General features: G+C 30.1%; 1 protein-coding gene across 2 annotated transcripts; it reads right to left on the bottom strand.

Annotated features, from left to right (window-relative positions):
* Window positions 1-59,139: 59,139 nt before the first annotated feature.
* LOC132714310 (cephalotocin receptor 2-like) lies at window positions 59,140-67,304 on the bottom strand. 2 transcript variants are annotated; one of them, XM_060697152.1, is made up of 3 exons: window positions 66,463-67,304; window positions 64,849-64,863; window positions 59,140-63,329 (listed from the first exon to the last, which is right to left on the bottom strand). In XM_060697152.1, exons 1-3 carry the CDS (start codon window positions 66,946-66,948, stop codon window positions 62,610-62,612), a joined length of 1,221 nt encoding a protein of 406 aa, XP_060553135.1. In that variant the 5' UTR covers window positions 66,949-67,304; the 3' UTR covers window positions 59,140-62,609. The 2 variants fall into 2 exon arrangements, with proteins under 2 accessions (XP_060553135.1, XP_060553136.1); XM_060697153.1 differs by lacking the exon at window positions 64,849-64,863.
* Window positions 67,305-72,089: the final 4,785 nt, after the last annotated feature.

Here is a 72,089-nt window from a genome sequence, read left to right as displayed (position 1 = left end):
TATTAATATTGTGATACAATTATTTTTTTTGTAATTTTTTTTCTTTGTTAATTTTTTGATGTGATTTTTTTAAAAAGTATCTTCAATATACTTCTCAGAAAATAAAAGCCACGATTTTAATTTAACAAATCTTTCATATTACATTTGTTCTGTATTCATATTTAATTGTAATTTGTAATAGAAAATAGTTTGCGTTTGATTACGAACGTATCTTATATATTTCAACTGATCATAATGTATATCATCTTTATGCGTTATTATGCCGGCTCGCCACGGCGAGCCGGTATTACGTTAGGATTTTACTAAGAAACAACCTAAAACTCCGAATCCATCCAAAAATTTAATCGAAGCTAAGCTTCCAGCTTTCTACAAAATTTATCTATCAGGGCTAGGATCCAAAATTATTAAGCCAATCAAATTTGATCTTATATAGCGTCAAAAAACCTTCAATTTTCACGCCATTTTTAAAAAGCAGCAAGTATTGTTTTGAGCGCAAAGATATAATGATGATTAAAATGTTTGTTTTCATGGATTCTTTTCAGTAAATCATATTTACACTGACTTTTGATTTAGCGATTTCACCAGTCCTGTTTACTCTGTAGTAAGTTTTCGTTTGGTTAATTAACATAAACGACATCTGTTTTTTGCATTCTTTTTCTTTTTCCTTTTTTCCGGTCATTTCATCCTTTCCGGTATTTAGTGTATGTATTTACTGACCGGGATCCGGGACGCCCGGGATCCGGGATCGTATAAGATAATAGAGGAAAAAACTATGTTGATTATTGTCGTAATGAAAGGCCATTAAACGTTAAGTTTTTTTTTTATTTTATGTAATGAAAGTTAAATTGATTTAACTTAGAATATAGAGATATTTAGAGCTATTTATTAACAAAATCACAATACTTATAATTATATGCCTAATTAATTGGAAAAATCAAAGACTATATTCTTGAATTGGTCAAATCCCGGGATCCCTATATGTTTTAATACGATCCCAGCTTTTCTGAAAACAAGATTCTTGAACTGTCCAATTCCTGGGATCTCTTTATTTTTTAATATGATCCCGGCTTTTCTGAAAACTATATTCTTGAACTTGTCAATTTCCGGGATCCTATTTTTTTAATAGGATCCCGGCTTTTCTGGCTGAATTGATTGACAACTTGTGTTTACTTTAGGACTTGTATCTGTCACTTATTCCAATACTAAATAACATATTACAACTTAACTTCGTATAAAAAGACATTTTTATGAATTCTACTCATCTAATTTTTTTCTGGTCAAGGTCAACAGGCCATATAGTAAATGTGCATAGACATAGGGACTTCATTCTATCTGTTTACATGCATCTTCATATATACTCATATTCCTCTTTGTTAAACTGAGAGAACTGGCTTCCTTAACTTTATATGTCACTTTTATTTTGATGTTCGCTGAAGTCTTTTAAGCTAACAGAACTGTCATTTGTACATTTAAACACGCCCCTGGAAAGAAATTACGAAGCGAGTCGCTACTAGCTTTTTTAAAAGCTAACCTTGTTCTTAATTATGTTAAGATATTGAGAAAATAAAATAATAATAAAACAAACATAGAAACATGGTTTACAATAAGACCTTAAATATATATGATAATTTTATTATGTTAACATCAATATTGGTATATTATTGATCATATAATACAATTTAAGACTGAATGAAAATATCAATATATTCGGTCTGAGTGTATTATTATTTATGGGACTCTATTGAATCGTTCAAAATTTGATTGTAAATGTTTTTTGAAAGGCAAAGCTCTGAGTATATTTCTGTATTATCTCTTGCATTTTTTACTATTTTAAGTGCATGACTTGATATATCTAGGAAATCCTTTGTTTTTTAATCCTTTGATTTTGATCCCAGTGGATTGATATATGGAAATATAAAAGGCGACCTGTTTTGTGTATAACAACTTTTAATTTGTTATTTGGTTTAAGTTTTACCATAAGACAAAAATGTGATACTGTAACAAAGGGTATGAAGACATGTTTGGAAATATGGGGTTGTGACCTTAAAACTATAATTTGTTTATTTAAATCCAGTCATTAAAGTGGCAATTATAACCTGATATCTTAAATGATCTTTGTTTGCTAGACAATTATTATATCTAAATATTTATGGGGGTTGTGCCTTTATATTCTAATCAAATTTCCCACTAAGAATGCAATTTTGGAAGTATTATTCAAAACAAATAACAGTTGACTATTTGTCACATATTCGTTAATATAAGGGTCCTTATATTTATATTTCTCATGAAATGAACCTTAAGCATAGAATGTATAGAAAATATGTCGTTGACTTAAATAAAGCGTTGTGGGCGTCAATAAAAAATCTAATTTTTACTAGACTAGTGTTATTATAAAGTGGACAAATAGATTTCAAAACGTAGCAGGAAATGATATAATGAAATGGAATGGGAAATGATTTGGCTTTATTATATTATTCAGGTTACTTTTACATCTCAATCAAATTTCCCGACACTGTCGATCATTGAATTTTTTATACATTTTTTTAAAATTATAAACGGCAAAATTGTGTTAACATATCTCTGGTGTAAATAGAGCCATAATTTGATCAAGGTTTTAATTCGATGGGGCTTATTTCTACGACTAGAAGACCAGACGTAAAAATTTCAAAAAAAGAAACAGGAACTGAATGTTTTTAACATATAATCTAATTGAGATAATTTGACACAGACGACATTACAGCATTCTGTGTAATGAAGTGTGCAAACAGCATATATCACTAATTTGGATGAATTCAATGAGTTGTTAGATTTATTTTTAGACCGCTGGGAATAAACTGTTAGTACATTCAAATCCGGACAGGGATAATTGTATTGTGATTGCATTTTGGTAATTGTATATGGATAATCAAGTTTTGGCAAATGTCATGGGGAAACGTTGTTATAACATTTCCATTGATTTGTTATGCACGTCATATCTGTGATACCGTCAATTAACAAATTAGCATATAAAATACAAAACCATTCACTTATCTGATACTGCTTTTTCATTCATGCACAGGTAGGTACATGTCCAACTTGTCCTTTATGAAGGAAAATTGCATTTATTTTATTTCTCGAAAGATTTTTTTTTGTATTTTTCTTGTGCTTTTACAGTTTCAAAAAGTAGCCATTTGGTCAATTACCCGAGCCGTCTTATCCTTTGTTGCTCTTTGACAATTAGCACAGTTATAGTGATATAGTATTTCGTATGGAATTTAAAATACTACTTTGTTTACATTTTGCTACTTGTATGACAATATATTTCACATTTAGCGCTTGTTTATGCAGGTAACAAAATACTAACATGCTATTAAACGGTTATTTTAACATTGTTACATTCATATGTGCGTGTTTCTTAAAAATGTATTATCATATATATTCGTTTCTGAGGCATAATTGGCCAGCTTTCAATCCGGTTGATAAACACGTTCATGTTAGGTTGTATTACCAGAAGCTTGACGTAATAAATAGTTTATTGGCAGAAAATGGACTTATTTGTTTGCACATATCTATTAAATGCTTAGTCTATATAAGTTATCATCTCCTTAATGTGACATATATCTGTTAGACAACAAATATTTATTTCACGGTTTAAATATGTATCGCGTTTCTTTATACATGTGTATTGCAAATGAAATACTTAAATCGGAGCTCAGTGTACAATACGTTTACAATATCTGCGTCAATATCAACACCTATTACAATCAAATCAGTCTCATATCTGTCATATCGGAAGAAGAAACAAACAAGAACAGATCATGTTAAGGTAAGTTAAGATTTCTCGAGAACAATACTGTCTAGCTGTTAATGGTGTTTTGATAATGGGTAAATGTCAAATGTTGAATGTGTAATTTTCTTCTTAGCAATAAAACCAAGAACAAATGTCGTTCTACAGAACATAAAGAGTCGTCCAGTTAACACACTCAAATATCTGCATGATAAATATTACTATATATATAATAGTTGAAGCAAATATAAACGTTTTGAATATATCATGTATTTCTTTTTACTAAACAAATCCATTTACTTTTAAATAACTTCAGTTTCGTTTATGACAGTGTATTTTATTATTTTAAGAGTAGTATTATGGGTTTGCAAGGACCTGTTCATTATCGTAAAAAGAATATTCATTTTGCTTTCTTACCATGTTTAATATGAACAATCGAATGATAAGAATTTTAAAGGAAAGGCAATTTGTAATAATTCATAATTATGGTCCGAAAGGAAGTCACGTCATCAACCTTTTTGGAAATGTAGCTCTTTATTGGTCTTAGTGAGTAAAATTGATAATATCTAAACAGTGCTACAAATCTATACATATCATGTTATATACAGCAAAGTAGTAATCATCATAATCTATTTCTGAATATTTTAAATAATTATACACAGTCTGTTAAAAAACATCTGAACATGAAATTTTTTTTTGCACAAAATGGCAAAATAAAAACAGAAGGCCTAAGATTAAAATTTACTCAATTTGTTCCTTTATAACTTAAACTGTAATAAATATTTTTATTGATCGTATTCAACCATATGATATTCAATTGTATATACACGAGAATTTTATTTTTTTTCTACTCATAGCCTTGTGCCTAATAGAAATAAAAACTAAAATAAAATAAAAAAAATAAATAAAAAATACAGAAATAAATGATGTCATCTGGCATGACAAACAGGATACATGTCCAATAAAACACAAAGAGGCGCTCATTTATTCTTTCGCTTTGTTTACGTAAACACAATGAATACAACATTTTGGCAATGAGAGTTTCCCAATTACAAATATCGCTCACTGCATCTTAATTAAGATAATTGTGTTCTTCTTTTTCAATAAATTATCATTTATCTTGGGAAAACGTTACTTTATCGTTGTTTCACAATGCTTTCTACATAGTGTTTTCGAAAACAGCAGGAACACAGAACGATATTCTTGACTAGTGTTATTACTATACGCCAAATGTAGTAGGAAATATTGTAATTGAATGATAATAGTTTTATGTTCATCCAGGATAACATTGACACGCAAACACATTTTCAATCTCATAATTTCTTATAGGGTCATAGAGAATAAAAAATTGTGTCTTTATTTGAAAGTTTATAATAATGTTCATGCTTATAATTTAAAATATTTCTAGAAAAAGTAATGGCATAAAAGTGTATGATGCTGCTAGATATATCTTATTTATTATTTTTTAAGTAAATTCAAACTAAACCAAATTACATTTGACATATATGCGGTTTGGTATTATTCATAAAAATCCATCTTAAAGGACGAATAGCCATTAAACTAATTGACGAAAATCGCGCCTTTTGAAAAAAACCTCAATACCATATTACCCTACCCTCTACGCCCTACCCCTACCTTACCCTGTCTACCTATGCAATTAAGTAAATTTTAAAGACAGAGAGCAGTTTTGATCACGTGCTTACATGCTATAGAATATAAATATCGTAAATTATAAACGGATATATACTTCCCATGACTTGACAAAACTGACTCCATCCTGTCACATACAGTATTATTTGATTAAGTAGTGAACATTTATATTGTCTGACTTACTCAAAACAGTAAATGAGTTTTAGTCTCCTGTGTAAATTGTTGTAAACATGGTTGTTGTTAAACAAACATGAAGAGTAGTGTTATCCTTTGGAAGACTTCAATCAACAAAGACGGTATTAATGTTTAATATCATTTTTAATATAAAGTTTCACAGAAATGCATGCTATTTACCAAATACAAAAATATATTTTTCAAAATACTTGTAATAACAACATGTGTATAAATATATGATCTAATCAATTTTATTTGCTTCTTCGCATATTGAAAATTCTGATTATATAATATATAATCTACATCAGTTTCTTTAATTTGTCAATAAGAAAATTTGCATTCTTTTTTTTCTATGCATCTTACCGGAAGAAATCCTGGTACTAAGTGAAAAAGTAAATTGCTCAATGTTTTTTATCATAAAATTATTAAACTATTTTCCTTAATTTCGCAACAGAGACATGTACTTAACCAGCAGGGCACCCAGAAGGCACCGAAACGAAAAACGGGATAAGGAGAAGCGGGGGGAGAAGGAGAAGAACATACCCAGAACTGGTGCAATATACAGATATTTATTAAAAGGACCTTATGTTAAAAGCTTACATTATTGGAATGACACCAATGTGTCACATTTAATATTCCATATACCCGCCCCATAAACACATGTGCGATGTTTCTAAATTGATGATTCTACCATTTCAATGTTTAATTTTGCTTAAACTGGTGCTTCTTAAGAGATTCATATTAATATCATTTTTTATTCTATACCAGTGGAAACATATCTATCTTATAATTTACTTTTGACACTAAAATGAAATGTTATATTATCGACTAGATATATTTTGTGTGACATCTCAACATAATGCTCTGTATTTTTCTTCTGTGTTATCAAAATTGTCTTATTAAAACATTTACGAAATCAATGTACCCAGCACAGTAAGTGTTGAGGACTGAATACCGCCTAATTTTGCGTAAGGGTGAATTTCATCTCATCAGCAAACATAAAACAATCAAATCATTTGCTGTCACAATTTGATTGTTTTGATAATTATGCCCCCCTTCATATTTCACATAGTGATTGGTCATCACTAGTAGATGACCCCTATTGATTTTGGGGTCACTAGGTCAAAGGTCAATGTCACAGGGGCCTTAAATGTCAAAATGGTTTCCGCTGATTATCTTGAAAAGTATGTATCACAAAGTCTTCATATTTCAAACAGTGATTGGTCATAATCCATTAGATGACCCTATTGATTTTAGGGTCACTTAGGTCAAAGGTCAAGGTCACAGGGCTTTAAATGTCAAAATGGTGTTCCGCTGATTATCTTGAAAAGTATGTATCAACAAAGTCTTCATATTTCACATAGTGATTGGTCATCACTAGTAGATGACCCCTATTGATTTTGGGGTCACTAGGTCAAAGGTCAAGGTCACAGGGACCTTAACCTTTTTACCAATGAGCATCATTGCGAAAATGGCCATTTTCACTGAAAAGCCTCCTGTAACAAGTTCAAACTGCTATGAAGTATGAAAATGCTTCAAATAATGAAACTTGGCACAAATGTTGACTACACCATAGCCTCTGTAACAGGATGCTCAAAGTGGTAAATTTCCTGTTACCATGGCAAACGGGGGGGAGTCTCAAAATTTGCCAAAAATCACTATTTTGCATTGTTTTTTTCCATCAAAACTGATTTCAAAGTGCTGGCAACTTCTCAATGATTGAGATAGAGTAAAAGGCTTTTCAGCGTCGGTTACTAGCTACCCTAGGTTCGACCTGAGGCCAAATTTAGCCTGTAACATGTCCAAAAACTTTTCTTGAAGTTGAGGGGACTCCGCCCCCCTTCAAACCCCCAAACAGAGGGGGCACATCCTCCTTTCTGGCAACCCCCTGATGTAATAGTTTGGATGGGGACGGAGCCGAAAAAGTGGTTCACTTTTTTAACAACATTTCTCAAACAAAAACAGTGTTTGGGGCCAAAATAGGGCATTTTGTCACTGTTTGATGCCTCAAAAGGGGGGGGGGGGACAAAAAAGCCGTCGAAGCACGCTTATATAAGGGAAAAGGTTAAATATCAAAATGGTTTCTGCTGATTATCTTGAAAAGTATGTATCACAAGTCTTCATATTTCACACAGTGATTGGTCATAACTATTAGATGACCCTTTTTGATTTTGGGGTCACTAGGTCAAAGGTCAAGGTCACAGGGGCTTTAAATGTCAAAATGGTTTCCGCTGATTATCTTGAAAAGTATGTATGCACAAAGTCTTCATATTTCACATAGTGATTGGTCATCACTAGTAGATGACCTCTATTGATTTTGGGGTCACTAGGTCAAAGGTCAAGGTCACAGGGGCTTTAAATGTCAAAATTGTTTCCGCTGATTATCTTGAAAAGTATGCATCACAGAGTCTTCATATTTCACATAGTGATTGGTCATCACTAGTAGATGACTCCTATTGATTTTGGGGTCACTAGGTCAAAGGTCAAGGTCACAGGGACCTTAAAATATCAAAATGGTATCCGCTGATTATCTTGAAAAGTATTCATCACAAAGTCTTCATATTTCACATAGTGATTGGTCATAACTAGTAGATGACCTCTATTGATTTTGGGGTCACTAGGTCAAAGGTCAAGGTCACAGGGGCCTTAAATGTCAAAAGGTTTCCGCTGATTAATCTTGAAAAGTACTCATTCACAAAGTCTTCATATTTCACCTAGTTATTGGTCATCAAGAAAGTAGATGATCTCTATTGATTTAGGGGTCATTAGGTCAAAGGTCAATGTCACATGGGCCTTAAATGTCAAAATGGTTTCCGTTGATTTTTCCATAATTGAACACTTCCATGTACCCATTTTTGGCAAAAGTTTATGTAATAAAAATTATCAATTATGTGAGGCAAATGGCTAAGAAAGGGGGGTATATGTGTTGTTCGACATTCTTGTTAGATAATTATATCCAATTAATGTTATTTAACAAGCTAAACAGAAAATTTGTTTAATTTCTATGATTAAAAATTATTCATTGCTTGTATGATTTTATGAAGGAAAAAGAAGCATCATGGTATTAAAATCGTCTTACTAAGCTAAGTCTTAAAAGCAATACAACATAATTAAGTTTATGAGAGCCATACATATATATGAGAACAATTTCGTGCTGTCAACTGTTTGACAAGATTTGAATTCGTTTTTTTTTAAATATTTGAAATATTGAATCATTTTTGCTGATTGTTTTTAACAATATAAAGGCCTTTAATTAGAAATATACGGTACTTACATAGTCAAAATTTTTGCAAACATTTATTAAATAACATTATTTTGTTACATACATGGTCAAACTGACATTTATTCATTGAAGAAGCTTTTAAAAAAAGACAACAAGTTTTTTTCTATTAGATAAACGGGTATAAGTTATTTTATCAGAAATCCATAGATGTTAAACAACTCAAGAAGGTGGCGCTGAATGTGCAAAAATGAGTTTTAAAGATAGCAAAATATAAACCAAGTAATATTTTGACTTTCTGTCAAAAATATTAGTTCACTCTAATTATATCAATTGGCAACAGAGCTCAAAGTGAATATTAAGACAATTCCTGTATATGGCAATTTAGTGGTATTTTTGAACCTTGTCAAAATTAACAGTTTTTTAAATAGAAATAATAGCATTTCTGAGACTAAATGACCTTTATAGAACAAGTCGACTTTGGTGTACAACAAATGTCTATTTCGGATATAGACAGGGTTTAAAAGTTCACCTGTCAGAGACACAATGACTTGTCTTTGAAGTGTATATTTATGTTTTCTGAATATAACGAGCCAATTACATCTCCTCTGCAAATTGCTTTTGTGTAAAAATGTTGCTTGTCAATCAATCCTTAACAATTTTCTCCAGTAATTTTCTTTATTTTCTTCCCTATGCACAGGAAATACTTTGGGTAATTCAATAATCTGAATATAAAAAAAATATTTTTTTCCAATTCAAAATGTGCATTTCAAGGTGTTTTTTTTTATCCCTGAAATTAGAATTTAATGATAATTGATATTAATAGGTGTTACTCATTAAGATTTATATGAGAACATGTAAAAGGTGTTTCTTTAAGACTTTGCACCATTACAGGTACACATGTAATAAAATAAACTTTATAACCAAATAAAATGTAAAAAGCCTCAATTAACCTTCGTTTATTACAAACACGAGTAATTCGTTTATAAAACACATTACTTACAACCCGATTAGAGCTTTCTGCTGTTTTGATATATTTCCGGGAAATGTGGAGACATATACATGAAGTGTGAACCATAATCAGATCGCGTTATGGGGAAAAAGAAAATTTAAACATTAGTATGTTATCTGTGTCTAAAGTTATATTGAATGAGATAAACATGTGAGACATTGTATTAATATTTTTATTTGTAATTTACTTCCGCCTCCATACACACTAAATAAATATATAAGAATAAACAGCGGTTGATGTTTGATGTTTGGAATATCAACTTGGATTTTAAGCTGATTTCATAGATTGATAGATGATAGATGAATTATTTGAAGTATTAGATTCATATACTATTTACTTGGGCTTTTGCATCTTAGACGTTTCATTTTACAGTGAATGTCAAACAAAGCTTATATAAGTTCAAAGATGTAACAGTAACTTAACATTCATTCATTTATATGTTTCCCATTTTCATATTGTATTGATATTATTCTTTTCAAGTGTAGTTACAGTTAGGCATATGAAACATTATGTTTATATTCCTACAACAACAAAAAGAAATGTGAGTATGAAATAATGACAGTCAAACAAATACAGCGCCTGTCTGAGATCACAGCAACGCTTTCTCATAAAATAATGCCAATAGTACTAGTGTTGCATATATCTTACAGAATATCAGTAAAACAGTATAACAATATCAAAATTAAAATGTCTTACTACGGCAATGGATTTAACATTATAATAGAAATTCTAAAAAACATAGAAATGTTCGAGGCATCAGAAATTAATTTGATTTTAATATTTCAGAAATATCTTTGACAAGTCGCAGGACTCTCGCAGGAAATGAAAGCAATCCGTGAAAAAAACAATCATTTCTTATAACTATAACTCTTTCTGACAAGTCAGCCGGTAATTTTCTAATTAGTATGCGTGTTTTGTCAATATAAATATAGTAGACGATTCCTTTCACTCAATGTATTTTTTATCATACAATGTTTCATCCTCTACAAAGTCAGATACTTCATACCATATCAAAATCTGACCGAGACGATTTTAACGTAGATATTTGTAGTAAATTATCTATAAATGCGCTAGTTTCTGATTTTACCTGTCTGATACAAGATGTAGCTAGCCCTTTGTTTTGTAAATCTTATTGTGTAAATAATAGTGTTGATTTTTGTAATACATTTAATGATAAAAATAAGGTTTGGTTTGACCAAGAATGTGTGCAGGCAAAACATGCATATTTAAATGCTTTACGTAACTTTAACAGAGTAAAAAGTTATGAAAATAGGGATGAGCTTTGTCTTTTAAAAAGCAATTATAAACATACTGTTAGATTAAAGCGTCGACGTCATATTGCTTTAAAGGAGCGTGCAATCGAAAAGTTACGTTTTTCCAATCCTAGAGAATTTTGGAAATATTTTAAACATAACACTAGTTCGAAGAATAATATTTCAGTGGATGAATTTTTTGAATACTTTTCGTCTATTGGAAACGACATTTTTCAGTCAACAAATGATGAATCTGAAAATTTTGAAACAATGTATTACTTTAATAATACTGACAATGGTGATGAAATTTTAGATAGGAATTTTACTATTGAAGAAATAACAGCGGCTGTTAAAACATTGAAAAGGAATAAATCTCCTGGGAATGATTTTCTTTTAAATGAATACTTCATTGAATCTATTGATATATTAGGGTGTCATATTTGCGATATTTTTAATTGTATATTAGATAGTGTTTTTTTCCTGAATCCTGGACTGAGGGTGCATAAAAAGGGAGATGTAAATAATGTTAATAACTATAGTGTTATTACACTAGCTAGTTAGTTGCTTGTCTAAATTATTTACAACGATTTTAAATAAAAGGATTATGGACTATTGTGAACAAAATAACTTGTTGTCTGATGCTCAGTTTGGTTTTCGGAAAGGGAATTCAAGTGTAGATGCCCTGTATATTTTATTGTCTGTAATTCAAAAATACCTAAATGAGAAAAAGCGTCTATACTGTGTTTTTGTGGATTTCAAAAAGGCCTTTGATAGTATTTACAGAAATGCCCTATGGCTCAAGTTATATAATATTGGTATTAGAGGTAAATTGTTATGTATTGTTAGAGATATGTACGATAAGGTTAAATCTTGTATAAAACATTGTAATTGTTATTCTGATTGTTTTGAATATGCTGCAGGTCTCCGTCAAGGGGAGGTAATTTCACCGATAATGTTTTCTCTGTTTATTGATGACGTCGAGTTATTCTTAGAGCAGGATATAAACAGTGGACTTCAATTAAATGATATTATACTTATGCTTCTACTTTTTGCTGATGACATGGTAATTTTGGGTGATTCACCAGAACAGATTAACAAAAGTTTAAATCTTCTCTATTCATGTTGTGAAAAATGGAGTCTGAATGTTAATATTGATAAAATAAAGCAATGGTTTTTTAGAAAACGTGGTGGGTTGTTATCTAATGAGGAATTTTTTTGTATAATGGTGAAAAAACTCGAAATTGTTAGTAATTTTAATTACCTTGGAGTTGTTTTTAATTACACGGGTACGTTTGTTTTAAATCAGGAACAGATAATAGGAAAAGCCTTAAAAGCATTAAATGTTCTACTTATAAATTGTAAAAAGCATAAACTTAATCCCAAAATATTATGTCAGTAATTTGATGCGTTTGTCGGATCCATTCTTTGTAATGCCTCTGAAATTTGGGGAAAAAGTAAGTCAAAAGAAATTGAAAGAATTCATCTTAAGTTTTGTAAAAGAATGCTTAATGTTAAAATGAATACATGTAATGCAGCAGTTTATGGTAAACTGGCTCGTTATCCTTTATACATTACAAGATATTTACGAATAGTAAAGTTTTGGCTTAAATTATTACAAACAGACAATATCATTCTTAAAGAAATTTATAATATATCTTATGAAGACTGTATAAATGGTAAGAAAAATAGGCTTTCAAGTGTTAAAGATTTATTATCGTCGTATGGTTTTATGTATGTATGGCATAATCAAGAGGTTTTATGTAGTAAATTGTCTTTACTAGAATTCAAGCAGCGTTTAATTGATTCCTTTGTACAAAGCTGACATGCTGATATTGTAAATAGTCCTGTTTTATTGTTATACAAGGAGATAAAAAATGTGTTCCAGTATGAAAAATATCTGGATTTATTACCTAGTAGCCTTCGGCATTATATTAGTAGAATAAGATTATCAGCACATCCGTTACTTATACAGTCTGGTCGTTATGGTTCAAATAGGATACCAAGAAATGAACGTTTTTGTATATACTGTAGCTTACATGATATTGAAGATGAGTACCACTTTGTTTTGGTTTGCACTTGTTACAATGACCTTAGAAAGAAATATATTAAGAAATTTTACTACGTTAGACCTAGTATGTATAAATTTTTAGAATTATTAAATAGTGATAATAAGATTATTTTACGTAACCTTGCTTGTTATATACGAGAAGCATTGGCTATGAGAATATCAGTTACACATCGTTGAATTCACGGTTAATCCTCTGTGTAACATAGCGTAGATAAATAAGTATTGATTGCATAATGTCTAACTTTAAATATAGATTACATTTTGCTTTGATAATATTTTGATATGTTTTGTATTAACGGAATTATAAATTAAGCAATAAAAACATATGCTTTGCTAACATTTGACTATGATATTATTATGTAATGTGACTTTTACTTAAATATATTTAATTGTTTGTATTGTGTAGACGATGTATTTTGTACAAGTCTGAAAATAAAGTTTCTGTTCTGTTCTGTTCTGTTTAACTTACAGTTGATCACATTTGATTGCAGAATTGTTTGTTTGTTAAACGAGACACAAACAATTAAATGGCTTAACGCCATTTTATTAAAAGTTTAAAGTTTATCCCAAGTGAAGTGTATTTCATTGATCGTTAATTATCTACAAAGGAAACACATTGATATGAAGCTATTAAGATGTTGTTATTACATATTGGTTCTTAAATACACAAGGCCATAAAAACATTTATTATTTTAAAGCTATCGTGTTTCACAAGTGTTACTTCAATTGCTTGAAACGCATATAAACATTTACAACATTGACTTAGCCTTGTGATTGCCGCAAAAAAACTTCCCGTATATGCTTTTGTAAATGTTGTTAGATTTTCATCTACAATGTATTAATCCACGTTTATTACAAGTTGTCCGCCCCTTATCATGTTTGCAAAGTATATTATTTTCTACTACGTATGTTTGATAACCTGCAAGATGCCTTAAAAGTGGACAAACTTTTGCTGTATTTAGTCGGGGGTTATTTTCTGTGAACGTAGGTGTGTCATGGAAATCTTTGTTCTCCTATTTTAAATATTCCTGTCATATCATGTCAAGTTAATTAATATAAATACTTGAATCATCAATTCTTTTTCAACAGAATTAGTTTTGAAATATCTTAGAAAACAAAATGTGCCTTTCTTTGAAAACTGACACTAAGACATACTAATTATATTTCAAAACATATCATATTAACAGCAATATGAAAACTCTTCAATACGCAATCAAACAAAAACTGATTTACAAACATTTTTCAAATCAAAATTATCTTTCAATAAAATTAGTTTCAAACTGTTTCATAACTAGGCACTGATTCAATATATTAATTCTTAAAATGAGTTTGTTATATTCATCCTGTAATTTGTATTGAAAATGGACTAACTACGTTATCTACTATAATAATTGTTTTTATTGTCATTCAATACTTGCATTATTTTAACGTTGACTTTGGCATACCAAAGAAAGTGGTACAGTCCATTTTCTATCAGCCACCTAATTTTCATACTTTGTTTCGAATTTCTAACTTTTGTAACTTAATTGAACATTTAATATATGTTTCTCCTTTTAAATAAAATTTATGTTAACCATATATATACCAATAAATACTTAATTAATAGTGCATATTCTTGTTTTTAAACACACACTTAAGTCATTTTACATTGCTGTCTGCCTACATTATACTGAATGACTAAATAGTTTTGAAATGTTTATCTAAATTATAGTGGCAGCACACTGTACTAGAACGTTATATGTTTAGAGACACTAGAAGCATGGAAATAACAATAAAAAATAGATTGACTGCATAACAAATAATTCTGCCGATTAATGTATGTTTGTATGTATCTATTCTCCTCTGTAATCGGATATTATATCAAGTTAGAAGACTGATAAATTTGATTTTAATCAGTGTCAGTATCCGATTAAAGACCTGTTCGTAGATTGTTTATTGATTTGTGGAATTAATCCTTTCTGGGGAAGTAGGAAACCATACAAAAGGACATCAGGTATCGGTATGTTATTGTGACCGATTGTTTTATGGTATCGTAGGAAAAATCTGAAGATTTAATAAATTTGACATCTTACTAATCAAAATGAATAAGAATGAGTCATACAATACAGCTGATTAAATAATTGTACGATATCTGATTTAAACATTCAAGAAACATCCAAATAATGCATTTTCCTTGATAAGATTAATTAATTGATTCCTTTTCCAGACTATTCACAAAAAATATATTCAATTTAATCTTAAGCTTACGATTTCTTTACAAAGAATGTTCTTTTCTGTTATGTTGTTTACTCAATTCAATCAAAATTTCTAAACTTTGGCAACAATTAACAGAATGACGACATTTAATTTAATGGAAAAAAAGAAAACATGTCAAGCAATAAACTTCATTATGGGCACAATAAGTCAACTTTTATTACTAAAATTAGGATTCATTTATTAATACTACGCTTTATTTTCAGTAAATAAAGTAGCCTTTACCCGCATCTTATTTCGCTGATTCTAAAAACGTAAAATGTAATATAGATGCAATAGAATGTTCTGTATTTCTTATTGCATGCACAATTCCCTAAACAATAAGGAAAAATATTGACACTGCTAACTTAAAGAATAATTATTTACATCAACCTCTGTTTTGGAAAAGAACTTGTAATACAATTTACTTCCCTTAATGCTAGTAATATGTTTATCTGAATTGTTGTGACTATTTGCATAATTAAATATTGGGGAAATATTTATATTAAGTTAACTTTCCTTAGTGCATTTTCTTTAAAACGTCTCTTATAACATGTATAAGACTTGTTTATTGTTATCAACCGGTTATTATTGAATAAGTACAGTGTAACGGAAACAGAAAAAAAAGGAAATTCAGACAACGCCACAAGAACAAATTTGTTTGACAATAAAAAAGCAAACAAACATTTAAAGTAAAAAACAGCAACAAACATAAAGGTATAATAATCAAGAAATTAATTCTTATACTTGTAAATATTTTACTTTTATTACATTAAAATGTTGTAATTTGTATTCTTATAAAAGTTAAAGTTGCTACATGGGATTGTAATACACTTAAACTGGACTGAAAAATTGATTGTAATTAGGAACAATCTAAAATTATTTTGACTTCGACGGTTTGACCTGTACACCAACATTTACTGTTGGATAGGCATAATTCTAAAGTAATATGAACAACTGTTCACAAGAACTGTATAACACATTATAAATAAATATATAAACATGCTTTGAGCCTTATTTGTAAACATACAACTTTGTTCTACTTCTCTCCGTGACACTAACTTATTTCATAACTAATTGAAAGACTCTCAGTCCATTATGCAATAGTACTGTTTTTTATTTCCATCAAGCATGATGTTATTATTAATATCATATTTCAGTTATGGGGATACAATTGACAATTTGATTAGCATTCTTATATGAAATTTTCTATATCCCTGTCAAATTGTTTTCAATAATTAATGATACGCGACTGAAATTATGTTTTTTTTAATACAGCAAAATAAAACAGAAACAATATGCAAAGGATGTCAGTTGGAATTAATTGTCAATTATCTTGGTCAAGTTGAGTAACTTGTATTTGAAATATCCTTTAATGCACGATAGGGTAGTAATTGACACAGTTGAGAGACGATATGTCATATGATTTCGTAAAACAGTACAGCATATTTACATACCTTATTTACAAAGCGGTTCGTTGCTATGAAAAATCGACCGTTAGTAGCTACTTCTCGCGCGCAAGCGCAAACTGCCTAGGATAAAAAGAGCATCGGCCTACATAGAATTGTAGTTGAAGTTCATAGACAATGGCGAGTTCGTAAAAGGTAAAATGTAAAGAAAGTACATGTATATAAAATAGTTTTGTGGTCAAGATTGTCATAAAAAGGCATGGAAAAAAATATTTTTTAAGATTTCCCCTTTACGATTACGGACATTGAGATAATTGTTGTAAAAAAAATTCTTTAAGCAAATAAAGAGGTCAACTTTATTGTTATTTTTTTAATTTGATATTTATCCATATGACTGCGATGGCAAACAAAAAAAATGTAAGTCAAATGAATATATTTAAATGCTTTTTCAAAATCTTGAGAAGTTAAGATGTGTAGAGAGAAGGTATTAATAGCACACGTTTTTCCGGTTCCTTGTTACACATGTAATGCCTGTCACACTATTTGTCTTTTTACAAATCAGTAAACATTGTTGAGATTGGTATATGTCAAAGATACTTAAATTACAATTTTCATAATTGTACGTGATTAACTATGCCATGGCTACTAAAACGTTCCGTTTGAATAGCTGGAAACAAACAACCGGTCAAGTGTCAATCTGTTTGACATTAACCGCCTTGAAACTCCACTTATTCGAAACAATAAAAATTGTGTAATATTGTCTAATAAGATTATAGCATGTATACCCTGCTGTTTAAACTACTGATGAAAATGTCGTCCAATTAAACTTGAAATAGATGACTTTTGGTCATTTGGACTTTTCATCATCGAATTATTGGGCGCGCATATTTTCTTATATCTGTTCTATTATAAATATAAATTCACGTCTTAAGTACTTACCGCTTATCCCAACATCACGGTTTGTCTTTGTGACAGAACTTAAAATTACGTTTCTTACAGACTTTATGGTAGAAGACGTCTTGAAAATTGGCATGTAACAGGTTGATCATATTTCAGATTAGATTTTTTTTTTTTTTGTATCCTGGGTATCAAAACGCCATAGACGGTTAAAATCGATAAATTCTGCAATATTCGACGCAAATTATTTTTTCCTTTATGTTTAAAATTATATAAAATTTATCCTTTTATGCCCGTGAAATGTTTGAAAGATGGAAAAAATAGTCAATTTTGTTTAGGATTGGACGTTCGGTTTAGCCACATTTTTCGGCGTTAAAGCTGCTTATTTAAAAAATGCTAAAATGAATGTTTCATTGTTTTCTTAACACGTCCTTTAAAATGTATATTCAGTCCAAATGACTAAGTCCTTGAGTTTAAAGATTTGAACTCTGCTTGTCGTAAAAATGACTTGAATGTTGCGTTTTTTTCCATGTTTATTTTTTAAAATATATGATCGTACCAAGTATAATTATTTGCTGATGTGTTATTTTCTGCATGCAAAGTAAGGTTGAATATCAGAATACACTCTGTTTGATTGACAAACAATCATGCTGGCAAAAAGCAATATACACAACAAACAATCTCTTACAGACAGGTCAGCCGATTTTTTCTCTGATTAGTATGCAGGTTTTGTCAACATATAAACAATGAAAGACAATTTCTTCTAATCAATTTAGCTTCGACAAAAATATACAAATTTCTTAATAACATATCATTATCTGACCTATATTTGTTTTTCAAGATCTTTTCGCCTGTGGTAAGAGGCCTATAAAATGGTTTCCCTAGGCTGATATTAACTGTATATTCAGAAAAACATCCAAATTGAAAAAAAAATAAATCAAATTAAATAAAAGTAACATGCCACAATTTGTACTATAATTATTTCATACAAAACGAACACTTATCTCCTATCATACATATGGAAAGCTTACTTCAATCATAAGTATGTACGTGATACTTGTTGTCAATTAATATAAAACATGTAACTTTCATTCAATCAATCAAGTAAAAAATTTCAAAGTACATGTATATGTGTACCAGGATTTCTTATTCTTTTTGTTTCCAAATTGTAGTGTCACATTAGTGCCTTACACAATAGTGGTTGTTGTTGTTGTTGTTTGCACTTAGACATTTCTAAAAAGACAAACGAAATCAGGTTATGCTCCCATTTTCATCTCAGTACAGTTTTTTTTTCATTTCTATTTTGAATAAGTTTATTCCTAGGAATATTTCTTTCCTTATATTAGATTATGTTGGTTGAACATCACAAGGAAAATGAAACTAAATATTGTTCTGGTTTTCCCTGACATAAATGCTTTTAACCTTGCAAGTCTAATTATTGTAGTTTCCTAACTTCTTACTGTTTATACATTTAAAGGAAATGGATGTATTATATTCATACTTGTACATGTGCACAATTACCCCTTAAAATGCGTAGGTTAAAGTGAACTTTACCTAGACCTTTGATTTTATATTTTTTTTTTATAAAATACACTTACATGTATGTTATGTTTATGTATCGTGGCAAAACCTTATCTATCATATGACGTATCTTTCTGAACATATAAAATTGATAGTTCTCTATGGATTTTATATAAATGTATATTATACACTGCTTGATATATTCACAACATAATATCACAGGATGATATTCCTTTTCCATGTTTTATTTTCAATGGTATCTATTCCGCACGTAGATATGTCATTTGCAATATTTAAAACATCTCACTTTTATCTACAAGCAAGGCCCTTACTTTATTCTCGTTAACAGCGAAGTTCATTTTGAACAATTTTTAATCAATAAATAAATAAATATAAGATGTGACATTGGACAGGCGAATTAAGCTTTTGCATTCAAATTTAAAAAAAAAAGAATTGCAATAAATTGTACTTTGATCACAATTCATTAACATTTATTTTAATGACCTAAAAACAGACTTTATTTTCAACAAAAAGACAAGACGTATTGTAATTGATCAATGTAAAATTCGCTCAAACGGATTACGCCGCTAAGAAGTCATTAACCTCTATTTCTATTTCAGTCTTCAGATTTCGCAATGCAATTTACTTACAATTGTGCCAAAAAGCTGTTTATCAGAATTGTCGTGTTCATTTACATAATTAGATAGCCTAGTGTAGAATTATTTGCATTTGTAACCTATTCATAGTGCATTTACTTGATAAAGTAACTGAATACTGGAACTAGAAAAGTACACGAATCTTATAAACTAGGAATTTGTAAAATAGAAGCGCACTATAAAGTAACATCTAAGTATGTAGTTTATGTAACATCTTTATACTTTGTAACAATTTTGCTGAAATGTCTGTTTTATTTCAAGTAACCATTACCTAAGTAAATACTCAGTAAAAAAAAACAGTCCGGTAACAAACTCAAGTAATGTTTGTATAATTATATAAGGACGTATGCTATATTACTGTACTTTCAAAAACAGTATACTCAATTGTCGCTTTGATTTTTGAGCAAACTCGATGAATTTTACACAAGAACAAACAGATATCTTCATGTGTGCTAGATATAAATGTTATTTTAATCAACATACATGTAAATGCTGGTGTAGTTAATTATGAACATCTATTTACACGGGTGTAATATGGTTTCTTATACGCCCAAATCTATCAGCGTATATTGTCATCGACCTGGTTACTCGATCTGCTGTAAGTAATTCTGTGTTCTTTGATCTGGCCGATGAAAGGAGATTAAAACTACATGGTGGACATTTTATCCATAATAAGAAGATACCGAGATTTGACGGTCATTTGCAGTTATTCATTTGCCTTTTACCAGTCGTAAAAGAGAATAAGCATTCCATGCTAATATATAATTATAGAATTTTTCTCTTTGTAGTTATGGCGGATCAAGTAAAGAACCCTGTGAATTGAACATTATCTCTAATCTGCTGGTGATATGAACGGCAACAGAAATATTCCCACTTACCATTCAATATTATTATGTTCACGGCACTTCCTTATCAAATACAAATATAGAGTCTTATGCTTCCGTTAAGCAACAATGATGTGTTTTTTTCCTCAGGCATGATATTGCTATAATTATATTTCAGTTATAACGATATATCTGGCAACACGCTTACTGTAGATTTAATAACAGTTGCTTTGTCCCGCCAGTTTGATAGCACGGTGTTATATGATGTATGGAATTTCACTGCTTTATGGCTTGTTTTCAAAACCCAATTAATGGGAACGGATTTAAAAAAGGTAGGTTATATACATCGTGTAAGATTCACGTTTTAAAATATATAACATCTGTTTTAGTGATCTTTTTTTATGCTAGGTTCCAGTAACAGTTGACTAGAATGAAACAGCATTAACTACGGCAATTGCAGTATTGAATGATTTACCCTATTTTTTCGTTAAACCATATAAAATATACAATTTGAAAAAAATGCAACAAAAATGAAACAACAAAAAACAACATACTTCTTCTACACAATATAGAATAAACGTTTTTATGTACAATATATTAACTGAAATGATATTAAGTGTGTTTTTGCAGAACGATTCTTTATCTAAACCCCATTTAAATTACACCGACTTTATCATTTAGGAGTAAACGATTTTTGAAATCCTCATTATAAAACATGTATGAACCAATTAAAAAATCATCAAAACACGGAATTTTGAAGGTTTGAACACATTGAACAAACTCAAAGAACTACAGAGGCAAATGCATACTTAAGTTCACAAAACATAACAAAAGCTTCAAAAGAAGGAAACATTAAAAAAGCCAAAGTTGTAAATCCACAGATGTGTTTAGTAATATTTCAATTCGAAATTTTGTATCATTCACAGAAAAACGGCGCTTTATTCAAGATTCACTGTGTGCCGTAAACGAAACATTTATGAACGGATCAATTATATGGACTTATTGGTTGATAAATTGTCATTTTATGAATCTCAAGATTAAAATGTTTAGAAAATACATGTATACTTTTCTATGTACATAAGTCAGTAGTAGCATAAATATTATGTGTTTTGGACATGAATGGCCTGCTAATAAAATAAAATTATTTTTTTTTAAATTAACGACTTAAAAATTGTGTCACACAAGTGAAGTGAAACATATGATTTGTTATGAATAAATAATCACATCACAACCAACAATTATCGTAGAGTCATATGACTATAATTACAAATCGCCTGATTTCTTGGATCCAATCAAACAACAAAAAAATAATTATGAAAATTACAGACTCAGTTTAATGGTCTGGTAATGAGAGATAATGTAAAAGTGACATGTAAAATCACTCACGCCCCCTAGCATAGGCTTGCCGGGTATTCAAGCCTCAATTCTAACGTCAAATCAACTATTTCGAAGGACGATCATATCATAACAACACTGAAGTTAATTGCTGGACAATCCTATTACAGTTGTTCCACGTCACCTGACACCTGCTTAACAATCTGAAATTATGTGACCTCTTACCCTGTTTATAGAAAGTTACTGTTCACTAATGCACTGAAACAGTGATTCAAAATAAATATCATCTAACTATTTATTATAATTCTCACTTCCAAAGGGCATAATCACTTATACTCGAAGTTTTTGATAATACTAGACCACATTATTTTTACACTTCACAATTAACAGATTGCAGACAGAAATTAATAATAATAAACAAAAAAAAAAACAAAAAAAAACAAAAAACAAAAACAACAAAATGAAAACATAAATTATCAAATATAACTTTATGCTTTTACTATTTACAGAAGTGAACAATCTATAGTTTAATAGTTTAATGAGCATTTCATTTTTTCTGATGTGTTTGATATAAACTTTAGGGAACACTTAAGAGATACCGTTGTAATATTAAATTAAGTGTTTTTACATTATGTTTTGTGAGAAAAAAGTCATATGTTGGGAATCATGCCCCAAGTCACAGTTATTTTCTGCGCGTTCAAAACCTGCAATATTCACAGATTTTATTGAAATATCGCTTTTTAAACGAAAACGTCCTCATTTAACCTTAGTTAAATCTCGTACCATCTCCATATATTGGCGAATTGTCGTTTGGTACATATCTGTTTGAATGAGGTACATATGTTGTCATCAGACAGTTAACAATTTGAAATAGGATCTCAACAACGTCATCACTTGGACAAGACACAATTATAATGAGACAAAATCTTATGATGTCTGTAAACGTCATTTTCACTTTTTTATTGTGTGTTACTGTCATAATGGGACGTTGGTATTTAATCATAAAGGTATTAAATGCTTTATGCATAACCTCATTTCTTAAATGTTTGTTTTTTAAAAAAAACTGTTAATTGTTTTCTGCTCAAATCAGCTTTTAAAACATTGGTTTTCACATTGAAATGTCTAATATTAGATATACATGTCATACATTGCGTAACATTATTATACGTATTGTGTGTTTCTGTTCTCACATGAAAAAGAAGTCATTTTATATACAACTACCTTGTCCAGACGAGACAAAATAATAATCTTAAACTGATTTCAAAACTTTATCGTTATAAAATCTTTTGTATGAATCTTGAAAGAGGTCATTACATTATTGTTTCTTAATAGTTTAATTTACACCCTTAGTCTTCCTAAACATAAAGAAAAATTGTTCCAGAACAAAATATTACGCTGCTATTGTAGAGTAGGGGCTAATCTCATACATTTTGGCTAATCATTTACGTCATAACCTCACAACAATTATAAATAATTTATTATTATAGAATGCGATCATAAATAATTATTGTTGAATCATCGATCATAATTAGAATATATGATAAAACATGCGCAAGTTGGTTTTAAAAAAGAAACGAAAAATAGAAACGGACCATAGTTAAACAAGACTATGTCCCTTTCATTTAATATTGAGGTAACATGAATCCTGTTTTGAGTGTTTATATTCTAGAAACCATACTAATATGCTGATTCCCGATATATACCAGACACATTTATCTTACTTAAATAACATTATTCCGAATCTGAAAGTTACAGATAGTCCTAATAAAGTATTTCCGTGTTGTTGGGAATAGAATATCTTATAATCATTCTAAAATTTATTACATAAACAATGATTAAGACATTAAAGTTTTATGCATCAACGAATAATTTAACAATAGTTCTACCTATTCAATACATCTTTTTTTACCATGTCTAGTGTCAAATTATAGGACAATTAGATAAAGGAACTAGTCAGGTAAGGTCCTAAGTATGATTCATCATCCAAGAGAAACTCCTATATGGTTAAAATTCAGATTGCTTACATCTATATGAATATGCAAGTTCGGACATAATTGCATTTTCCAGCCCAAATATATTCTATTGTAAAATCACAAATTAGATATGAAATTCATACTGCTAGCCAGCTGCTGATTTGATTGGTCTTGATTGGGTAAAATCACTTCTAATATCAGTTATTTAGAAACACGATTCGTATGTTTAATGTCATTTTAACTATTGCTGTACTTCGTATTCGTATCTGATACAGATTGTTATGGTAGAAGATATTTACGAAATTCCATTGTGTATTATTATTTGAATTATATGTAGAAAAATGTTGAAAGTTTGTTGGTTTTCACAAAACATATAAAGTGATTTACATAATTCGCAAATATCTGTATTGTGCATATCATTCAGAAACTAATTGCAATTGACAGTTATGTTACAATTTATTTTGATCTTTTTCAATACAGATGAACATAAACTATGGGAATATGAGTCCCGTTACAGCCATTAATATCAATTACTCGATCCATTCATCTTTACAATTATAGAGAGCATATCTCTAAGTTAGTCCCTGTTGTATAGTTATCACCACAAATTATAATCAAGTTAATCCCGATATCAAATTATTACAACAGTTCATGAAATAAACGTATTCATTGTATTTTCGTGGAGATAAAACGTTAAATCAAATCAAAGCTGAATCGGAAATCACAGTTTTTGAAAGTGAGGGAAAGGTTTAGAAAGTATTGCATTCAACATCCTAACCTTGTAATTAATGGATGAAAGATATGTTGCGAGTGTAGGAATTTACCAATATCATCCCTTTTACCAATAATCTTAATAAAGGGAAACTACCATTTTGAATAAGAAGAATTGTTTGCTTTAACGCATGATTTAGAAAAAAAACATTTAATGATATAGATGTCTTTAATAATATTTCATTTCCTACTTACAACAATTAAGAAAAATATATATCTTAATTATTATTTAAAAACATAAACATACAATTGAATGCAAAAGACATTTATGTTGAATGGTACTCACTTCTTCATGTCAAATATGAAAGAACAAACAATCCCTTCAAGCTATTGTGCCATTATTATATACCACATATTGTCTTGAAATGCAATCTTGAAAACGAATAATTGTTAGAATATATGGATATTTTAAAATTTTACATTTTGAAAGTAGCCGTACAGATGTTTCACGCTTTAGTAAGTTATTATAAATTTAACAAACTGAATTCATTTTTGTAACATTGTTGAAGCTATGTGATTTAAGTTGTTTGTATAAAAGGGGTTAGTATTGACGACATTTTGTTTCAATATCGTGACACAGAAACTTTGCCATATTAATAAATGATTTAATGCCAGTTTAATTAACATGAAACCATACATCAAATGGAAAAAAATAACAATACTTAGTGCATCAACGAATGTTTTAGAAATACGTTCATCCATAAGATAAATATGACATATTTGTTTCCATAATTTTTTTTTTCTTCAAATTATGTGTACTTGAGATGAAGGAACCGGTATGTTTATCAAATTTTTGTAAACATTTATCCATCCTATAGCTATTTCTAAATGATAATTTGAATGGTATGCAAGTGGGGATATTATTGCTTTTTCCAGCTTAAATCGTTATTATGTGACATCACATTTCCCAAATGTAGAATAACGCTGCAATCCTGCTGCCGATAAATGTGAATTGGTCTACAACGGAGAGTCATTAATATATTATGTTACTATTTTTACTCTCAAATATACAACAAACAACGAAATAACTATAATTATATGGATTTTGTTGGTAAGACATAGAGAGAGATATAAGCCGATATTACATAATTTATGTTTATACTGCAGATAATAAGATTTTTTGTCGAACAAAATATAATCATTCATCATATTATCGGCGCGGTCAATTTATCATCTGCCGATGAATATCACATCATATCCGATGGCTCACTTTTCATATTTGTTTTGTTATATGAAAATGCTAAGATTAACCCTTTCGCTGTCAGATGGTTATTTATTTATTGATCACCTATTTGCCAGAAGTTTTTCTAAGAAATTGCTATATTATTAATTAATATTATTATAATTATTATTATTATTATTGTTATTATTTGTTATTAGTATTATTATAATAATTATATATGTTTCCAAATCTGCTAGTCTAATAATAATTATTATCGATGGTATAATTATCTATATATTTATTATGATTATTATTATAATTATTATCATAATTATTATTATTATAATTATTATTATTATTATTATTATTATTATTATAGACACGGCAAAAGCCGTCCATATGGCAAATACGCAGAAAATAATAGGGACGGCATATGACAGTGAAAGGGTTAAAAGAACACACACAAAATGTAAAGCGTTATAATGAATTACAGAACTCTAATTATTTTATGAAAAAATGCCCCCAATTGAGAGCCGATATAATTACTATTTATTACATTGTTTGTAATTAACATAAAGATAATGGTGATTGTATTTGTTGATCGGATATTAACAGAGCTGTTACTCTATAACAATTTTCTCCTTAACGTGTAAACATTTCCTGGTAGAGAAAATAGATTTTCGCACATAGTAAAGAAAGTTTGGTGTTAAGTTATCCCATCGAATAAGACATTTAATATTATCATGCTAAAAACATTAAGGATCACCTTCTATTATTTCCGAAACAATCATGACATAGAAAGTCTATAATACGTTACATTTCTTTGTACGTCATCAGAGAAAAACCATAATTATAAATTTGCATTTTGCTTCATTCTTACGATGCAAAAAAGTTTTCAACCAGTAAAAGATACTGTTATGTATGCAACATATTACATGTATATAATTTATATCTGACCAGTTGGTATTTCAAATATTATCATTGTTCTATTTTTAGAACATAAACTACATGTATGCACTAGAACTTTCTTAACTGTTGTAGAAAACTCATGCATTATATTTAGATAGAAACTTCTGGAATGATCTTTATTGTTGAAGTTGCTAGATTATGATTACTGTAGTAAATGGAAGACTATTCTAGAAACTTCTTAGCTTAATATATATAGAAGACGTTTTTCTTTCGTATTACCTTTTGAGTCATCAGTGACCTTTTAAGTCATCAGTGATCTTTGAAGTCATCAGTTACCTTTTGGAGTCATCAGTGATCTTTTAAGTCATCAGTTACTTTTTAAGTCATCAATACATTTGGAGTATTATTCAACTTGGATATTAAGTGAATTATTGGAGCCTGGATTTTAAAATAAATTATTCTTGTGGATTTTATTGTGGGAATTTATTCTAAAGTGTTCTTGGATTTAACTTGGATTTAACTGTGTTATTCAAAAAGGATCATTCCAGGATCAGACTAGACATTAGATTTTACATTTATATTTGGACTTCAGGTATTTGTAAACATAATTTGTTGTTTTAATTTTCTTTATTAATTTTTCTGTAATAAATTTGTTATTGTTACAAGTTTGTTGCTGGCTTTTCTTTCTCGTTACGCCTGGCTCGTAACAATACGTAATGTAATTAACTATTTTTGTCGTTTAATGACACTACTTACCATGAAAAAGGTAACGAAAACATCTACAACTTCATTATTCTCCGCAGACACAACTCACAAACAGCAACTCAAAATGTATGTAAAAGTCCTCTTAACATTTAAGAAGTGCATTTTGTCAGAAATTGTAGACTGCTTTAAAACTCACTTTCATGAGTATATTACTAATAAGCATTCATACTTTCAGAATATCATCCACTGAATGAACTATTTTTAAGGATCACATTGTATATAAGTTATACTGTACAAAATATTCATCATAATCAAAATAGATGCACAATGTCATATAAATGATAATATTATTCCTATTAGAACTATAAAAATCCTTTGACTTTTTATATATATTTTTCAATTATAGAGAGTCATTTAGGCTTTTGGCACAAACTCTAATCAAGTTAATCCCGAAAAAAAGATTCTTACCATTACTATTTATGGTATAAGCGTTACCAATTTTACATTATAAGGCAACGTTGACTTTAATCATCAGGGCTGGGAATCAAAACTGCGTCGTATCCTACAAAATGTAAACAAACGCCGCCACCTTGGAACGAAAAATGTATGTTTTTGTTTATAACTCTTTTTGTTGGAAATGACTGAAAACCAGATATATGTATTAACACGCTTCACTATTTTCCGCTTCGTTCGGTATATGTTGCTTAGACAACTATTTTGTAAAACAAAAGTTATAGCGAACTTGCAACTCGAAGCGGAGCAGAATCTTTATGAAATTGTGTGGATACGACGCAGTTCATATTGCTTTATCTATCGTTTCTCCTTCAAATAAATTATATACTCGTTTTCAGAGTTCACCATAAACTTCAAAACATGATTTTGCATCATTTACTAAATTTTCATTAAAAAGAGATGTTTATTTTCCAAGAAAATAATGATTTTACGAAATGATACGACGCAGTTGAAAATAAAATATGATACGACGCAGTTGTATTTTCATTGCAGGCTGCATATTGGTTTTAAACTGTTTAAATTATGTGATAGGTATGTTAATAACGTCCAACAACATTTCTTGTTTACAACTTAAGTCAAAAGCAGAGGTCACTCATTGGTTCCATAAAAATGGAAATGTAATACAATTCTATTAAGGCTGCGTTTTTCGGTCGCATTTAAGTACCCATCATAAGCATCTACAAATTTCGAAAAGCTGTATCAAACGCAATATACATTGAAACACATGATCGCACTCCCACATGTCAACGTGTTCCAGTGTTGCCTTAGCATGCTTCTAAAATTGTTCCCGTGAGTTCGAATTGGGAGTGATTACTATTTTTGATACAAAATTCAATATTCCAGTGTAAACTCTCCTGTCGATGGTTCTCTGCAGGTGCAACATTTTGCCTGAAATAATGCACAAAGGCGCACCTGAGGTCCTCGCCCCTAGTAAAGCTAATGTAGAGAGTGACAGTTTGAAAAGAAACCACAAAAAAGCAGTCATTACCCAGAACATGCAGAACCACAGTAAACTTAGAGCGTAGCTAGCCAACATGAATTCAAGTTAATAGATTTCTATATTTTTTGCGAAAAAGAATTAGGGATAATATTGAACATACCGGAAAATATAAGAAATTATTTCAGATATTATGATCAATTAGGTAATATGTTCATGTTTAACTGAAAAGTAGCAATGTAAACTTTCAAATTAAATGTTATATTGGACATGACACAATTTATTCTAAATAATCAAAAGCAACAGAACATTGCTGTACACCGTAAACAAGAAATGTTGTTGGACGTTATTAGCATACCTAGCACATAATTTAAATAGTTTAACCAATATGCAGTCTGCAATGAAAATACAACTGCGTCGTGTCATATTTTATTTTCAACTGCGTCGTATCATTTCGTAAAAATCATTATTTTCTTGGAAAATAAACATCTTTTTTTAATGAAAATTTAGTAAATGATGCAAAATTATATTTCGAAGTTTATGGTGAACTCTGAAACAAATAAATAATTGATTTGAAGGAAAAAACGATATATAAAGCAATATGAACTGCGTCGTATCCATACATTTTCATAAAAATTCTGTCCCGCTTCGAGATGCAAGTTCGCTATAACTTTTGTTTTACAAAATAGTTGTGCAAGCAACATATACCGAACGAAGCGGAAAATAGTGTAGCGTGTTAATACATATCTCTGGTTTTCAGTCATTTCCAACAAAAAAGTTATAAACAAAAACATACGTTTTTCGTTCCAAGATGGCGACGTTTGTTTACATTTTGTAGGATACGACGCAGTTTGATTCCCAGCCCTGATCATGTGATGTGCCCCCTTCTGTTTGGAGGGGGGGGGGGGTTGAAGGGGGACGCTGAAAAGCCTTTTACTCTATCTCAATTCATTGAGAAGTTGAAGCACTTTGAAATCAATTTTGATGGAAAAAACAATGCAAAATAGTGATTTTTGGCAATTTCTAGACATCCCCCCGTTGCCAGGGTAACAGAAAATTTACAATTGAGCATGCTGTTACAGAGGCTATGGTCTAATTAACATTTGTGCCAAGTAGTTTCATCACTATTGAAGCATTTTTCATAGTTTCATAGCAGTTTGAACTTTTAACAGGAGGCTTTTCAATGACAACGGCCATTTTTCGCAATATGCTCATGGGGTAAAAGGTTAAGTTTGTTTAATTTATAATAACTAACTAAAGCGTGGAACATCTGTATAGCTACTTTCAAAATGTAATATTTTAAAATATCCATATATTCTAACAATTATCCGTTTTCAAGATAAAACTAAATATGAAAATAATGTGTTTATAATATTTACCTTTAATAATAAAAAATCTATACAAAATATAGATAGAAAATATTGATTCATGTTGTAACAATATCTGCGTTTTGATCAATATAGACTTTTAAAATAATGTATTTAACCGCTTACCAGTAATAAAAGAAAACTTAGTACATATTTAAATGAATGATTATTCCGAAAGAATTATTGACAATTTTGAATGATTTATACTGTTAAGAGCCAATGAAATAAAATTGAAATTTTGAGAAATAACAACATTCACTTTGCTATCATTTTACAAATGATGGGCAATGTCTTCAGTGAATAATATAATGTTGTCATCAATTTATGATAAAGATGTTATAGTACTCACTTCATTTATCCAATAAAATCAAACGAAATTCCATATTAAATTATCTCCTATGTGTAGATAACCCTGTTACATATTATACATATTATTTCAAATTCAGAAACACTGTGTATTGAATTGTACTTCAAGTACTTTATTGTCTTACTGCAACCTTGTTATAAAAACGTGACAAACATTACGTTATCTTTTAAATGGAAAGATCAAGACATTATAGTATTTATTTAGTATTACTCAAGTACATCTCAAAGACAATTAATAAACATCTAAAATAATTGTAAAATACCTTACTATTAATGCTTAATATGACAGAAATGTTTTCAAGACAATGTGCTTCAATGTGCAGTCTTTTAAGCTTTGTCTTAAAGCATACTATTAGAAAAACAAATTATGTCCACGTGATGGATAAAAATTCTCTTGACGTGGACCGATGACATTCCATCAAATAAGTACCTGAAGATATTTTGTTGTTTTGTCACCAAAGTGCTGAATATGATGTGTACATATTATAGAATATGTATGAAATGGATCGTAAAATTAAATGACAACCATATTTTCTTTTTCTCAAATTTCAACAAAATGAGAAAAAGGAAAACATGTTCAGTCAGTTAAGCTAAATTAAATATGAACATAGAAGCAATCACTGATTATGTGCCTTTTTCTCGCAAACAATGCGATTAACCTCAAACTGATTAAATCTCCCTAGCTTTCGCCATCATTAATTTTTTTGATAACATACAAAATCACTATGATCTTGATTAAAACTGAGACTTGTTAGGTTATACCCGTATCAGATATAGACTTATCTTTGCAAGATATCAAACAAGTGTGTTTCTGTAATACTTATTCTTATATATAAAAGCTTTTCGATTTGCTGAGAATGAAAGTAAAGAAGTAAAGAAATATTTTAATAATCAAATTCCTAATTACAGTAAACTTCACTTAATATATCGAACACTGTTATAGCGAAATTCCGATTATAAGGAACAATTTATTTTGGCCCGAATTTTGCCCTTCTTTATTTAATACAAAAACATACGGTTATAGCGAACACGGTTATAATGAATTATCGCTTATAAGGAACTCATTTCTTAGCCCCAATTTAGTTAAAAGTACAGGAAATTACACTTTTATGACGAACTCAAAAATATATTAAGTATTTTAATATTAAAGTGTTTGTTTTTTTTCAATCGATATGCATTATTTTATTTTTATAGAATTTGCCTTTTCATACCTTTAAATTGCCTTTAACTTTTTACATTCTCGTTTCTACTTTTTGCACTTGGTCAAATGCATTTTACAAACTTCAATTCTGTTGATTCAATGGTTTCACATTTTTTTAAAACAATTAACATTTTGTAAAAGTCGTTTGATATAAAGCTGAATGTGTATGCTATGCAAATTGTTTGAAATGCATTCGTTTCTCTACGGTCTCTAAAAAGAGTGTCCTACCTTCATAATGATTGAGTGAAAAAGTGAATTAAATACATGTTATGGAAATTCATTTGGTCACGGTAAGGATATTGAAAAATTAACTTTCAAGAACATTGATGGAATGGAAAAGCTTCTCGAAAAAAGTTTAACAGTACCAGAAGGGCATTAATAATAGTGTTTACCCGTATTTGAAGAGAGTGTAAATGAAGATTAAAAATGTAAATTGATATAATATAGATAAAAATATAAATTTGCGTAATATATGGAATACATGTAATTTTATTGAAGTATTTATTCAAACATTTAAGGCTTTTCATATCAACATTGTAATGCACACAATAAGAACAATTTGAATATAGTTTATTTTATTTAGTACGAAATGAAAATAGTTGATGCTTAAATATTGTATAACTGTCAATGGCAGAAATAAAAAAAACAAGAGGGTCATGGTGGCCCTGAGTCACTCACCAGAAACAACTGTTTTTCAGTGTTGGAAATTATCCATTGTCAATATTTTCTGATATTAAATTTGAGCCAATCAAATTAATATGAGTAAACTTGATAAAAGACTACCTTATAATGCTACAGACAAAATTTGGTGATAATCCATCAATAAGTTCTGTAGAAGAAGACGTTTAAAGGGTTTTCTATTTTTAGCCCTAGAGACCCCTAAAAGGGGCCAATCAAATTAATATGAGCAAACTTGATAAAAGACTTCCTAAGAATGCTACAGACAAAGTTTGGTGATCATCCATCAATTAGTTCTGAAGAAGAAGATGTCTAAAGGTTTATCTATTTTTAGCCCTAGAGACCCCTAAAAGGGGCCAATCAAACTAATATAAGCAAACTTGATTAAAGACTACCCATAATTGCTACAGACGAAGTTTGGTGATCATCCATCAATTAGTTCTGTAGAAATAGACGTTTAAAGGTATTTCTGTTTTTAGCTTAAGCTGACCCTAAAAGGGGCCAATCACAATAATATGAGCAAACTTGATATAAGACTATCCTAGAATAATATAGACAAAGTTTGATAATCATCCATCCATTAGTTCTGTAGAAGAAGACGTTTAAATGTGTTTCTATTTTTAGCCCTAAGGCCCCTAAAAGGGGCCAACCAAATTATTATGAGCATATTTGATATAAGACTATCCAAGAATGCTACAGACCAAGTTTGGTGAGCACCCATCAATTAGTTCTGTAGAAGCAGACGTTTAAAGGGTTTTCTAATTTTAGCCCTAGAGACCCAAAAAGGGGTCAATCAAATGAATATGAACAAATTTGATCAAAGACTACCCAAAAATGCTACAGACAAAGTTTGGTGATCATCCATCCATTAGTTCTCTAGATATTGAAAATTAAAGTTATTTATATTTTTAGCTTTAGCGGCCCCTAAAAGGGGCCAATCAAATTTATATGAGAAAACGTGATAAAAGACTACCCAAGAATGATATAGACAAAGTTTGGTGATCATCCATCCATTAGTTCTGTAGAAGAAGACGTTTAAAGGTGTTTCTATTTTTAGCCCTAGAGATGGATTGGTCCCCAATCAAATTAATATGACCATATTTGATATAAGACTACACAAGAATGCTACAGACAAAGTTTGGTGAGCATCCATCAATTAGTTCTCCAGATATAGATGTTCAAAGATATTTCTATTTTTAGCTTTAGCGGCCCCTAATAGGGGCCAATCAAATTAATATGAGCAAACTTGATAAAAGACTACCCAAGAATGATACAGACACAGTTTGGTGATCATCCATCCATTAGTTCTGTAGAAGAAGATGTCTAAAGGCTTTTTTCTCTATTTTTAGCCCTAGAGACCCCTAAAAGAGGCCAATCAAATTAATATGAACACACTTGATAAAAGACTACCCAAGAATGCTACAAACAAAGTTTGTTGATCATCCATCAATTAGTTTTGTAGTAGAAGATGGTTATAGGTTTTTCTTTTTTTAACTCTGTTGACCCCTAAAAGGTGCCAATTGAAATGACATGAGCAAGTGTGACTGTCACAAGGATGCTACAGACCAAATTTAATGTAAATCTGCCCAGCAGTTTCAGAGAAGAAAGACGATTGTTGACGCATGACGACGGACGACGGACGCCGGAGTTTCCACCTATGATACTAATAGCTCACCCTGAGCCTTCGGCTCTGGTGAGCTAAAAACTAGTTAACATTCCCACAAAAAAAAAGAATATGAAACGGTCAATCAAGAATAATCAAATATTATCGTGCATATAAAAAAACTTTTATAGAACAGTTTCTATTCAGCAAAAACCTATGAAAAGAAGGATTGGGCGTCAAACATGCTGTAGAAATGGTATTAATGTCATTACCGCTTGCGGAAACGCCACACATCGTTTATAATTAGTATTCAAGCAATGGTGGCAACATTAGTTGGTGAATAGAATTATAAACAATTTTGAGATGTATCACATTTTCTCATAAATGTGTAAACGTTTTATAAGAGAACCAATGGTTATTCACATATAGTTGTGTGTATGGTGTTAAATTATTATGTTCATCGGAATGAACCATATATAACCGTGTACAAAAAACCACAAGGGAACCATTTCACTATGAAAATAAAAGTCTTTTATATTAAACTAAAAATGTTATATGATAAACATTAACTTGCACAGTTAAATGATCTGTTTTAATTCGTTTCCTTATTTTCAATCAAATGGTGAAACTAACCAACGCCATGTTAAGATAATTGACAAAGCAATCAGCAAAAAGCTATTTGTTTTTATATTAATCTATGAAAAGTAAAAATTCAGAGCAATTAAAGAAAAGCGAATGAAGTACGCATACATGATACATGGTAATACAACGGAAACACAAATGTTTCTGTGAGATAAAATTAAACTATAACATTCAGAATAAAAATGAAAGTCTCTAAGTTCTACAACTGTCATAAACCTTTAACCATTTATATCTTTTTATAAAGTACTTCTTATTCAAAATTCAAATCTCTCAAAGTTAAGATCATGTGTTATCAGTATTGCTGGTGTTTAAAAATGGCTCGTTGTTGGTGTCAAAAATGGCCAAAGGTATATACAAAAATATGCGTAGCTTTTCCATCATTAATCAACACATTAAATTGTCTAAAAATAAAGATAATATTAATTACCACAAATAAGCCACATTCAGCTTTCCCTGTTATCCAATTTAATTGTCCTTAAGTTGGTTGAATATACATTATGTATTCATTGAAGAAAAAAACCTCAGACGATATTCATTGTGTTTTCCTTTGCATGAAAGATATTTTTTTCTTTCAGATAAAATTGCGGTATTGATTTCAAGTTGTTTTTTAGACACCTAGAGGTAATTATACTTACATGTAACATAGTGATGAATAATTGTATGTTGTATGGGCACTTACAACAACTTTACATGAAACATTGTTTTTTTATGCCGCGCAAATTTACCACTGTAGAAATCTGTAAACGGTCTCGGGAAGTCGACTTATTTTATTTATTCTATCAATAACAAGTTGATAGCAACTCATAAATCATGTTCCAGAAATGTTTTGTAAAGAAATACTTGATATTGTAAAAATTATCTGAAGAATATACGGGTAAATTAATCATCCTTGATTGATAAAAATAATACTTTAGACTTAACAAATCAATAGGCCTGATTATTAACTTGATTAATATACATATTAAACTAAATACCCATTTTGAGGACTCTGATCTATGTTTAGCACTATGTTTTGGCAATCAGTTTTTAAAATGCAAAAACCGTTGGTAATTTTGTTAAAAAACAATAAGGTTTATTGCCATTAAAGAAGCCTGAATTTTACTTGCAAACACAATGCCGGATTACCATCGACAAATTGGAAAATTAATTCAAGTGTTAATTTGTAAAATCTAAATATAATTGGTCAACCATATTAAAAGCCTGTGTCACCAGTGTAGAGACCGGAAAACACAATAAAAAAGAGAAAAATATATAGAGAGATAAAATGAACAATAAAATTTTAGATGTGTATGTCAATATTTTTGATGTATTCAATAAAAAATCTTACTTGCAAACTGTAATAAATTCGTAGATTTATAAATTAAAATAGAATTTATCAAGATAATATATTTGTTTTATGAAGGTACAACTGTTTTATGAGGTGTATTGTCCTTAGATGTAAAATAAAATATAATAAATCATGTATCTTTGAATGCAAACATGTTTTTTCTCTTCATTCTATTTGAAAGACAGTGATATTCGCATATCGCAAAAAACCTCAGCATAAACATTTATTTACAAGTTGCCTGTTAAAACATCTTGTTAATACCCTCCGTATGCTGTGCGTATGCGCTTGTACGAGGCGACGAAGCGAAAATGCGAAAACAGGAACAATATAAAATCGCGACAAAATAAAATGAGGACAGTCACCTCTCACTGTGGGTGTATACCCTTACTGACTTACTTTTTAAATAGAATTTAGCTTGATGTCACATGCAATGAGAAATAGATAATAGAATCGTGTTTGCTTCGTATGTGGTAAACTGCGTCGATTGAAAAATTCAAATATTAAGCTTTGAGGTAAAATTGATTTCATACTTAAAAGTTTATAGTTCCAATGTGTTGATGACAAAATTTCATTATCGATAGTGACACACGTTCAACTTATCCAAAATTTCCGTCATTGTGATTTCTGTTTTGAGAAAGCATTGCGTTTTCTGAAGACAATGGGTACATAAAATTATGATTATTATTATCATTATAATTATTGTTATTATTATTATTATTATTATTATTATTATTAACAACGGTAACTTGTTTCTTAAAAGGGGCGAACTTTTATGTTCTCCTCTCATAGAATAGACATATAGATTCATCATATAAAAGAAAATGAACTCAACAACCAATCCTGAATTATTCACGTTATCAAGTAGGTTAGCGTAAGAGCGTAAGAAAGCTTTACTTTCCAGAACACGCATAAAAGTTCATTTACAAGGTATTAAAATATATTTCTTACACTGGAATCACCTTCGTTGATTAAAAAGTGTAAGGTAATTATAGACCATAAACACAATAAATTTTACATTTTTTAATATATTTTTTCGGGATACATATTCAAAGCTTTTTGAGCATTATATCCTTAATTGTTTTCTCAAACATGTTAGTTTCACTTTCCAACACAGTTATGACAATGGCATCCACAGGAAAATAAATGATTGTCCGCTACATGAACCGACTGGATTGCAAATGCCTGAAACGGGTAATAGAAGATCACATGTCAATTTTAAAAACATGACAAACATCTGGAAACAAAGTGATCCCTCCGAAGATGACATGATGATATTTACGTATTACCAGAAGATTAAGCGTTCGATTAATCTCAACATTTGATGTGAAGGTATTTTTATCCAGAAGTTGTGGAAATATAGCTTGCTATCAGACTATATTTGATATATAAAATAAATAAGATATAAAGGTCAAACAGTTTAGCCGGCTTGCAGATATGGTTTTTTATATTTAAGCGTTCAAATAATTTTTATGCTGCCAGGAAAATATATTTTGTCGAGATATCAAAACATTTTTTTTGTTTCTAATTCGGTTGTTATTTAATTTACTGTAACTTAGAATTTTCCATAGGATGTGTTATTTTTTGTCGAAAAGAGTAATATGAGGCTGTGATACCCGGATGGCCTGTAGCTGCGCCGTGGGCGTGGTCCCTTGTGTCCAAACACAACTTGGATCACCTAGTTCTTCTCCGTTAGTTTAACCGTCACCATCACTATCCAGAGCACACAATGCTGCTGTCCAAGTATGACCTGCTTGCGCAAATGCCTGTTAAATTATAATACAATATGGTTTGTATACACTTGACAATCTGAAATTCAAAGTTTCGTACATCATATTCATTTCGATAAGTGATACGGTTATATCACGTGATCAAAGTCAAAAAATCATCTGTTTTATCAATTTGAAAGTGAAGTTACATGGGACATTATCAATAAGATTGTTAAATATGCACGTTAATCACCTATCCATACCGCTTTTCCGTCTCCGTTAAATAAAGAATTAAATAAGTGGAATAAATATGGATTGTAACTATCTATTGTTGGCGGATTTGATTTTAAATTTACGCAATAATATAATTATTTTACATAACAAGCAAGTGCTTGCATGAACTCTTCTCATAAAACATATTATTAGCCGCAAATTACACTTGTCTCTTATGTCATACTTTATTTTCGTTTTATTCTATACAGATGTACATAAAATTAATATGATTCCCCTTAGAACCATTAGTGTTTATTGCCTGATTCATTCATATTTACAATATAAGAGAGATGTAATAGTTCTCTCGTGTATTGTTAAGGCCGTAAATCATAATAAAGTTAATCCCGATATCAAATTATTACCATTTCGTATGCATTAAATGTATCTATTTTGACAAGCAGATGAAAGTTTGATTCTAAACACATCTGCAAGCACTTAAATGAAACGGGGAAAAAACAACATTCTAACTGCATAAAAAAACATTAAGTTTAAGGTTATCTTATAAATATTTATTCATTTAAATATTTATTCATTTACAGGAGGACAATCATTTAAGGCTATAATAGTACATGTGTACCGACAGTTTGCACTTTGAGTAAAACTAATGAAACTGGAATTTAATGTGATTAGTTAAAAACATGTTTACTCAATGACGACAGTGTCAAAATATTCAACGATTCAAATTTTTTTTTAGATAAATATGTCTCAAATTGACCTAAAACCCATCCTAAATTCTCAAACAGAGTGGGACAGTCTTTTTATTATATTGCTAGTTTTGTGTCGCCTTGAAAAAGGCGACATATATGGGGTTACTTTTGTCGGCGTCGTTGTCGGCGTCCCCTTAAGCTTGTCCGGAGCATAAGTCAGTCATTATAAGTCGGATTTACTTCAAACTTGGTATGCATGCTTCTTATAATGACCCGAAGTGCAGTGCACAATAACCGGCACCCTGTACTTCTTAACTTTTGAGTTATTGCCCTTTATTAATTTTCATACTTTATTTTTGTCCGGGCCAATTCTCCTAATCTATAAAAGCTATGGACTTGAAACTTCATTGGATGATAGATCTCATTAAGAAGAAGTGCAGTGCACAAGAGCCGGTACTTTGCATTTCTTATTTTTTCAGTTTTTGCCCTTTGTTAATTTTCATACTTTATTTTTCTCCAGGCCATTTCTCCTAAAGTATCAAAGCTATAGGATGATATATCTCATTAAGACGAAGTGCACTGTACACGAACCGGTACTCTGTATTTCTTATATTTTGAGTTATTGCCCTTTGTTAATTTTCATTCTTTATTTTTGTCCAGGCCATTTCTCCTAAAGTATAAAAGCTATGGTCTTTAAACTTCATAGGATGATAGATCTCATTAAGAAAAAGTGCAGTGTACAAGAACCGGTACTCTGCACTTCTTTATTTTCTTCATTTTTGTCCTGGCCATTTCTCCTAAACTATATTGTTCACAAGGCGACACATCCGACTCGCGGAGTTCTAGTTATATTGTATTGTTAACATTTTTCATGATCAATAAGTGGTCAATCATTAATAGTAATTTTCTAGCATTATATACAATAGTTTTTAAAGCAGTACGCCTCCAGATTCATGTTAATTTTCATAAAATTTTGGAAATGTATTTAAAAGTAAATTATTGTGAGCTGAACACAAAAAAGAAATTTACATATTGCAATTGGCACTTACAATCCTAGAAAATTGCCAAAAAAGTGTCAACATATGCAAAATAGCCCTTACTGCGTTAGTTACGCAGTAGAAATATGGTAATAAAATACTGCAAAGTCAGTCTTAAACCGCACATAACATGAAAAATATAAATTGGATCTTGAGTGTTTTTACTTTTCTTGAAGTTTAAGTACATTTTCCCCAATATTGATTTTCTTGAAATATTTCTGCTTATCTGGAGGCGTGCAGCTTTAAAATATTAAATACACAATTTATGGTTCCAATCCTTAGTAATTAATCACACAGGTCATACGGCCTTCGTGTTTATTTCCCTGCACATTTGAACTGGAACCGAACATATTTTTACAACAATGAATTCAAAATTGACATATATTTCCTACGTATACATTTATTATTCTTACAAATAAATGTGATCTGTAACTTATATTTGAACGGATATTTAGTATAGTGGAATAAAGTGAATAATATTGTGTTCAAAAACTGAATCTGAAAATGAATCTTACAAAACCACACATCTGCCAAAAGACAAATTCAATATAAGGGTAATAGTTATTAAACTACTTGATATGAAAAACGCTGAAACAGCAGATACGATATTATTCGGCCTGAAATTTATTAACGCAATAATTATAATCATTATAAGGAAAACACAAACATACAATATATCGATATTCTGAAAAAAGATTGGATACTTACATATTATATTATGTTTTGGTAAGCAGTAAACATCGTTAAGTAAGCTTGTAATACATATTAGTTTTGAAAATCCCTGCAGTCCTTCTTGCAAATATAAATAAATAAAATAAGCAGTAAGGTGCATGTATCCGGATTTTTTTTCCAGGTATCAATACAATATTAATCTGATTTTATCTGTTTAATTGTTGTCTGTTATCTGTAAAAAGCTTCAGTGTTATACTGATAAAAACAAAAACTTACTAAGTAATATCCTTATCTGATATAGACAGGATGATTAAAATAAATTTACCAAATACGTTTATGTATCACACAGTTTGTTGATTTCCTCAGCTCGGACAATTTATAACCTAAGTGTCACGAGAATATTGTTACAAATGACCAATAATTCCTTTTCTCACAAAGTCTGTCTTATCATTTGATGACAGTTTTGTCTTTTACAGTTGTTATTTATTTGTGACGAAAAAAATATAGTCTGGCTTATACGTTATACGCTCATAAATAACAATTAAAGTAATCAATTAGGAACCCTGTTGCCTGTTGGGGAGATGCTGGTGGTTGCCTCGATTAAATGATATAAAGATATAAAGAAATAAATTTGCGTTGTTACACGTTGTCGCTAAAGTGTAAAGGTTCACAGAGAAAATTTATAGATAAGCGGTTTGAATAGAGTCAACCCAGTTGTAGATGTTGTTGTGCAAGATAATTTAAGTTTAAGGTAATCCACAGACCGTTGTATAATCAATCATTCGATAATAATGTACTTGCAATCACTTTCAATAAAATATTGTGCGCAAATAAATTCTATAACTCGGTCATGTTGAGAAAACAAACACGTTGACGTAATGTCAGTATACTTTTAATAATAAAACGACTGTTTGTGCGTTTGAAATATCGTCAGCGATGTGTACGCGTGCATCGGATACATTCATGTGTATATTATTATTGATTGACAACATAATCCCAAAACTTTACGTATAATTGATACAAAGTTGCCACTCATTGAGAGATCCACGATGTCATGCTATCTGACAGACATGTATTCGGGTCTAGTCATAGCGAGCAGATGGTAAAATTTTGATAGGACAAGTGTTTTATCTTTTTGAAGTAATATCGGATAAGCGCTAATGTTTGCACATCGTCACCTTAGTGCAATAACGTAATAAGTGCTTCTAAATTTAATAGCAGTTATTCAGTTATTGCACTAAGGTGACGACATGCTATAATATATATTGATTTATGATGTTTTGGAACTGATCTAAATTATAACTGATAAAAATAGAACAATTTAAACAAAAATAGATATGATGTGAACATTTTTAATATTTCTGTTTTGATAACATGCACGTATAACCTTTTTATGAACATTGTTTACCAAACTGAATATATAACTATATTTCTGTCGGCATTGTCTGCTATGCAAATATACCACTTTATAAAATCTAGTTTGTAATGTTTTCGTTCAATATAAACACAAACACCATGTATGTCCGTGATCCAGAAAAATCGTATTCATTTTTCATCTGTTTTCAATTTCTTTAGGATGATTTCCACATGTTAGACTTAAATCAGTCTCTTTAAAGCAAATTAAACTGTGTAAAACATTTGTTTTTTTTTTCGTTTCAAATATATTGTCAAGCGGTATGTTGAGACACAGAAGTCTTTGTATAAAACACATAGAATTGTCATAGTTCCTTTCATTCAAATAATGATATTATAAGCATTGCACGTCCGTGCTCCGAAATCCGACATTATTATGAATGACAGCACCTGACTGCTTCTAAGCAAATTTACCACTTTAACAATTTTACCACGCACTGGGAAATTAGGAATACCATGTTTGCATTCTATACATTATCACTTTATTGATATGAACACATTAACCATGACAAAGCCAATTATCACATAAAATGACTTCAATACGTTATACGCACCTTTGGGTCCAGCGTCTATCACCCATGCTATTTATTATTATCGATAAGTCAATAAAATTTGGTTAAATGCATAGGAGATATACATCATATGTTAAAACAAGAAAACATTACAGTGATCTGACAACTGCGGAAGTGTAATACTGACCCCCGTTATATAATTTACATGCCTGTTTAAAATGACGATACATGGTAACAACATTATTTATAAGGAATTTGTTTTCTCTTCTTTTCATTTAAATTCTTCTTTGAAACGCAGACATTTCTTTGGGGTAAAATAGAGAAAAATAAGGGAATCCCTAAAGAAAGTCCAACACATTTACCCCCTTTTTTTAAAAAAAAGGTATGTTTTTTGGGGCATTATTTGTTCGACAGTTATAGAGTTGTAAATGAACCTAAGTATGATAAAGTCTACATAACTATTCATCGTAAAAAAATAACAAAAGGTTGATTTAGCAAATCAATCATTTTTATTAGCATGGTATTTATATCAAAATATAGAAGAAGGATCAGTGTACTCTTCCATAAAAATGAGAAAAGGGTCATTAAATATTATTATAAAAGAAGCGACATATTATACAAAGAGAATCTAATTCAATTTATAATTTTTTATACATCTTTTTTCATAAGGTTTAAACTTTATTGTGTGTGCACATAGCTTTTTTCTAATATTCTGATATTAGTTTTTGTATTTTGTTTTTCTTAAAGAAGCTAAAGCTAGCAAATATATCTAGATTATTATTACAATATTTGTCTCTGTCACAAACTGTGTCATAGACATTTGAAATTAATTCATCAAAGCTTTAGAATTCAATTTACACCAGATAGAATATATTGGCTGCAACCTGAAATACTAATTGTAATAATATGTATAGAAGTTGATGAAATATATTTTACATTGAGGATTAAGAGCCACATTTCAGATCATGGTATTAAAGCAGGCGACAGATATATATTATACACACCCACCATCAAGATCATTTTCAAGATATTATTCAGTAACTTTTAGAGTCAATTCCTTTGCACATAATCAGAAAAAAATGCAAATTTCTACTTTTTATGAATACAAAATATGAAAACGAATAACAACAAGGAATGTTGGCAATTAATGAACGTATTTCAAAGCAAAAAACCATCAGAACAGAGCGACCGGCAAGGAGCCCAGCAGGATATCAAACAAAAAACAGGAGAGTGCACATGGGCAAAACATGGAAAATAAATGTAACATATGAATAATAGGAAATCACAGAAAAATGGTATTAAAGCAGCTGACCTGCAGAAGATAGCAGAAAAACTGCCGTCTTGCTAATGTTTCAAAATCCCCCCTCAAAAACATTATATAGTTGAAAGAAATCGTAAAGACACTTCAAAATGTTCATATTTTAACAGCATTGCTCTTTAAACAAACAGTTCGCTTTTCCACCAACGGGAAATACCTTCTTTTATTATACCACGGAATTCTTTCATCCGGGTTTTTTTTCTGGTATCACGTGGTCGTACAGTACAATATCGCGACATGTGCTCCGGAACGCACGGAAGCCGGGATTTTATCAAACATATAGGGATATGAATAACGGCTTTTGTTTTTATATTTGTAGTAATTCATGGCACTAAAATTATAATTGATTAATTAATTTTATATATATGATGATCAATTTATCGATTTAACCTTTAGCTTGAAATATGATTGGGGCCTACTAAATGACGAAAATTGATGAACGATCCCGGGCATACCGGATACCGGGATTTTTCCGGACTATTGTAGTGACACGTGACCGCGTTTAATGAATTATCTTCACCTATTTATATTGGCTACTGCGTTAGTAACGTAGTAGATTTTGGAAAAGAAAACCCCGATATATTAACGCTTTTGTCAACATTCTTTCTTGAATCAAGGTGTCGGTAATAATGGATTTAAACTATAAACCTAACTAGATCAGTATTTTCTTTTTACTTGAAATTTTATTTCATTTTTGTTTTCATTTTACCATCTGGAGGTCAGTGGCTTTAAATGATACAATTAATTAAAAGTCAACAAAAGGGCAAATGTCCTGGGGGAAGATACCAGAGGCCTTCAAAGGGAATAAGGCTAGAAACCGACTAGGGAAAAGGGTGTGATACTTATCGTACAAGACAACCTCAGGAAGGGACATCACAATTAGCACGCAACAACATACAAGACATTCATTTATAATAAAAGAACATGAGAATGGCGCCATCGTAAGACGTTCAGCAAAGTTAGCAATGCTGGAAAGTTTCAACACCAAGCATCACTCTTAGCCGATGCACGAGACAGTGTAAATAAAATGAATCATCCTATAAGTAAATGAAAATTCTAACAGTTGTAACAGTTACAAAAGTTAAAACAAAGAATTGATATGATCGTGTAGATAAAAATTGTAAACTTAACATAGTGACCATAACAAAAGTTTAAATGTCTGGAAGGAAGATAGAGCAGCAGGAATATCACAGGAAAGTGTCAGATGTAAGAATGCAGAAGACGAAATTTTAAAGACATTTCAGTCCCGATGGACTTAAGAACTGTCTTTCATAGAGTCTCCCGCTTGGTCAAGAGAGGAAAGTGTAGTGTTCAAACGTTAAACGGTTAAACATTAAGATATATTTTAAAATAGTAGGATCATGGCCTCTTTTAATAAATTAGTCAAAGCAGACAAGATAAACCAACATGACCCAAGATCTTACAAGATTTGTAGATCACATCACATCACCATAAAGTATGCCTGCTAATCAAAACGGAACAGCCAGTATCTTGTCGTAGCTTGTTAAATTCACTAGTCTGTTAACTTTCAAATTTTTATTTCTTTTTCTACATTTTATCATCCAATATAATTATCCCATTTTTGAGAGAAACACATCATTAAGTCTAATTATTTGCGGAATGCCTGAAGTGACTACACAAATTGCAGAAGATGTCTAAATTAAGATAGAAATTTAAGATAATTGTGTTGTACTTGGCGGAAATAAGTTATTTATTTTACTTGAAACTAAATCCGATCTCAAATTTATTAGGCGTGAATGTTTTTGTTTCCCACTTTAAGATAAAATAATTCGGATATTTTACCCTTGCCTTAGGTGCTTTAGAACAAAACGGCATTGCCGATTAGTGTAACAGAAATAAGTTGCAGATGAACATGTAAAGTTAACAGACAATGTTTGCTTATTCAATATTAGTACGGTTAAAAGTTTGAATTTAAATGATATCCCAGCGTTCATAGTTTGCAAGTTTATTTTTATATGATGATGTATTACTTTCACAATGCATATAATTCGTCACACTAATTTAAAGCTACAAAACTCAAAAACCTTTTCGATTTTAATCTATGGTATTTGTGGCATAGAAAGATAACATATTATCAAATAGCACGGATACAATTGAAAATATTATCCACATTGTAAAAATGTCACGAGCGTCGGCGTCGGTGTCGGCGTCTATGTCGGCGTCGGCGTAACCTCAACTATTTTCAAAGTCCATTGACATCTAGTTTTGAAACTTTGCACACTTGTTGACCACCATGCATTTTGACAAAATTATGCCCCTTTTTCGACTTAGAATTTACATTTATTTTTTTGTAATACCTCAAATATTTTCAAAGTCCATTTACTTACGGCTTTGGAACTTTGGACACTTGTTTGCCACCATGACCCTAACATGTAGACAAGAGCAGGTAACCGTGTCAAACATTTCGACATAATTATACACCTATTTCGACTTGGCCGGGGCGACTACAATAGAATTTACGTTAAAGTTTTTGTAACACCTAAAATATTTTCAAAGTCCATTACCATATGAAACTTTACACACTTCTTAACCATCATGACCCCGACCTTTAGACAGAAGAAGTTAACTCTATGAAGCATTTTGACAAAATTTTGCCCCCTTTTCAACTTATAATTTACATTAAGGTATGCATATCACCTAGGATATTTTCATATTCTATTGACAGGTGGATTTGAAACAAGTTGAAATTTTATGCACTTCTTAGATACCATAATAGGACTCTTTTCAAGGCCTCTAATTGTAACATGAATTTACATGAAATTTTGCCCTTTTGTTAACTCAGAAAATTTTACGTTATCAAGGCTCTTTTACTATCAAGCACTAAGAAAAACCGAGCGTTGCTGTCCGACAGCTCTTGTTATGTGTAAAATCTAGATTAAGTTGAAATTTAGCATTTTTGATTAAACACGGTGGGAATTAGTCATTAAACTTAAACTTAAATATATACTATGCTCATCCTTGAATATCATTCTTTTTCGAAGATCTTATTTATAAACGGACACTTTGTGTGTGGTACATTTACATCTACAGAAGCATGAGGACACGATTAAATCATGAGTTTCAGTGCAATTGAATTATAAATGTCCAAGAGCTTCTGCAGATGTTTATGCAAGTAAAAGTTAAATTCCGTCTTTCGTATAAAGAGGCCGGATTCGTCATGTTTTTATGTGCACGTGTGATGTCATTTGACAGTTATTTTTAAAGGTTGAAAATGAAACGTTGTAAGCTACTTTTACACCTTAAAATAGAGAACAACATAATCCCAAAAGAAAGCCCAAGACGGCAAAATTGTAAAATGTTGCAGGCTCGGTTTGATTGAGCCTGTTCATGGACGGTACTGGTAAGTGAAAAGTACCGTCCACGCACCCCAGCACGCCCCCCCCCTCAAGTCATGCATAATAAAAAACGTACAGGTGTTGGTGCTCATATTGTGCCTTACGCGGAGATAAGAATTCATCTCGTTAATGCATGTTGTTATCCTTTAATGTACACCTGCGCGTACAATCTATATGCAAGAATAACATATTAAGGATACTCTGGGCTATTTATATGAAACATACTCTTATTATTTAGTATAATACAATGTCATTTTGTATTCAAAATATGGCTGAAAAGGACTTCGCAATTATAAACATGAATCTATGTATGATGAAACAGTTGAAATTGAGAAAAAAAACTTGAAATTGACAAAACATAATAGGTTTCAATGATCATTCTAGAAAATATCATATCTTTGTTAAAATTCCACTGATTTTTTTAACACGTCGGGACCGAAGATATTTTGCCGGGATTTGTGTACTTTTTGATGTAGGTCTAGATCAATAACTGGATGCACATCTTAATTCAATCCATCACCCCGTGAATTTCTGTAAAATAATGGCACAAAAATAAAAAGCGTTTAAGTGCCTTTTTCAACAATCGCACAAACAATATCGATTTTCAATTAAGTTCTATTATTTCTTGTTATTCCTCACCGATTGTTTTTCCTTTTATATGCTTCAATTGATATTTATAAGTGTTTAATTGTTATATATTTGGCCTTTGGAGTTCCTTAAATTTGAAGACAAGACTATATATAGAACTACACTGTATTACCAATATAACAGATTTCTTGCGTATAAAGCTTTACAAATATCACTAATTATAAAGTATAAGCTTATTATCATATACATGTGATTTATTGTAATTATAGATATAAATAGTGATAGAACATTAAGCTCAACTACTTGGACGTAATTGTAGACTATTATAATTATCATGGTTATGTATTTTATAACGATTGTATGAAGAAATTACAATGTAATACTTTGTCACCAAAATCGTATTATTATGTTCAATAACAAGAACTGTCGGATGACAGAAAGTCTCGACTATTCGAAAAAAATGTCACAAGGGTGTTTTATTGAGTATAATAATGCTTACCTATGAATACATAAAATTGACCGAAAAGGAAGTAATTAAGCTTGTTATTAATATGTTTTATCAAGTAAATCACTGCTTTATTATTATTATTAATGCATAAAATTGTCCCAAAAAAGGCACAAACCTTCAGTAGTTATGGAGATAACAGCTTACAAGCAAAACTTTACCATGATTTTTTAAGTTGAAAAAGGGGAGAAAAATCAGCATAAATGCAAGATAGAATTATGGCTCTTTGTCAGTGACCTACAATTATGACCCTAAATGCATATGTGAAGTTTTAAATAAATATCTATATAAAACTTGCATGTAAACATTAACCAAGAGACTAAGTTGAAAAGGGGAGATAAATCAGCCTAAATGCAAGATATAATTATGGAACTTGGTCAGTGACATACAATTATGACCCTTTATGCATATGTGAAGTTTCAAATCAAATTCTCTGATAGTTAGTGAGCTATGTAAAACTTACATGTAAACATTAACCAAGAGACTAAGTATAAAAGGGGAGATAAATCAACTAAAATTCATGACACAGATATGAATGCTGTACAGTGATCATTATGACTTATTGAATGACCACAAATATACATATGAAGTTTCATGTTTGTATCTTTAATAGTTTCAGAGATATGCAAAACTTGCATGTTAAACTTAACCAAGAAAAGAAGATTTTTTAGTACAAACGGGAGCATAATTTAGTCAAAATACATGGCAGAGTAATGAATCTTGAGATGTGACTTTCAATTATGACCCTTAGTACATGTGTAAAGTTTCAAATAAATATCTTTAAAGACCTGTAACCTTTAACCAAAGGGGCAAATAATTTTTAATAATAAGTTTGCAACTTTGCAAACTGATGTATATTGTTACTACACAAATGTATAAATAAGTATTGTAAATTTCAATTGAATATCTCAAGCAATAATTGAGATATTTGACTTTACAAAAAAACTTTAACCAAAATTTCTAAGTTAAAAAGGGGTATAATTATGTAAATGTTGTACTAGGCAGAGTTATCCAACTTGTCAATCTGATGAACATTGTTACAATAAATAAGTATTGTAAATTTCATTTGAATATCTCAAGCAATTATTGAGATATTTGACTTCACAAAAAAACTTGAACCAAAATTTCTAAGTTAAAAAGGGGCATAATTCTGTAAATATTGTAGTCAGAGTTATTAAACTTGTCAATCTGATGTACATTGTTACTATAAATAAGTATTGTAAGTTTCAATTGAATATCTCAAGCAATAATTGAGATATTTGACTTTACAAAAAAACTTTTACCAACGCAGACGCCGACGCGGACGCCGGGGTGACTACAATAGCTTTCATATTCTTCGAATAGTCGAGCTAAAAATCGATGCGCTACATTTCTTTTATTCATCGTTATCTAACAAAAATGTCAAGTATAAGTTTATGAATTCATTTATCTGGCACATATATTCAAAACGTCATAAAATAAGCAAATGTTCTACTCATTTCTTTGTACTTATGAATCTTTTTTGTCAGTTTGTTCTGTAATTTGTCACGATTTAGTGCTTACACGCTAATTGGCGATAGCAAATCCTATTAGGATTGGCAAAGGTAAATAAACACCAATTTACAAAGATCGTCATACTTATGGACGGACTTTTTACGTATCATAAACGTTCTTGTCTTTTTTTTCAGTGATTAAGCACCATGAAGAGTTTAACAAGGAAGGGCTCAATCTAATGTTTAAATAATGTGTTGCCTAACACATTCGTTTTAGTTGTATTAATATAGTATAAGAACATTGATTGTACATGTACTAGATACGATAAAAAAATGCTTTTACAAAGGATTCTCTAATATTTAGACAATTATTTAAAGAAAAGAAAAAGGAAAAAAACATACAATCATTTATGCAATATATAGCTAAGTGATGGAAATGACTACCTTTAAATAGATCAAAGGTATAGAATTTAGTTTTACTGCAATTTATGGGTCGGAATGATACGTTTATACACTTACTTTCATATAAAGGTCCTCTTACTATTTTTTATATGTTGTTGTTGTTTTCTGCCTTGTTGTGTTATTTTTAAAATAAATATAATTCTCTGTAAATATTCGACGTAACTTATGTCCGCGAAGCAGCAAATGTAATCCGATAACTAAATCACAATTTGCTAGCCTCCAATACAATCAAAATATATACCTAAACACTAAAATAGTCATACACAATTGTAACTGTTCTAACAGAAAGTATGACTCAAAAGTTGTATGTCTAGATATAAAAAGATATAAGAATAACTGTTACAATAATAACAAAACCTTCCATGTCTATCGGTTTACGAAACGTGTTTTTGGCCCTGTTACATGTATGTTTTATGTTATTGCCAAATTATTTGTTTTAAAATATTTATTTTGATATCCTATTTCAGTTTTTTTTTCTTTTTAGAATTAAATAATAAATGTCAACTTATTTTATTTGAAAACAGAAAGTGCTGAATATTAGCATAAAGGTATACTACAGAGTGGTGTTAAAGAAATGTGTAAACAGGTAAACCATTTCCAATAAAAAAGTTTTCTGTATATCAATGAAAAAATCTGGATGAAGTGTTATCCCTCGAAAGTATTAATCACAAAAAATAACATGAACATTCCAACTTTCAATGATTCTTTACATGAAGAATATTGAAAAAGTGCAACGTCCCTCGTTCCCCTTGCACCGGCAAAGCGGTACTAAATTTTGAGCATTTAAGGGTTGGAAACTATATCTTTCTATATTTAACACTTCTATAGGAAAGTATCAAGATAATGTTGCCTTAAGGTTGTTAGAATTAATGAAGTAATACCACTTTATACTTACTCTTTATTGAATAAAGTAAATATTTGATAACAGTATTAGTTTCAGACTTGATTAACTTTTTGTATATATAGAAAATGGAAATTCACACATCATATTAGAGACGTGGTGTAATTTTGACAGAGTAAATCGCCTTAGTTGATTTATTTCACAGAAAAAAATACCATGTAAACTCCAAGTAATGCAACCTTTGTTGACAGACATCAATGTTATAGTTTCAAGTAAGGAGATATCAAAAAATTCCCTTTGACATATGCAAGACATAGGTTTTCAAGCAAATGCGTTAACAAGGAATGAATCAATTTTGAGTATAACTAGATATTTTTTTAGTATTGTAAATGACAACTGATTTTGAGAATGCTTTAAAAGTAAAGGACAAGCTGTAGTTTTTTTGAAACAATTTGATTGACAAACAAATGTCAGGATAATTTTCATTTAATACTGTCGACATCCGAAACAATCCCCAGAGTTACTTCAGTAAAATTATAAATAACTAATTAAACATGATCTTTATAAAATGATCGTCTGCATCATTCGTTCCATGTATGGCTCTCTATGTGTACCGTCTAATACAGAATGTAAGGATATTACATTTTTTCTTGCTTTCTTGTATGTTAAAAACAACAGCCGTGTCTAAACATCATGATAGCAATGATTTTAAAAGTGCTTCCTCGACTGTTGTATCATGTATACAGATGTTTTTTTTCTTTTAACATAGGAAACAAGGATCTAAAAAATAGAAATACTTATGAGAATTGTCTACAATGTTACAATTTTACCATTCTTATCTCGTACTGAGACCATGATTTCATCTTTTATTACTTGATAACAAAACGTTGATAGTGCTGCAGCCAAACTTTGGAAAGATTACTTGTCCAGGACAAAACATATCTTACGTATTTTAAGTATGATTGATAATTTGACAGATCTGTGTGACGAAACATTTGGCAATCGTTACTTGAAAGACAAATGAAAGCGTGTGTCTTGTTTTGGTTGGATACAATGAAACTAGGCACAATACGTTAAACTTTTCTTACAAAATACGAATATCGTGATACTTTAATTGTTGATCACTTTGATGCAATTGTCCATCTGGGAATTATTTATATTCATTGATATAAGCATTGTTTTATACACAACCTACTGGAAAATGTTTGTCTGGTTAAACTTATTACTTATTGCTAGAATTGTTTTCCAGGATTCTTGCGATTAAAAGGAAAAAATTAATGGTGATGGACTTTCAAATTGCTTGCTTCTGAAAATACGCCGAGTTACGCAAGTCAAGTGAAGCTAGAAACCAATAGTTGCTATCATCATGACACAATGAGGTGACAAACACGAATACAAGTGAAATAAAAGTGAACGTATTCGTCTTCTGGTAGCAACAAACTGTTTGCAAAGGCCATTATGGACGTTCTGCAGGCTACAAAAAACTATCCACATAGTTCGTGGTTTGAATGACTAATAGTATGCGCCAATATCAAATTAATTGTCATATTGTGATTTTTTTCTATTCAGAAACAATATCAGTATGAGTTGGAATTGTCTAATGTGCCTTGAATGATAATATATGTAAATTATCATTCTGTTGATCATTTAATAAATCTGTTTAATGTGATATTATCTCTATGCAAGCGTAAATAGTGAGTAAACTGATAAATCTAAAAGAATAAGGTTACATTTTTACACATTTCCTTAGAATTTATAATTTACTCTGCATGAACTACAAACATCTAACGTGACCAAAGGACTTTACTGTAAAAACCATGATCGAAATTTACCTGTAACGTTTAATATAAAAAAGTGTTGGGCAGTCTTTTTGGATTTTAAGCAGATATGATCTTTAACTATTAAAAAAAATCAAATGTTGGTCGATCACCAGTATAGCAGTCAATATTTTGAAATAAGCTTAATCAGTCCTACTTGAAAAAGAAATTACATAATGTCATAAACACCCCTAACAGTTTGGCGCAATGTATTTCTTATCTTTCAAAGATTGCTACCGTAAGGACTATATCCTTTTCAATGGTTTATCATACAAACGAATAAAAGGAGAAGGAAAGGCTGGCTGAACATTTAGCTTGAACAAATGAACAACATTGATCTGAAACAATAGTCATATACTAATAACTAAAGAAATTGAGGCATAAGTAAAACAGTTTTGGAAAATAATATCTTATATGATTGTTTTAACTAATATTGTATATGATAACTTATATTATATTTTAGCTAAAAATGCTTACTATTGCTTAAAGCTATTTGAATCATAATTTCATTTATTTCCAAATAAATGTTTTAATAAGAAACAATTTGACAAATGGCGAACTATCTAAAGCTTTATTGTATACATTGCTATGCCCTTAAGACAATTGTTGTGGGTTAAATGTATTTATTTACATAAATTAAAGTAAGATGTTATTTGTACGTCCAGCCTTATACATGACTTGTCACAGATAGTCATTAAAAACAAATGTTATCTCACAAGCCTGTATCCCCTATCTTGAACTATTGTTGTGAAGTTTGTTGTTTTGCAAATAATTAGCTATTGAGAAAGTACATTTGCAATTTTGAAAAAAATTACTTGGTGTTCAAATGTCTACACAGAACGATTTCATATACGGCGAGTTAGGCAGAGTATCTTTTAGAGCTATACAAATGTTTAAGGCTATCAACTATTGGTTTCGAATTTTGCAAGCAAAACAAAACAAATATGTCTTTATTGTTTATAATTTATTGAAGACGGATGTAGAATTGTGTCCAAGTAAAATAAACTGGTGTAAATTATTGAAAGATTTACTATGTTCTCTTGGATTTGTTGATGCGTGGATATTTCAAGGCGTTGGTGATACCGAAATGTTTCTTTCTGTTGTTCAACAAAGATTAAGCGATCAATTTATACAGAACTGGAATGCAAGACTTAACCAATCAAGTAGGGCTCTATTTTATAACACAATTTCATCAAATATTTGGAATGCTTTAATATTCAAACATTTTGCGAATCATTTACTCGTTTAAGGGTATCATCTCACAGATTGCACATTGAAGCCGATCCATGGACCAAACATACCAGAACGCCTATTAGTGATAGAAAAAGAATAACATGTAATAAGGTAGACGATGAATATCATTTTATTATTGAATGTGTAATGTACATTGATATAAGGAAAAAATATATTGCCAGAAAATATTGGATACGGCCTAGCATGTATAAATTTGTAGATCTTATGAACTCTTAGAAATATATAAACAACGCATTTATTATTAGAAGTATTTTGCTATATGTTTAATAACGCAAATATGTCCTGTTGTAATGTTCATGTTGACATCCATCTTTCGTTTCGACAATACAGATATAATTTTGGAGAAAAATTAAAACGTTGTTGCACATAATTGTATATGATATGATTTCTATTGATATAAATGTCATGTTTATATGATAAATGTTGGCAATTAAGTCAGCTCGATGGTCTATTAGCAACTTAAGTTAACATGTATAGTCAAAGCACTTTTGAAATTGGACTGTCGAAGTTTCAAAATAATCCAAAATGAATGATAAAGATTTGTTACAATTATGAAATCTGCAATTGATGCGAAGGGACCTTTAATTTTTTAGGATATGTGTATAAACATATGGCAATTGCGTTTATATATTAAAATTCAATTAATTTACAACATTTTTTGCATTAATGGCTCATGTAATGTATGTTTGTTTTTTGTATGTGTGTACATGTATATGTGTGTATGTATGTGTATATGTATATATAAGATATCTATAAGTTAGTGGTTCAAAGATCAATTTTGATATGAAAATGTTTATTATGTAACTACTTTAGAAATTTTCGGCTGGTATTTACTTTATCAATCAAAATTGATCTTCTCCAAACTTTTTTCATGATTGTTGATGTTATGTATATACGTTTATGTCATACACTGTTCGTTATTGTGCATGATTTATGTCTGCATGGGCTTTAAAGCCTATTGGAATACAATTAAATGTCTACTGTCTACTGTCTCACAGTAACATTGAAGCATGAGATTTATCTGATGTAAGTCTAAGAGAAATTTTATATCTAAAAATAATTGCATATGTGCCACTTCTGTCTAAATATTTATAACTAATTGGAATACTATATTCAATAAAGATATGTTGGTACCTGTAAAGAATCATGAAAGAGTAATGCTACTGTTGAGAACAATACATTTAGTATATTTTGAGCAGTTCTGTGTGATATTTTATCAATCTTGCAGATCTCTGCTTTAACTAGTTGTTCACATTCTAACAATTGTGTCATTTTAAGAATCCAATTCGTCGCTTTTCTGGTCGAAATTATTAAGAAATTATTCAAAATAACAAATTTGCGAAGTCTGCTGAAGAATTATTTGACATCAAAGAAGCATAATATATTAATCGGTACGAAAAAATAGAACATTAATTCGCTTCCCCACATTTCTTTATTAATTGTATTAATACTGTAATAAATATTGCTTATATCAATTTAATTCAATCTCATTTGCAATGACATAAACTATCACAAACTGTTAACCCACTTCCTTGTCGTTTTAGGTAAATTCTTTAGGTCACGTTCTTTATGTCAGTATACAGGCCTCTCATACAGACACTTTTCATTTGTGTCTTATATCTGAGAAAAAAAAAACTCCCGAAAGGATTATCAAAGAACAATGAACACGAATTTTAGGCCATCACAATTTATTGACCGACAAACGTTTATTATTATTATTTATTCACTTCATACAAACTTCAAGTAATTTAAATGTAAAATTACTTTCCTATACAGAAAGAAATGTTTATGTAAAGCGAATACGAGAATATACATATATCATTTTCACCGCATAAATTTATGATATCAGTTGGCATTTATTTAATGAAACATTTTAGTTTATTTTAAACTTAGGTGTCAAAACGTTTAAAATTAAAAGATCCACACTTCATATTTTATGCCTAGTTATAATATATTATTTGTTTTGCAAGATACATATGAATTTAATTACAACGTGCTTATTAGAAAAATCATATAAACAATTAGTATACAATTCTATAAATCATTGTAATATTTGAAACTTGCTGAAATAATAGATATCGTACAAAATGAATGACTCATTCTAAGTATTATTTGATATATTTCAATAGTCTCTTATATAAAGTTTATTTATTCTGTAATCAGTTGGTATTTTCATGCGCACTAAAACTGTAAATATTTCATTATGTTGCTTTGTAGTTTTGCATAACTCTTCAAGTTGCTTACTAGTTCACAATTCATACAATTGATAATGTCTGAATTATTACGTTTTTAATCCATTCAGAAATGTACTTCTTCTAAATGAAGTAAAAAATCTATTATCATCTTTATTTGTAGACAAGCTTTAATATTCATAGGTTAAACCAATTGTGCTTGTTCTATAAGAAGATTGTCATTTGGTCAGAATTGTGTGTCGTGTAGGTAATATCAAGAGGTTTGCCTTAAACTAAAATAGTTAGAATTGATGAAGATTGCTTTATACATACCCTTTATTGGATACTAAGTAAATATTTGACAACAGGATAAGTTTCAGACTTGATTAACTCTTCTTTATGTTTGTGTGATTCAGTGAATTAATGAACAGGTTTTTTTGGAAGTAGTCTCCTATTTTCGTATTGTCTGCAATGACTATTTTTTTATACGATATTGTATTTTGCTCCGTAGATCATGTACTTTCATAATTTTTTGTTCTTATACAATTCTTGTTCATACGAACAAATTTTTCTTGCAAGAACAATCATGTTACTTATACCACCTTTTTCGTGCGTAGTATATGACACTATATTATGATTTTTTAAAGAATGAATGTAAGGTAGTTTATTCACGAATTACTTAATTTGTTGATCCAGTATTTTTTCGTAGCGTAATTGATACAACACAACATATTTTAAAATTTTGCTATTTTTTTTTTCATTCTTATAAACATACAAAAGGTACGTAACATGACTTCACACAAGGTGTTGCTTCAAATATCTTCTTAAACAAATCCACGAAAACTTCACAAAATGAATTATGCGGTTTTTTTGTTTTATTGAGACCAATCATTTATGTAATAATGTGACCAAATTAATGAATGACCAACTATCAAACGAGACAACGGATGTTTGATTTATAAATCATAATTTTTTTATGAAGCCAAAAGAAGTTCAAAGTGACATATTAAAATTACGTCTCATTTGATTAACGTTATTGACTTACTATTGACGCCATAACGTGTATGATAACTATAAAGAAGTTAAATAATTCAATGTACAGATTAAAAAACTAATACCACACGTAATCAAGTGGGATGACCATGGATATGTCGCCTATGTCTGACTTCAAACTACTTGCCCCACACCAGTGTCGGTTCGAAGCCTGGAATTGACTATTGATTCAACCAAGTGAGGACACTATCTAGCTAGCTTAACGGATCTCGGTTTATCTTTTCTTCTTCTTCTTAGGTTCCCTCTCGCGCTTGACATGATGCACACACGGACTCTGATGTATACCTCCACCACTTAAGCTGAACTATCCCAGATTGAGGTAAGCTAACGATTTCCATATAATATTTAAATTCATCGCTACGAATATAATTATTATTGTTATCAGACTGTAAAAGAAACTTGTTAATATCAATATCAGAATGATTATTGGCTTAATAAGATAATTTATATTTTTCGGAGATTTAAAAAAAAATCTAAAAAAAATCCACTCGGCGACAAATGCTGTAATGCGACTTATTATAATTTTTTATGTAATTAGAATTGATTATCTTTCATCATTTGTTTCTTTCATAACTTTCTTTCACCTTTATCCCTGCATCAAATTTAAAAAAAAAAATGTTGAAGACAAAAACGCAACAATCATGACATTTAAGTGGTATTTTGTTGCATTTTCATTTATAAGCTTTATCTTACCTTAATACTATTCAACTATAAACATACAAGGTTAAGAAAGCAATAACATTTGTAAATTGCATTAATTACAAGTAAAAATCATTCTGTGTCATCTCCATATCGTAGTATAATACAGTAATAAATTGAAATTTGAATTTTTATTGACATGTGTCAATTCAAATGCATCTCCTGAAGGACATTTGACAACGTTTTCAGTCATCCAACGTTAAGAGCCCCGTAATGGGCACTATAAGGAACTATAAAATTGACAACATAGGTCAGTTATATACCTTAAAAGACACAAGAATGCAAAATTTAAACAAAGTTTATCTATGGTTTACGAGTTATGGAGATTTTTCTTAAGTAAAACTTGGCTATTAGAAGGGCTCTTTTTCAGAAATGAGAAACTCTAAATATTCTATTTTATAATCATTATGAAAAAATGTTCTCCTATAGAACATTTTTGAGAAACAAATAATAGCATTCAGCTAACAAATGATCCAGCAAAATTATTGTTTCTACTCAAAATGTTTGAAATATGTACATGTATATAAATGTTACCCTACCCCACCCATTTTAAGTACTTATTTGATCATTTTTCTACTTGGAGGGCCTTATTCAAAATTTCTCTAAAATTTACTCAAATCAGGGGCTGTTTTCAAAGTTTGCATAAATTTTCTTAAAAGTATATTGGTTGGGCTTGTCAAATATAAAATACTTTTACCATCTAGTTTTTTTTAATTAGACTTTGAAAATATCAGGTACCATATTTGATAAAAAATTTGGCACAATTTAGCCAATAAATACCAATAATAATTTCATAATTAAAATGCAACACTTTTTTCTTCTCAAGAGTGATATGAGAGACACAAATAATGTTCAAAGAAAAAAAAAGAAAGAAAAAAAGTTGCCGCTTTTGGGGCTTGAACCCACGCCCCTCAGTAACAATGCAGTTGACAGTAGTTCTAGCCTATTTGAATACCCTTCAAAGTGGAGGTAATGCATTAGGTGGATCCTACCTTAATATGATAACGACATGAAATGTCAAAGCTATAATATTGATTCAAGGTAATATTTAGCATATAAAACAAATATTTATGAAAAGACAAAATTACTAAGCCTACATAATGTATCTAATGTAAGGACATTTATAGATTATCATTCATCTGTATTGGAAGTAAAAGAACACAATAAGCAAACACTTTTAAAATTTACTGGTCACAAATGTACGATTGGAAACGAACATATACATTCTTTACCTAGCACATGTTATGTAAGGAACCTTAAAATATGCTATAATTATGACCATTTCGATAACTGTCTCTCAAAAAGGGGTAAGGTCAGGTGGCGACATTACAGCTTTAATGGTATAGTTTCATAATTTCAGGCACGAACAGGTAACTTGGTAGAACTACGAAACTTGAATAAGTTAAGTGAATAGCTTCTGTACATGACAGAAGTCCAAATTAATAACGATCAGGTGCATTAGGTTCTAGCTAAGGGACCTTAACAAAATGGAGATAAAAAAAAACATCCACAGAATATTAAATATGTTTATGTAGTGGTTATCATGGAACCCTCAATGTGACATGAGTACCATTCCATAACTGCGGCGTATGTTACCACCTTTAATGAATACGTGTGCCGAGAAAAAATTTGGAGGAACTCAATAAAATGGAATTTTGAAAGGGAATCAGAGATAATGTAGCCTGCATATTACAACTGTCAAAAGAAAACATACTCTTAGGTCACATAGGGCCAACTGCACTTAAACCACTTTGCAAAAAATGACACATTATCAAGATTTTTATTCGAAATATGATTGACGAGAGGGAAAAAAGAATTTATAGGACTTCATTGGAAATGACTTGTTTTTAAGTGCAATTACTTTCTCCTCATTATGTCATTTGCTTTTCATTTTTCTAGTTTTTTTTTATAAAACATTTTTGGAATTTGTTTGCATTCTTTGAAATGAGGATTATTAATGCGTCAAATGAAATGTTGTTTCAAACTAATTACATGTTATTCCCCATTTTCTCCCATCTTAATTCATAACTGAATTACAATAGTTATTATCTTTTAAATGTCTTACAGGAAATAACATGTGAAAGTGTTCTGATATTATCTTTTATATATTCTAACATTCAAGAATTCGAAGAATTATTTTCCATCCTAAATCATAAACTACAGACGGTGTACTGTATGAGTTATTTCATCAACACCTTTACGAGAATATTCTAATAATTCTAACAAAAGCTACAAAATGTTATAGCATGTTTCATGTTTGGTGAGTGGTGAATTAAATGTAACTTATGTGAAAGATGAAAGTAGCAACACGATATAAACAATTATTGTAATTATTCATCAATTTATGATTTACCATTATCATTAAGGTTTGTTGCATCAGGAATTAAGATATATTTTGTTGAGTTTGTTTCTAAAAATATCCCCACGCTATTAGCCATATCACAGTGTTGGAAGTTTATATTCGCTTCCGTTCTATACATTGAAAGTTATACATGTATAATATACCTAAGAAGAATACACAATACTGATACAGATTTCTATAATCTCCCGAGACGTCATATCTATAATTATAAATAAATATTTGTTACACGATTTACTCGCGCTTTGCACTGCTGTAATCAGTTGTATAATTTTTTACTCTCTTACCCTTCTGAGTGAGAATTGTTGCATATAGTATGAAGAGAATTATTATATTGAAAAAAAAGAGAGAAGTCAAAAATAAACATGTTCAGATGGCGGGGCACTGAATGAAAACACGCTAATTAGCGAGGGCGCGGGCGAAGTTTAATAAAAAAAAGTCTCTCTGCGGGGCCGCGGTGCAAGATTTAAGAAATAAAACGGCGGGGTCAAGGGACGAAAACACGTTTATTAGCGGGGGCGCGGGCAAAGTTTAATAAATAAAACGTCTCCGCGCTGCCCCGCTTATTAGCCTCTTTGCTTCCCGGACCCCGCACAGCGAAAAATCGAGAATTAACAAGTTAAAATGGCGGTGGCGCTGAGCGAAAACACTATAATTAGGGAGGGCGCGGGGCGAAGTTTAGTAAATAAAACGTCTCCCCCCCCCCCCGCTTATTTGCGTGTTTTCTTTCCGGGACCCCGCCAAGCGAAACATCGAGAATTAACAAGTTAAAATGGGGTGGCTCTGAGCAAAAACACTATAACTAGCCAGGGCGCTGGCCGAAGTTTAATAAATAAATCGTCACTCCGCGACAAGCGCGAGATTTCAGAAATAAAACGGTAATTAGAGTGTTTTTGCTCCGCGCCCCGCCGTTTTATTTTTTAAATCTCGCCAGGCGTCCCCAAGGGACGATGTTTTATTATTTAATTAGCCTGTTTTCGCTTCGCGCCTCCCCTTTTTTATCTTGGCACAAATCAGTCACCATTCTTCACATTTTTGTTAATAATTCTCTAAAAATGACAATAACTATACTTTACATTTTATTTTAGAATGGCCAATTCCCAGAAAATTTATAGAAAATCAAACTGATTTTGACTGGCCTTCTAAATTCATGAAACTGTCATTTGGCGGACACAAATACAAGCGGTAAGACTTTATAACACATTTGGAAGGTTCCATCTTTTATTGTGAACATAATCATTAAGCTCGGACTTATATCTTGCACGTAACACTGATTTTTTTTAATGACCGGAAACGAGCTCCAGGCTCACGTTAGACTTTATAGCATACGCGTCGGGATAAATTCCTTGCTGTGACCATTACCGTTGAGTTTAGAATCTTGATTTTGCAACTCTTTATCTGGCATTGGATATAACAGTATAAAAATATAACCAGTGCACATACACGTTATTCCTGAGAACATAAAATATTATTTTTTTCTCATTTTAATAATTATTTAATAAATCATTTTAATTATACATCTATAACGTCAGTTTCAAAAGAACAACAAATGATAATGCATGTATAATTAGAATGCTCAATATTTTGATAAACATTATTATATCATTGTATTTCTTAAATTCACCAAAAAATTCTGATGTCATAGTTATTATTCTCTCAGTCCATAGTATCCCTTGCGTTTTACGACATCAATATTTACCAATTCAATATCATAATACCTGTTTCTGCTATATAACTTGGTGGTTATTTTATTTAACAAAGCATATTAAGGACACTATTTTAAAACACGACAACGTAGCATTCAAGCACAATCACAGTAAGTGCCTCATATAGTCATAATTAAATTTACAATATATTCAAGTTTTTCTAGCGAAATGGTCCATTAGGCAAGGTTTATAATATCACACATAGTTATGTTGATAGTTATTATCATCACCAAAACAATAAACAACAAAATGATTATATACATGTAAGCTAGAGTTTGTCAATTGTGATCCGATGTTTTATTATAATATTATAATATCTTAATATACATTGCAGATAATACATTGTTCAAAAATATTTTAAGATATTATTATTCATCATATGTATATACATAATAAATCACTTAAAACTTTGAACGACATATTATATAAATCACTATGATTACACTTCTAGTGTTTTTTTTAAATATTTACATATTTGTTTAAATTGACCAATCCACTATAATCAGTAACATGATTTTTTCTAGGAATCCAATGTGTTATTCAATTGCACATTAATGCTCTCCATGGTGAAGCATGATTATTTTCCAAGAAACATAACTTTCATTTCCATTTGGCTATCTGTTGTATCCTGACGAAAGAATGGATTTGGATTTATATTGTTCTTATGAATTGTTGAATGGGAGGAAACTCCCGTTGTTCCAGTATGACAGGATTGCTGTCCCCTATTCATAGGACTATCCGATTCTTTGCAGTTACACAGCTTTTTAAGCTTATTAAATTGTACATTGAATAGCAAAAATACATAGGGATTGGTCGCTGAATTGCAAGCAGCCATACCGCCCAAAAGTGCGTATAATTTCTTCGAAATGATACAATGATTGCCATAACTCATAATCATTTCTACTATAAAGTATGGCATCGTGCACACGATAAACGTCAGAATTATCACAAATGTCATTTTCAGCGTTTTAAGCTTGGCCCTAGGCAGGGAACTCGAATGTGTGCTTTGCAAACACACTTTTCCTGGCTTATGTTTAACGCTGTTCTGGTTAGCTTTTCTAGATATCTTCAAAAATATTCTCGTGTAGCAAACAACTAGCATGATCAAAGGTACAAAGAACACAACGAAGAAATTCCATGTGACCCATATCTGTCTGTGCAGAAGTGGAAGATTGCGAAAAATGTTTTCACAGTATATCTTCCCATTTTCTCTATTAGCTTTTGTATGAAATATACCCATCACCGGTAATGACATTATAAAGGCCAGTGCCCAACCCGCTCCAGCCATTTTCCATACCTGAAAATAGTCAGAATTTATGTTGATGTAGAATAACAGCTTGTTGTTGTTGTCATTATTTTAAAATTTATATTAGTAAATTTAATTAATTAATAAAGACAGACATTTGCTAACATATTTCTGTAATTTTCTTAACATATATTGACACAAACATAATATATAACTTTTCGATGTAATATTTTTGTATATGATATTGATGCATTTAAACCTGTTCATGAAAAAATATTGTTATATTGCATATATTGATCACACCCATAATATATTTTGGTGGAATTTGTGTCATAGTCATACACGGAAATCAATTTACAATTATAATATCAAACGTTTTCAGAAGAAACAATTGTGTTAACGGGTTTAAACAATATAGAACAACATCGATTTAATTTTGACATTATCATACATTAAATAAGTGGTGCAAAATGTAACTTAAAATGCAAAAGAGATATTTGAGTTATTTTTCTTTCATTTGTTCGTGGCTCCTGTATGCAACATTTTTTATTGTTTGAATAAACTTGTATGAACAAAAAGTGAACTGTCGATTATTCCTGCATAGGGCTTACGTAAATGTGTTCACAACAATAATAAAAACAATATAATCAAAGGAAGGAATATTGTTCCACAAAATGTCCCCGTGTCACACAGGAAAATACCGGAGCTAAGGTTTGAACGTACAACGCTACAATAACTCTGATATAAAACTGGCAGAAATAAAATAAACATTGACAATTGAAACTGAAAAAATGTACAACAAAAGTACACACTGACAATTTTCAGGCACATAAGGTTGTTTTGCAAGTAAGCTAGGAAGCGTAATTACTTACTCCAGGTTTTGCCTAAAGGAACAAATATTTTAATGTGTAAAATTTTGTCTGAAATATCTTTGCATCAAGTATTTTGAAGCACACTATTAAACCTTGATAGATTATTATCTTGAATTTTCAAGTTTAAGATATAACGATACCTCGATATAATGCGTTGAATACCTATTATCAGATTACACTGTGACGAAAGAAATATTTCGTAGACCTATCATTTTAGCCTGATAAATATATAAACTCATTTTAAGTCATCGGTTCTAATTACGACTTATGCCGTTAAGCCGTACATATCTTGTAACTCATAATCCGGATACCTTCAACACTCGGCTATATTAGACCAAATTAATGTTTTATTAACGACCATATTACATATAACTAACGATGCATTCAGCCAATTTTAGCGGCATTGGAATATATTGATATTTCGCTTCAAGATTAATAATCAGTGACACATTAATTGAAAATAAGTAGCTTATTTGAGTAAATCAGGAATTACTTAAAATTATATATTTATAGAATCAATTTTTGACCTGTTAGTAACATATAACATGCCTAATAAGACAGAGTTATATTCTAAGAATATCTTATATTATGGTCTAGCAGGTAATAACGCATCACATAAAACCTCTGTGTTATTCTCTACAAGGTCGGTGATAACTATTACATGCATATTAAGTGTTTAGTTAAGCATTTGTACTTACATACGCACGTTTCCGCTGAAATTGTTTAGTAAGACATTATTACATTTCGCTTCTATCTAATGTTTTATAATTCTATCTCACTAAAAGGTAATCTACACAAAAAAACCTTTGAAATGCATTTCCCTGATTGGTTTTAAACGTAAATTTCTGTAGATTTAACACTAGATTTTCAGAGAATATCCACTATTCACCGTACCTCACCATAATCCCCGAACCCTCCAAATACGTGTTAATATTACTTTTACGTCTCGTCCAATAAAAAAGTAAAAATAAAAATAATTTATTGTTGTTTGAGTATTTATGCTTATTTAGTAATTATATTGGAATATTAGGAATTTAGCATTCCTGTGTGTTCGATCAAGCTAAAGAAATGTCGAATGCGTCTTATATTGGGGAAGATTTTATAAGCAATAAACATCAGTGGTAATTTAAGATATACTGATATAAGGTTTGTTCTATACTTTCTCTATAATCCGCTTTAAAATAACTATATGAGTATATGTGAAATGTCAAATCAAGTTTATAATTATATACCCGTAAAATTAAAAAAAAATGTTATGATATAATATTGAAAAATATCACTAGCACACTGGAAAATGAGTATGCTATTATTTTCAGCTCTTTTTCTCTTTACATGTTTTTCCAAAGAAAAAAAAGAAAGCAAATGATGACGCGAATAGGACAGACAAGTTTTTTTTATGTCATGTATATTTTGCGACAATTATGGTGACGTTTGACCAATTAGGGTGAGGATAAAATATAAAAGGTAAATTTATTGAGCCCAAAACAATTTCAACGCAACTTCATATATATTTACCAAGAATATAGAATTCTTTATGACATCGCCCAGTAAAATACATTTAGTCCGTACTAATGCCTTACAACATACTGCAACATATTGTTAATATACAAATCTTGATAAATTATTTTTTACATGCAAATGCTTTCATAGTATAAATTAAATAAAAAAAATAAATACATGACTAAGTGAAAAATAAAACCAAAAGAAATAAGAAAAATAATTTCATTAATTATACTAGAATTATGAATCTAATAATACACACACTTTCATGACAACAAGATGATCTTTCAAAGAAAACAACTTAAAAGATATTTGAAACAATATATATCAAGAAACACATTATAGAACATCGGGGGGAAAATAAAACCCTTTTAAAAACAAATTTTAAAAAGATTTTTCAATCAGGTAAAATGCATTTTTTTTATAAAAAAAATTTAAAAAGGTTTTAAACATAAAATAAGTAAATTTTTTTATACAATTTTTCTGTCAGTTGATTAAGCATGCAAATAAGGTCGTCTCTTAATACAAACTACCACATTCGTGCGAACAATTGAATAACTAAAAAAACTGAAATGTAAAGTTGTCCAAAAATTTAAAAGTGAGAATTTTTAACTTTAGTATTGTGATGTTCGTCATTTATTTTTTTTTACCTGATTCGTAAAATATTCATCCATTTATAATTCGATTGTCAAATTATTTAGTTACTTGATTTATGGATTTATTCTTATCGAGATGTTAAATTGGACGCGTGTTAAACTGGAATAAAGCAAGATGTTTGCAGTCTGATATGACATAAAATGATCTTGACTTACCGAAATACTCTCTTTCAGTGGAGATCTGATAGCCTGGTGTCTATCCAACGCTATCACAACAAGCATATAATTACTGGAGACCATCGAGAAGATTTGAAGAAATTTTACAAGACGGCACATAACGTCACCAGCAACCCACTCCCTGTCAACATATTCCCATATCAGCTGAGGAAATACAGCAAGTAATATAACAAGCACATCCGCTAGAGTCAGATTAAGGATGAAAGCATTCACTCTTGATAAGTGATTGAATTTTTTTGAGATTCGTCGATTGTAAACCATCCAGAGGACAACTAGTATGCTCCCGATAATACACAGAGAAATTGTCAGGTACAAAACGAGCAGGCGGTATTTTAAATCCAGTTCAATGTCATGGACAGAATTGGGACAAGGTAAAGATTTATTTGTTTTGTTGGCTTTTTCAATTTCTATTGTAACTGTCTCACCATTTTCCGGTACGTAATCAACCTTTGACGATTCTGCCATATTTGCAATTACTATGTTTCAATTTATATAAATCAGTCTTAAAACGATTATTTTACATTTTACTAAAGGTTTCTTCTTTCTTCTTGAGAACAACCGTTATGTTCAATGCACAACTGTTAAAAAATGTTCGCCAGATATTCAATGAATTTGAATTTGTCTTTAACTGTATAAAAAAGTTAATGCAATGCACTCATTATTCGTTGTAATCAGATAATTCTTCAATAATAAAAACCATTTTTTACCAGTCATTTCCGTCTAAAAATATTGTTGAAATATTGTTCAAATATCAAAATTTAATTTTATTTTTATTTCATAAAGTTGAACCTGGTAGGTAAACGTGAATGTTCTTTTTTTTATTAGGGTAAACCCCAAAAAATTTCAGAATAAAAAACAACAATTTAAAAAGGGATAAATTTTCCCAAAAAACTTTCCCTTTCCTTTATTTACTCCAAAATTTTAATTTTTTTTTAAACCCCGTTCAAAATCACTATAAAAAATACCATTCACCAAAAAAATTTATTTCGTTTTCCTTTTTAGTTTACAAAATTTTTGTCGTAACTGAAGCTGCATACTTTACCCGAGCGTTTTAAATACAAATTCATACGCGAGAAGCCTCTGTGTAGGTAAGTGACATTGTAGCTACAAGTAACAGAATCTATTTCTTTCTTGTATCCTAGCTTTATCTGTCAGTAAAATATTTCTTCACAGAAGCCGAATTCTCTATCTTAATCTGTCCTGCTACTCTACGCGGGCGTTCTCCGATAACAGTTATTCTCTATACTAGTGGAGTAAAGCGCAGCTTTGCACTGATGAGTATTTTGTTAACTTTTCCCCATCAAATACCAAGTTCTACGGATTGTTCAATCTGTTTCAATTAACGCTTAATCACAATAAAACAGCTATTAATTTGCTTTAGGTTCAAATACTTACTGACATTCAGATAAAAGAGATTTATTTTTTTTTTAGCCATCAGCTGAAAAGCGGGTTTTAAAAATATTATATTTTTTCCTGGCTTGCACAGATGTTCTGTTTTTAATTCATTTACAAATCAACACAATATTTATTTATAGCTGAATGCATGATGAGTGGATGATGATCCTGGGAAGGGCTTAATCTAATGTTGTAAGAATTTGTTGCCCAACCCATTTGCATTTTGATATGTACTCATTATTTGTATAATATATACTCATGGCTTGTAAACATGTATTCAACGCAATAAAATATGTTTAAACTCATAGGGTTTGCAGCTATGTATGAATCCAATATAATAAGTTTTGTATTCAGCAATATGTAATAACCTCATACTCTTGCATTGCTATTTTGTTACAATTGTGTCAAAACTTCTAGTACAATAAGGATTGGTTATGAGTCGTTTAAACTCTGAAAATCAGAACGAAGTTATATGGGGTATAAACGTGATTTCAATTGTTTTTAATATTTTACTTTGAATAGGAGGCTAAATCTAGATTGAGTACATAAGTAATTACTTATGAATCGTGATCGACTTTGAAAATGTAAACGAAACCTTAAAGATTAAATCAAATAATTATTTATATTTGGAGATACAATAATGCAAACTGTGGAAGTTCATTATGTTATATTTTGTGAACAACTTATTACATTAATAAGTTGAGCATTTATAAGTTGATTACAAAAGCACGCGCAAGATAACATAATTTGTTCTATTAGGTTCAATGCATAAAGTATAGCTGGGAAAGTATCATAAACAGGAGTATAAAACTTGATTTTGACCAATTTTTTATTCGACAAAGCTGGGGTCTTACGAGGAGCATAAGGTCCGAGTTATATCTTTACTAAGTAAAATACATAGATACATAATATATTTTTTACAATTTGATGTAGAAATAACTTTTGTACAAATCTTAATTTATTTAACCCACTCCATCTTCTGAATACTCATTCATTTTATTGTTCAAAATGATCTGAATGAAATGCGGTATAACACTTCAACTACAATCGGGTTAAGATTCGCACCTAATATCAATTTAAAATTTAATTATTGATGCATTATTTATCATTTTTTCATGGATTTCCTGCTTTATTTGTCCTTATTGATCTATGTAAACTTTTCAAGTTTTATAATTTTATGTTGTTTTTTCTTCCTCTGTTGAGATCCCCTTAAACATGTATGCTACCACTGGTAAATGTTAGGATATTGGTAAAATAAGATTATTTAAGGTGTAGTAATTATTTTAGTCGATATTAATTGGAAAATGTTAATGATTGCAACACTACCTGCAATATATTTCAAATAATGTCAATTAGCCTCTGTAAATAATTGATTAATTACGCTGCCAATGATACATTTTTAAACCTTAATTGTACTTTTTATATCATAAATCAAACTAGATTTCTGTTTACCGAGAGTATGTATAACTTATGTACATTTGTTCCAGTTATTTGTAGTATACATCCATAAAACCCAATTACTAAACGTCATTTTATAGCTTAGACATATACTTGACACATAATAAAGACGTATTTATTCAAATATGTAGAACTGGACGATTTTGATTGCCTAAGGGATTAATATTCATTCGTGAAGCTTTAACTGACCTAAATATATGAACTGCGATGAAAAAATCAATAACATAAAGCCTGTGTCTGTAAACAAATGAGAAATAATTTTCTGATAAAACTTATCCATTTGTATATATGTTTAAACGTTTGTCAATAGAAGTAACTATGGCATGAATTCTTTTTTAATATAAAGCGAGTAAAGACACTTGATTAAAATCGGATAAATAATAATAAGCGTTGTGCAACAATAATGTTGTTGTTTACTCACAATTATGTTTATGGTTATGTTTTAACTTACATATGTTACTATAACCATTTAATGTATGTCATAAAAGTATATCCATCAAATTAAAAAAGCTCTAAGGCACTCAAGGCACTGTTGCTTCTAGACAAGTTCAATTATTTACGTGATAAATAGTAAACATAACTCGACAGATTTAATTTTGGATTAGCGGCGTGGTCGAGTGTTTATTGCGTCGGAATATTTATATTAGGATTGCTGGCCGCTTGGGTACAAACCCCGTTGTTTCCGTGAGAAAGAAATCGTACCCTCATTGCTTAGTACTGGTTCATTTATGAAGACATTGATTTAAGGAAGTTTCAATAAGCTTATAGCTTTCAACACAATAAGAATAAATAAATTATTATACGTAACATACATTTTATTTTTATTTGAAATAGATATTGAAAAATTTGAAAAAGAAATAAAAAAAGACAAAAAAACAACAACAAAAACAAATACATATGATAAATAGAAAACTAATCCTAAAGATAAAACTAATATGCTTGTTAACAATGCAAGTTATTTAATTGGATTATCATGTTCGTGCTGACGTTCGCTGTCGTCTGACTGTTCATTACGAAAATTCTCTTATAAAGTGTTTAATGATTATCTCAGAAGATAAAAATGACATTCCAAAAACAGAAAATACGACTAACACGCAAAGTTGTCCTTTTTTCAAAAAATTGCTTACAGTGAACGACACTAAACAGGGATTTGGAGAAAATAATTTTCGTAAGGTGGCTAACAAAAAAACCATTTTTAATTCAAGAAATACATATGCATGATGAAAACAATGGAGGACAATGAGGATTTTATTAACATTTCTGAAATGTATTTTCATTGTAAATGAGACTATTGATAAACAATATTGGATATTGATGAGATAAATGTTTAGTTTTTATCCTCGTAAGTATTATCAAATAAAATTGTATAGGTTTTGTTAATAATCATTTAATAAGTACTCAGTCAACTTTATATCCTTTATTTTCTAATTTATTGCACTTGTCATATCATAAAGAAAACCATTTCCTTAACAATGAAAGTATGTATTAGTAATGTACATTTTACAGCTATTGATAAAAATGTAGAAACATATATTATTATTTCTATATAATTATGAAAGAAGAAGATTACATTACATTACACATTCATTTATCTCAAAAGCCATACTAATGTGTGTAAAGGAATATTTTGAAGCATGGTATGCAAAGGAATTAGGCAAATTTGTTCTATAAGTACGAAATCTATGAATCGTACAATGTTGTAAAACAGCCGTCATTTGCAAATTCTTTCTGGATAATTATGATGACTTACAACATTTCTTATTTGAAGGCACACTAATCCTCAGAAGTCCATATTTTCATGTATTAAAATCTTTAAAATGACAAACATGTGTTTAATAATATTTTAAGTACGTATTAAGAGTACGTTAGGTGTTTAACAATTTCAGAAAGTTCAGAGGCATAATTGGCCTTTGAAAAATATATTAATCTATAGAATTATCAGACAATTCTAATATGGTTCAACAATTCAAAATCATGTGTACAATGTATGCACCGAAATAAAATAAAATAAGTTGCCCACATGTCTGTCTTCTGAAAAGATTTCACACTAACAAAGCAAAAAAAATATATTCACCAGGAAACAAAGTCTAGACAAATCATTTGAAGCTATTATCATAGTTCACCTATTTTAGATTAATATAGAAATCGTGAATGTTTAAACGTCGAGGGGATTATGATAAATGTATATTCTTATCTTACAACTATTAAGATTTCAATAAACAAAATTTTATATCATACCTATAAAATGTAATGAGAATTTATTTATATCAGTGAAAATAAAAACCAAGATTGTTTTCAATAAGACACCAACAACGATTCCATTAATTCAAACAGGTGTATGTACATCACATCTGCCTGAATAATCACTCCATACTACTATATGACGTTGGCGTATATAAACACCTAAAAACATTAAGAAGTAGCCATTTAAATTCATTCAGCTGAATGGTATAAATCAATGTACAATCCATTTACATGACGACCCACCTATGAATTGTGAAGATGTAAAGATTTTCCTTCCTTATCAAACATATTTCACATGCTGACGACAGAATATAGACAGCGAGGGTTAACTTCATAATCATTATTATAATATACAAAACTATGTTCTAAGCTTCTCGTATTGTGCTTCTGCATGGTACTCACCAAACAATTAAATATCCAATAATAAAATTCGTGACATCACAGTGTAAAGCTTTTCTGTATATTCTTTATTTGTTTATCATCAAGATTCAATTAAAAGTCATGTATGT

Source organism: Ruditapes philippinarum, unplaced genomic scaffold (assembly GCF_026571515.1).
Source record: "Ruditapes philippinarum isolate M1 unplaced genomic scaffold, ASM2657151v2 ctg344_1_1_1_1, whole genome shotgun sequence".
In the NCBI taxonomy this organism is placed as follows: Eukaryota; Metazoa; Mollusca; class Bivalvia; order Venerida; family Veneridae; genus Ruditapes; species Ruditapes philippinarum.
This window is presented reverse-complemented; position numbering and strand designations above follow the sequence as displayed.

Coding starts and splice junctions, on each gene's coding strand:
- LOC132714310 (XM_060697152.1), bottom strand. CDS start 66,948: ATGGCAGAATCGTCAAAGGTTGATTACGTACCGGAAAATGGTGAGACA.